The sequence below is a fragment of the Pocillopora verrucosa genome, chromosome 4 (assembly GCF_036669915.1).
Source record: "Pocillopora verrucosa isolate sample1 chromosome 4, ASM3666991v2, whole genome shotgun sequence".
Classification (NCBI taxonomy): domain Eukaryota; kingdom Metazoa; phylum Cnidaria; class Anthozoa; order Scleractinia; family Pocilloporidae; genus Pocillopora; species Pocillopora verrucosa.
The window spans coordinates 15,165,081-15,236,636 of record NC_089315.1 but is presented as its reverse complement, the minus strand read 5'-3'; the positions used below and the strand labels follow the sequence as shown (position 1 = coordinate 15,236,636).

At 37.3% G+C, this 71,556-nt stretch overlaps 4 protein-coding genes and 1 pseudogene across 12 annotated transcripts in view; 2 read left to right on the top strand and 3 right to left on the bottom strand.

The window, feature by feature from the left end:
- Nucleotides 1-8,626, bottom strand: part of LOC131796235 (uncharacterized) — a 16,862-nt gene extending 8,236 nt beyond the window's left edge. The window contains exons 1-4 of one of the 6 annotated variants that reach the window (XM_066166125.1): nt 8,493-8,570; nt 3,305-3,447; nt 2,808-2,906; nt 1,685-2,225 (exon numbers count right to left, since the gene is read on the bottom strand). In XM_066166125.1, coding sequence (XP_066022222.1) covers nt 1,759-2,225; nt 2,808-2,906; nt 3,305-3,389 — 651 coding nt within the window. In that variant the 5' untranslated portion in view covers nt 3,390-3,447; nt 8,493-8,570 and the 3' untranslated portion in view covers nt 1,685-1,758. Of the gene's footprint in view, nt 1-1,684; nt 2,226-2,279; nt 2,375-2,807; nt 2,907-3,304; nt 3,449-3,620; nt 3,769-3,906; nt 3,942-5,236; nt 7,109-7,352; nt 7,452-7,850; nt 7,994-8,492 lie in introns of those variants that run through there. The other 5 variants (XM_066166124.1, XM_066166126.1, XM_059113834.2 and 2 more) reach the window with 5 other exon arrangements.
- Nucleotides 8,627-12,116: 3,490 nt separating this feature from the next.
- LOC131795866 (uncharacterized) lies at nt 12,117-14,956 on the top strand. The gene is made up of 4 exons (XM_059113466.2): nt 12,117-12,258; nt 12,758-12,900; nt 13,300-13,398; nt 13,649-14,956. Exons 2-4 carry the CDS (start codon nt 12,816-12,818, stop codon nt 14,371-14,373), a joined length of 909 nt encoding a protein of 302 aa, XP_058969449.2. The 5' UTR covers nt 12,117-12,258; nt 12,758-12,815; the 3' UTR covers nt 14,374-14,956.
- Nucleotides 14,957-35,877: 20,921 nt separating this feature from the next.
- On the bottom strand, nt 35,878-46,976 carry LOC131796304 (uncharacterized). Of its 4 annotated transcripts, none has more exons than XM_059113890.2 (4): nt 46,891-46,976; nt 38,637-38,739; nt 37,793-38,065; nt 35,878-36,758 (listed from the first exon to the last, which is right to left on the bottom strand). In XM_059113890.2, exons 2-4 carry the CDS (start codon nt 38,713-38,715, stop codon nt 36,133-36,135), a joined length of 978 nt encoding a protein of 325 aa, XP_058969873.2. In that variant the 5' UTR covers nt 38,716-38,739; nt 46,891-46,976; the 3' UTR covers nt 35,878-36,132. The 4 variants fall into 4 exon arrangements, with proteins under 4 accessions (XP_058969873.2, XP_058969881.2, XP_066021776.1 ...); XM_059113898.2 differs by having other exon boundaries at nt 37,793-38,044; XM_066165679.1 differs by lacking the exon at nt 46,891-46,976 and adding an exon at nt 44,030-44,160.
- Nucleotides 46,977-55,650: 8,674 nt separating this feature from the next.
- On the bottom strand, nt 55,651-58,566 carry LOC131796436 (uncharacterized). The gene is made up of 3 exons (XM_059114027.2): nt 58,443-58,566; nt 57,432-57,713; nt 55,651-56,429 (listed from the first exon to the last, which is right to left on the bottom strand). Exons 1-3 carry the CDS (start codon nt 58,516-58,518, stop codon nt 55,804-55,806), a joined length of 984 nt encoding a protein of 327 aa, XP_058970010.2. The 5' UTR covers nt 58,519-58,566; the 3' UTR covers nt 55,651-55,803.
- A 978-nt stretch (nt 58,567-59,544) lies between these two features.
- On the top strand, nt 59,545-60,930 carry LOC136280311 (uncharacterized; annotated as a pseudogene).
- Nucleotides 60,931-71,556: the final 10,626 nt, after the last annotated feature.

Genomic DNA, 71,556 nt, shown 5'->3' with positions numbered 1-71,556 from the left:
TTGAATTTGTCACTTCAATAAGCATTCGGCGAGAACTAGTTGAAAATATTGCCGGAGCCGCTGCTGCTGCCATTAGCTGAGGCGCAGGTGTTAACTCGATCTGAATGGCTGTTGAAGTTTCTAGCGTGGCTGATGGTGTGGGAAAGCTATCGCTTTCTTCCTTCATCTCTTTTGAAACAATTATCCGGTGACTTCTCGTTCCCTTGGCTCGTTACTTTAAAAACTGAAGCTAGTTCTAGGCCTGCCGTCTTCAACTTCTTTCGACAGTTTTCAAGGCGTTGCGATTGGAAACATTTGCATCTAAATAGATCTCAAGATTGCAAGGACAGTATTAGTGCAAAAGAGATAAGCGTACGAGCTGTACACAGAAATCATTTTTATGAAGATTGCAACGGTAATTGCCTTTAATCTCCTGCCCAGAGGGGCTGGGCTTTGCGACCTCGAAGACTAAAATATTGGGTCACGAGCCACGAAACTGTTTGGAAAAGTATTCGCAGACCTCCCTTTCCCGGCTCTTTTTTTCTATAGATCATTTTCCTCGGTTATTGTCTGACTTCTTTCCTTGTTTGGCCGCTTGCCTTTACTTTATTGCCGAAAAAGTGGGGCTTTACCCCCAAGAATTTGCTTCGAGCTTTGAAACTCTTTGTCACAAATAATCGAGCGTTTGTACTTTTTCTCTGTAAGGATATCGGTCAATAGCAGTGAGAATTACACGAAATCATAAGTTTTGGTCAGACCTCCGGTTCGTTCTTTCCAATAATTTCGTCATAGAGGCCACCGATTTCCATACTGAAATCAGTTCTGATGCTCTATTTAGTACTTCTTTCTTTGTATTTTCTTTCAAACTCTTAGTTAAAACGTCGTGCCTTCTCTCCTAACCTATTCGCCATTTCGATTTGTTGTACGTTCGCGACTTATCTGTCTATCAACTTAATTTCAACTTTCTACCCTAAATTTCAACTTTCGCACTCATTTTTAATGTTCTGCACTGTTTGATCACGATATTAACTGAAGAGTTCTCAGCTAATGAATATGCTGAAATTTTTTGCATGGATACTGTAATTGAGTGTGTGTTTTGGCGATATGTCGATTGTACGATTTTGTCTCTGAGTCTTCGTTTAGTGATGCGAGTTTGAAAAGATGAAAGAAAGTTTCAGATGGGTGCTCTTGTTTAAAGGAAAATAATTCAGAAGAGTATGTTTTAAAAAAAAACTTTGGAAGGAAGTCTTTTTAGTTTCTTTAGAAATCCTTGTCAACTACTTTGGAAAAGTTGAAGGAATCTTTTCTTTTGTTTGATATATTCCTCGCAACATTCAGCTGAGAGTTGCCACATATTCAGATTTTTTTCCATCTCTCTCATTTCACCATTCAATAAGGTAAGAATAGTCGATGTGTTATACATTTCTCAAAAATTATCCACGTTAATAATTCTATTACCACAACAGCGATGTGATAGACTTCTCTGAAGGTCACAATTTCTTGACGGCATTGAACTCCTGATATCTCTCTCTTGTGAGAGGTAAGGACTCAGAGCGCAAAGTCACGACGTGATATAGGCCCTTTGATTTTGACTTAAACATGCACTTTTTCATACCTAATGTAACTCATTATTATGATTATTACGTGAAACGTGAAACTTCAAACATGCTTTTAATTCAAATGAATATTAACAAGCACGATTTAAGCATTTTTACAAAGGTGTAGAAGGTGCTGGATTATTAAATAATTAAGGGTAATCAGCTTTACAAGGTACAAGTTTTACAGCTGTTGGATGGGTAAAGCAGGTTGGTCGCCTACTTCTCTTAGGAGATTCAGCTCATGTTTCAATCCTCCCCAGAAAATTAGAAGGGCTCTCTGTTCGTTGATGTCTTTAATTTCATTTACAAATTTTTCCGTTGAGCTCTGATCATCACGCCTGTTTTCTTTAAAAAAATCTTCCTCGTACACGTTGCCCGCTGGATTTTGCACTTCTGCTCTTTCCAACTCAGGATACAGCATACTACATGGAAGCATGGCTAATGCGAGGTGTTCAGGACCAACCTTACTTAGGAATTCCTTGTACGCTTGGAGTGCTGTACCCTCCTGGCCTTCCTCCGATAAAGCTTTTTCCCGGATGAAATTCTCGTGAAGATGATAAAATTTCATGGACTGTCTCCAATAAAAATTAGCGTACTCTTTATTGTTTTGGTCATCCATTTTCACTGCAGCGAGACGATATACATCGGCTACATGGTAGAAATATGCAGCATCTTGTTCAAGAAAGTTCCTATAGTTGCTCAAGGGAAATTTTCCTTGAGCCATTCTTTTGATAAACGTGATGGACAATGCTTCTTTGATGATCTTTTGGCTGGTAGGATTCATAAACAGCTTTTTGCTAAATGGAGTGTAAAGTATCAGGGATTTTTCCAACGTCTTTTCCCCCACACCTTGAAACTTTTTATGAGAAAGAACTCTGTTGGGTGTCTTGAAATGCCATTTACCCTCTCCAAAGAGATGTAATGCGATTGATGACTTTTTTTTTTTTAAGAAGCTTTTTAATAGGATTCGTTTTGTGAGGGCCATTTGGTGATTCTCTCTAGGCAAAGATAGAACTACGCACGAATGCGGATCAAGTAACAAAGACCTGTTTAAGAGATGCAACTGTTTGAAATTTAATTAACGGTCTTAAAATCAAAGCAGGCAGTTAGGGGGATGAGATAGATGGCAGTGCCCTATGATTCTCAATTGATCAATTAGAGAGACTTGTAGAAGAGATTTCTGTGTTGCGTTTGGGCTCTATGTATATTTTAAAAGTGTACTCACCGTACCTTTCAATGGGTCTTTCCACTTCTTTTGAAGTTCAGTTCGGTTGCTTGATACGGCAAGTGCTTCCCTTTTTATCAATGAGGGCCATTCGGTAGCGGTTTCTTTTGTTTAGGAAACAGAAATCAATTATCATTTAAAAGTATCTTTGAAGCAGAGCGAGGCAATATGTTTGCTCAACTCGGCGATTTACTTCAATAATTGCTCCAGAAATATCCAGTTTGGGAGATTTTGCGCCTTTTCTCGGTAAAACCATCATATCCGGATTCATGGTGTCATAGATAATTTCATTGTCGATGAAATAAAAGAAAAATAAATAAATAAACGAAACCTGAAAAAGGGAAAAAAAGACTCTCTGGCTCTATATTTCCTACTTTCGCCACATTTTGGACGAAGTTTGTGACTGAACGTGTGGGTATTAATTACATACAAATTAAAAATAATGTGATACAATTATAGACTTTCCCTCCTTAGCTAAGTAAATGCCTTTAAATGTTATTACCAACCGCAGGAACGTTTCTCGCAGTGATGATAGTTGCCACAAACACTGTTACAGCAAGAAGGATCCAAAATTTCACAACTACCATTATGCCAGCCTTGAATGTAGGGTAGGAAGATCGTCGACGTGCCAAAATTTCACGTGTACTGAATAAGTAAGTAAAACGGAGCGAAAAAGGATTTTATTTTTATAATTTTATTGAAACTATAGTTGGAAAGTATTCACCGGAGTAGAGGTCATTAGGGAAGCATGTATCGTCCCCTTTTCATCGATGCTATATCGAATGATAATTTACTCTTCGCCAGAGCTCCAAACTCACCCGTGAGCTTAGTCCCTCCCATGGTCTAATCCTTTTTTGGAATGGATTATAGACAACATTCTCATGAAAGTGTAATGGGAAAAGCCTTGATCGTCGTTTCCCCTTTTTTCTACGGCTTAAAAAAATTAAGTTATTTCTAATTAAACTATTCAAAAGAAGTTGAATTTTGTCGAGATATTTTCCTTGAGAAACTCTAGTTAAAAGAATTAGGAGGAAATTATGAAGGTCAGGTAATCGATATTTTCGCGATAATTCTCGTGAAATCCCATATCTAATGGTCACTTACCAAGCACAAATGTGTCAAAGATACAGCCACAATATGATGAAATAAACTTGGTAGCTCCTAATTATGGTTGAAAAGGTGATAATGTAATGGTTATAGGTCTATTGTCCTTTAATGGGTTTTTACCTCATAACTTTGAAATTAGCACTATTTTAGAGAGGAAATTTTTTTCCACCTGCTTAAAAGCTTCTAAATAAGAAAATTACTGAATGGAGTCAGCTAGAATTACAGCTCAAGATTTTAAAGAATGCTAATTCATGACAAAGTCTCAAGGAATCTCGGGGAGTTGCTAAAACACCTGCACCTCAAACAATAACATATCCCTTGATGAATTCTTAAAACGTCGTAGGAAGTTTTAGTAATATAAGTTATGTTTTGTCTCCCCTTGATACGATTTTTAGTCTTATTCATTAATGTCAAATCATCATTGCAACACTGGAAGTCCCTTAAGGCCCATTCCATGACACGAAAAACCCGCGACGCCGTGAAGAATTTGTGCAGAAAATTGTGAACTTCTTCTGGAAACGTTAGAATAGAGACGTACTACTAAGGAAGGCATGACACACAGAAAGGCGAAACGTAGAAGTCGATGATATTGTAGTCATGGCGGACTACAGTACTATCCTTAGTAAATGGACCATCGGCAGAGTAATCGAGGTGTATCCCGGGACAGATGGCCGAGTCCACAACGTCACCAAGATTGCTGTTATATATCTTGCTGAGGGAAACGACTCGAGAAAGTTAGGCTGACTTCAAGAAAGATAAGGACTACGTCCTTATCGGGGCGGAGAATGTTTCGTGTATCAAATAGGCGTTTCCTCTTGCTAATAGACTTACTTAATGACAAGAATTGTGATTGACATTAATTTTATAGATTGATTATGAGTGTAAGGTCATTATGTTTCAAGCCCTTTCAGTTTTTCACCGGAATCTAGGTGAGAAAGAAGTTATTTTGTTGTCATTTTTTCTGTCTCTTAATCCGCTTACCTGGAGAATCTGCTAAACAGTAAAGTGAAACTGTTGTAACGACTCGCCACAGAAGTAAGTTTAGTTTGAAGTTTTTTTAACTTAGCTACGAGATGAAGACTTGATTTACGTTTGTCCTGATTGCGAATTATAAATGTATTTCTTTTAGATCGAATAATTATTAAAGCTTGGCTTGTTATTATACGGTTTGTTGTGGTCATTTGATATAAACTCATTCAGAAATGACTCGTTTCGAATAATTTTACTCTGGTATCATGTGGCAACCGGGATGAACTCGTTCTTGAATAAAACTCATTCCAATATCACGTAGAAGGCCCCTAAGAGTTTTTATTCCCGAAGCATCACGCTTTGCTCTCCTGCCAGAACACTGTAAATTTCAATAGCGTTGAAGCAACAACCTGCTTTTAACTGCTACGCTGCTACTGAAACAACGATTAGTGACCACAAAAGTAACATATTGTGATATTGTCAATTCAACATAAACAAAAATCTTCAACCAGGGTAAATATTCATTTGTGTTGGTATCAATTATTGCGTGACTAGCTGATGATATAAATGGGGTGGGGGGAAAACACAACCTAAAACCTGGGCTCCTGGCAAAAAGTAATACCTAAGCGTAACATAATAACCGAAACAGCTTATTGGCCTTGTAAAACCATAAATAAGCAAGGTAAGAGTGTTATATTAGATTTTTTTTACAAATTGTAATGATTTATGCCAGTTAACGGTGGCGAGAAGTAGGCACACCATGTATATTTTATAGTCGCTAGCAAGTAAATTTTTCCGGACTTTGAGTTCGTCTCACGATAGAACAACACAAATACACAAGAAAATTTTTTTTAAAAGTCTTTTAAAAGCTAGAAGCTCAGTAGATTTTGTCATATCGGTCATTGTTAAAGCTGTCTTTGTTTTGATGCTACTTTTCGACATAGAAAAAGTATGTCGGACAAAAATTATTCACCAAAAAATTAAATGTTTCTTTTCCAGCTTCAATATTGACAGGGGATCACACAACTCAGGTAATATTCACGGTGAAAATTTGTATATTTGAGCAGTCGAACGAAAAAAAAATCATTTCTCGAAAACTAAAATATATTTTCGCAAAAAAACTACACCACAATTATTAGGACATATTGGGCTATAAAATATGAAAGTAGGAGAGAAAGCAAATTTTGGGTGACTTGCCGATGTTTGTCTGATGCATGTTGACATTAGCTCTTAAATTGTAATAGGTTTTCGTTCGTCATTTTGTTTACAAGTTTAACTGGCTCTACCAACTAGTACTTGAGTTGTTACAACAGAATAAATTATTAAGGCCGCGTTAAATTAAATATTGTCTATTTATTGCTGAAGTCGCCCATGGCAGTCACACATGCTCTGCTTCAAATGAAACTAAACAAGCACGTTTTAAGCATTTTTACAAAGGTGTTTCCTTTAAGCTGGATTATTAAAGAATTAAGGGTAATCAGCTTTACAAGGTACAAGTTTTACAACTGTTGAATGGATAAAGCAGGTTGGCCGCCTACTTCTCGGAGGAGATTCAGCTCATGTTTCAATCCTCGCCAGACAATTGGAAGGGCTCTCTGTTCGGTGATGTATTTAATGATGATTTCATTAACAAACTTTTCCGTTGAGCTCTCATCATCACGCCTGTTTTCTTTAAAGAAATCTTTCTCGTACACGTTGCCTTCTGGATTTTGCACTTTTATCCTTGCCAACTCAGGATACAGCATACTGCATGAAAGCATGGCTACTGCGAGGTGTTCAGGACTAACGTTACTTAGGAAATCCATGTACGCTTTGAGTGCTGTACCCACCTGGCCTTTCCCTGATAGATCTTTTTTCTGGATGAATTGCTTGTGAAGATCGAAAAATTTTGCGGACTGTTTCCAATAAAAATAAGCATAATCATTTTTTTTTTGGATTTCCATTTTTATTGCAGCGAGACGATACACATCGGCTACATGTTCGAAATACGCTGCATCTTGTTCAAGAAAAATCCTATAGTTGCTCAAGGGAAGTTTTCCTTGAGCCATTCCCGTGATAAACGTGGTGGATAACGCTTCTGTGATGATCTTTTGGCTGACAGGATTTTGAAACAGCTTTTTGCTGAATGTTTTGTAAAGTATCAGGGATGTTTCAAGCGTCTTTTTCCCCACATCTTGAAACGTTTTACGGGAAAGAACTCTGCTAGGTGTCTTGAAATGCCATTTACCCTCTATAAAGAAAAATAATGCGATTGTTGACTAAAAATATTTTAAAAGAAGCCAATTTTATCGGATTCGTTTAGTGAGAGCCATTTGACATTTAATTAACGATCTTACAGTCAAAGTAGGCAGAGCAGGGGGATGCTAGATAGCAGTGGCCTATGATTCTAAATGAATGAATTATTGAAACGTGCAGAAGCGATTTCTGTGTTTTGTTTGGGCTTAATGTATATTTTGAATGTGTACTCATCGTACCTTGCAATGGGTCTTTCCATTTCCTTTGAAGTTCAGTTCGGTTGCTTGATACAGCAAGCGCCTCTTTTTTTATTAACGAGGGCCATTCAGCAGCGGTTTCTTTTGTTTAGGAAACAAAAATGAATTATCATTTAAGAGTATGTTCGAAGCAGAGCCAGGCAATATGTTTGCTCAACTCGGCGATTTGCTTCTGTACTCGCTCCAAAGATATACGATAAGGGAGATTTTGCGCCTTTTCTCGATAAAACCATCATATCCGAATTCATGTTGTCATAGAAAATCTTATTGTCTATGAAATGAAAAAAATAAATAAATAAATAAAACGAAACCTAAGTAAGGGAAAAGAGACTCTCTGGCTCTATATTTACTACTTTCGCCACATTTTGGACGCAGTTTGTGACTGAACGTGTGGGTACTAATTCCTTGAAATTTGAAATCGTTTGATACATTTATAGACTTTCATTCCTTAGCTAACTAAGTGTCTTTAAATGTTCTTACCAACTGCAGGAACGTTTCTCGCAGTGATAATAGTTGCCACTAACACTGTTACAGCAAGAAGGATCCAAAATTTCACAACTGCCATTATGCCAGCCTTGAATGTACGGTAGGAAGATCGTCGAAGTGCCAAAATTTCACGTGTACTAAATAGGTAAGTAAAACATAGCGATGTAGGATTTTAGTTTTCAATTTTAATTGAAACTCTAGTTGAAAAGTATTCACCGGAATAGAGGTCACTAAGGAAATATATGTCGTCCGCTTTTCATCGATGCTGTATCGAATGATAATTACTCACTGCCAGAGCTCGAAACTTACCCGTGAGCTTAGTCCCTCCCCTGGTCTAATCCTTTATTTGAATGGATTTTACCCCGTCTTCTTTTTCTCTGCCGGAATTATAAACAACATCCCCGTGAAAGTGTAACGAGAAAAGCCTTTATCTTCGTTTCCCCTTTTTTCTACAGCTTAAAACAAATTGTTATTTCTAATTAAACCATCGCAAAGAAGTTTAATTTTATCGAGACATTTTCCTTGAGAAACTCCAGTTAAAAGGATTAGAAAGAAATTGCCTAGTTATATAAAGCTCAGTTCATCGATAGTTTCGCGATAACTCTGGTTAAATTCCCATATCTAATTGTCACTTACCAAGTACGAATGTGTCAAAGATACAGCCACAGTATGATGAGCTTAACTCGGTAGCTTCTAATTGTGATTCAAAAGGTGATAATATAATGATTAGAAGTCTATGGTCCTTTAATGGGTTTTTCACTTCACAACTTTGAAATTGACACCACTTTAGAGCGGATATTAAGTTAATCCACCTGCTTAAAAGCTTTTAAATGAGAAAATTACTGAATGGAGTCAGCTAGAATTACAACTTAAGACTTTAAAGAATGTTAATTCATGACAAAGTCCCAAGGAATTCCGAGGGGTTGCTGAAACACCTGTCACCTCAAACAATGACATATCCCTTGATGAATTCTTAAAACGTCGTGGGGAGTTTTAGTAAGTCATGTTTTGTCTTCCCTTCGCTAAATTTAATCTAGTTAGAGTTGAACAGAGATCAAATAAAATGTTTCGGCTGAAATTATCTGTTTGGGCTATTGCAAGAGAAGCTGAATTTTATGGAGAAGTTTTCCTTGAAAAAGAATTATGTGAAAATAGTCCCAGAAGTCTTAAAAAGAACTTGTAGAGCGTGAAGCTTGCTTTATTGATGATCTGGTGAGTTTTGATCCCTTTAAATTTTTTGTGTTTGACGGTGACTTATCAAGTACGGATAAGTCAAGGATACAGGAATAAAGATTAGCTAAACTTTCTAGCTCCTGACTTTGGTTTTAAAGGCAATAATTATTGTTCTACTTTTATAGTCTAATTCATTTACTTATTGCTATGGTGCTTTGGAAGAATTTCGCTAACTTATTGGATTTTTTTGGAGCAATTAGTTTTTGGATGGAGTGTGTTGGAGACCCGAAAGCGAAGACCATAATCCAATCCATACTCACTGTTAATTGTAGCCTCTTAAAATCAAAATTTAGGTTAAGAATCAGTAAGGGTAATAGTGGTCTTTATGTAGTTTTTCTGTCCGAGGAGTTTATTCAAAGGGACTCAGATGTCCCCTGCTTAGTAGTTGCCCTTTGATTGCTTCTTTGTACTGGTTATCGACAACAGTACATTTAAACTGGTGATATGATTATCAAGATAATGAAGGCCATAGATATGATCAAACTTTGAGTTAACCCCCAGCCAGGTCGTCATCTTCAGCGATAACCCTCTTTTTGTGTGGGCGTCTTCTGATTAAAACATTCTTTAGGAAAACTTAATTAAGATGAAACATAGGAGAAAGGAACCAAATTGTTCGCTTAAGGACAAAAAGATCTGGCCTTTCTCAGTCTTTCCATTCTATTTTACCAATGAAAAAAAAAAAACGTCACTAAGAGGGAGGACCTATTGATGTCTTACAACTTTTCTAACAACGCCAATAATGGCCATTGTTAAAGAAGGAACGTCAAGGTTAATTCAGACAACGTACCTACTTATTGAAAATAACAGCAATTTTAGTTGGCTAGAAATAAGCATAGCGAAAGTTCCAAATATCGGAACTGTGTATTTTCTGGAGAGTTGATGGACTTGTTTCATCTGTTACGAGTACAAGACTTGTGAAAGCTGGATTATGGTCTTCGCTTTCGGGTCTCCAACACATTCCATCCAAAAACTAATTGCTCCAAAAAAATCCAATAAGTTAGCGAAATTCTTCCAAAGCACCATAGCAATTGCAAAGGACGGGCTAAAACTTAATCATTAACAATTTCAAACTAATTTCCCTTTGATAAATAGACAGATATGAAGAACTGAAAAGTCTTCCAAGATGGCCGCTAATAGCGCGGAGACTTGGGCTGAATTGTGATCTTATGGAGACAAATTGCCGTCCAGGCAAAAACTTCTATTTTGAAAGAATGGTAAAAACGCATTTTTTGCGGAGGAAAATGTCTCTTGTTGAGCGAAAAGAGAGGTTTGAAAACAGTTTTATTTTAACAGAATAAAAATTGACCGACCAGACGGGCCAAGAGAGCGCTAAAATAATCTAATCACTTTCATCATTTATCGATTCTTGATTTATTAACTGCCCATTGGTGGGCCCATTGCCGATCTTCTGTTTCTTTAAATGTGTGAAACGCAAGCATTTAACAACTATGTGAAACAGTCCTTTTCACAATTGAGGAATAAAACTATACACAGCTAGCGTAAATCTGCGAGGTATAGTATGGAGTTGTATTTTACCAGTTTTCCCAGCGCTATCTGCACTACGAAATTATCATTATCTGGCTGAGGACCGGTGATCGATTTTGATTTGCAACATTGTGCCAAAAAACGTGCATTGAGGATGGGAACGAGTCAAGTGTCGTTTATCTCCTTATTTTCTTTCTAGGAATGAGTGAACTTCGACTTTATTTAAAAAAAAATTGAATGGAAGAATGGTCACTAAATTAATATTTCTTTATTGGTTAATACAAAGGAAAGCCTGGCAAACACCAGCCAAATTTTTCTTTGTTCTAAAGATAAAAATTTTTTTCTTTTCCCAAAAAATATAAGATGAACAGTTTTTCCTTATGATTCAGCCAAACGGCAGTATTTCTGAAGAGTTTATCTTTTTTGTCGACGACACAAACACAAAAATAAGAGATATCGCCGGAGATAATAATAGAATATTTCTTTCCAGTAAAAGAATTATTGTTATCGACCAAGCGTGCAATTGGCAAAATTGACTGCAATAAGCCTCCCAAGCCAACGGGTTTTTAAGAAAAATAATAAAATCGAATAAAAATGGAATCTCGATTGATTATGGTGACACATGTTTCCAATACCCACCCAAAAATTCAGGTAAATAAATTAGACCATAAAAGTAGGATAATAATCATTGCCTTTAAAACCACAGTCAGGATTTAGAAAGTTTAGCTAATCTTTATTCCTGTATCCTTGACTTATCCGTACTTGATAAGTTACGGTCAGACACAAAAAATTTAAAGGGATCAAAACTCACCAGATCATCAATAAAGCAGGCTTCACGCTCTACAAGTTCTTTTTAAGTCTTCTGGGATTATTTTCACATTTTAATGCTTTTTCAAGGAAAACTTCTCCATAAACTGCAGCTTCTCTTGCAATAGTCCAAACAGATAATTTCAGCCGAAATATTTTATTTGATCTCTGTTCAACTCTAACTAGATTAAATTTAGCGATGGAAAATATAGCCAAAAATTGCAATGATGAGTTGACATTAATGAATAAGACTCTCAAAAGTAAGATTTGGTTGAAATTTTTAGCGAAATTTGGACACCTTTATTTACCTTGAAAAAGCAATTCCAAATTCGACTGTAGAGATTTCCGAGCTAGTTCAAGTAATTCTATTTTATTAACAGGATAAGTAAATGTATGGCACAGCAGAATTGTAAATGGCAAATTACCAAGTCAAAAAATATTGTTTCGTGTCACAGAATCAAGTAAACCATTTTCCTCCGGAAAAGTTCGCATCAAGAGAAGACAAAACATGACTTACTAAAACTCCCCACGACGTTTTAAGAATTCATCAAGGGATATGTCATTGTTTGAGGTGACAGGTGTTTCAGCAACCCCTCGGAATTCCTTGGGACTTTTTCATGAATTAACATTCTTTAAAGTCTTAAGTTGTAATTCTAGCTGACTCCATTCAGTAATTTTCTCATTTAAAAGCTTTTAAGCAGGTGGATTAACTTAATATCCGCTCTAAAGTGGTGTCAATTTCAAAGTTGTGAAGTGAAAAACCCATTAAAGGACCATAGACTTCTAATCATTATATTATCACCTTTTGAATCACAATTAGAAGCTACCGAGTTAAGCTCATCATACTGTGGCTGTATCTTTGACACATTCGTACTTGGTAAGTGACAATTAGATATGGGAATTTAACCAGAGTTATCGCGAAACTATCGATGAACTGAGCTTTATATAACTAGGCAATTTCTTTCTAATCCTTTTAACTGGAGTTTCTCAAGGAAAATGTCTCGATAAAATTAAACTTCTTTGCGATGGTTTAATTAGAAATAACAATTTGTTTTAAGCTGTAGAAAAAAGGGGAAACGAAGATAAAGGCTTTTCTCGTTACACTTTCACGGGGATGTTGTCTATAATTCCGGCAGAGAAAAAGAAGACGGGGTCAAATCCATTCAAATAAAGGATTAGACTAGGGGAGGGACTAAGCTCAGGGGTAAGTTTCGAGCTCTGGCGTAGAGTAATTATCATTCGATACAGCATCGATGAAAAGCGGACGACATATATTTCCTTAGTGACCTCTATTCCGGTAAATACTTTTCAACTAGAGTTTCAATTAAAATTGAAAACTAAAATCCTACATCGCTATGTTTTACTTACCTATTTAGTACACGTGAAATTTTGGCACGTCGACGATCTTCCTACCCTACATTCAAGGCTGGCATAATGGCAGTTGTGAAATTTTGGATCCTTCTTGCTGTAACAGTGTTAGTGGCAACTATTATCACTGCTAGAAACGTTCCTGCAGTTGGTAAGAACATTTAAAGACACTTAGTTAGCTAAGGAATGAAAGTCTATAAATGTATCAAACGATTTCAAATTTCAAGGAATTAGTACCCACACGTTCAGTCACAAACTGCGTCCAAAATGTGGCAAAAGTAGTAAATATAGAGCCAGAGAGTCTCTTTTCCCTTACTTAGGTTTCGTTTTATTTATTTATTTATTTTTTTCATTTCATAGACAATAAGATTTTCTATGACAACATGAATTCGGATATGATGGTTTTACCGAGAAAAGGCGCAAAATCTCCCTTATCGTATATCTTTGGAGCGAGTACTGAAGCAAATCGCCGAGTTGAGCAAACATATTGCCTGGCTCTGCTTCGAACATACTCTTAAATGATAATTCATTTTTGTTTCCTAAACAAAAGAAACCGCTACTGAATGGCCCTCGTTAATAAAAAAAGAGGCGCTTGCTGTATCAAGCAACCGAACTGAACTTCAAAGGAAATGGAAAGACCCATTGCAAGGTACGATGAGTACACATTCAAAATATACATTAAGCCCAAACAAAACACAGAAATGGCTTCTGCACGTTTCAGTAATTCATTCATTTAGAATCATAGGCCACTGCTATCTAGCTAACTCATCCCCCTGCTCTGCCTACTTTGACTGTAAGATCGTTAATTAAATGTCAAATGGCTCTCACTAAACGAATCCGATAAAATTGGCTTCTTTTAAAATATTTTTAGTCAACAATCGCGTTATTTTTCTTTATAGAGGGTAAATGGCATTTCAAGACACCTAGCAGAGTTCTTTCCCGTAAAAAGTTTCAAGATGTGGGGGAAAAGACGTTGGAAAAATCCCTGATACTTTACACTTCATTCAGCAAAAAGCTGTTTCAAAATACTTTCAGCCAAAAGATCATCAAAGAAGCGTTATCCACCACGTTTATCACGGGAATGGCTCAAGGAAAACTTCCCTTGAGCAACTATAGGAACTTTCTTGGACAAGATGCAGCGTATTTCGAACATGTAGCCGATGTGTATCGTCTCGCTGCAATAAAAATGGAAATCCAAAAAAAAAATGATTATGCTTATTTTTATTGGAAACAGTCCGCAAAATTTTTCGATCTTCACAAGCAATTCATCCAGAAAAAAGATCTATCAGAGAAAGGCCAGGTGGGTACAGCACTCAAAGCGTACATGGATTTCCTAAGTAACGTTAGTCCTGAACACCTCGCATTAGCCATGCTTCCATGCAGTGTGCTGTATCCTGAGTTGGCAAGGATAAAAGTGCAAAATCCAGAAGGCAACGTGTACGAGAAAGATTTCTTTCAAGAAAACAGGCGTGATGATGAGAGCTCAACGGAAAAGTTTGTTAATGAAATTAAAGACATCACCGAACAGAGGGCCCTTCCAATTTTCTGGCAAGGATTGGAACGTGAGCTGAATCTCCTCCGAGAAGTAGGCGGCCAACCTCCTTTATCCATCCAACAGTTGTAAAACTTGTACCTTGTAAAGCTGATTACCCTTAATTCTTTAATAATCCAGCTTAAAGGAAACGCTTATGTAAAAATGCTTAAATCGTGCTTGTTAAGTTTCATTTGAAGCAGAGCATGTGTGACTGCCATGGGCGCCTTCAGCAATAAATAGACAGTATTTAATTTAACGCGGCCTTAATGATGTATTATGTTGCAACAACTCAAGTACTAGTTGGTAGAGCCGGTTAAACTTGTAAACAAAATGACGAACGAAAACCTATTAAAAATTAAACTAAATACGCTAAAACTAAATACACCAAGGAAATTACAACGAAAATGACAAAACAAAGATACCAAGACTCACCAATTTGTTGCGATGCTGAAATAATAATGCTGACTTGCTGCCGAACGGCGAAAAGACTGCACATAGTGCGATACGAAGAAATATGATATGAGATATAAGTGCAAGTGAACTTACTAAGCAAAACTAACAACTACCATGAAAACGCGTTAAATACTTGCTACGTTACGTAACATTGTACGGCGCACGCAAACATTTTTAATGCAATTAAGGTTGTTTGAATAAAAGCAATAAATAGATAAAAGAAAAAGACGTTTGTGGTCTACAGGATGTTTGAAGTTTCACGTTTTACGCAATAATTATTATAATGAGTTATATTAAGGGCCTGTTTACATGGAGGTGGGAGACCCCAGGTAGGTGAGGTAACCCGCCTGGCCGTGGTCGAAAAATAAAACGCTTTTACATGCAATCTTACTACCCCGGGGTGCAGGGGTGAGGTTTATTGAGGTTGTTGTTGCGCTTGCAATTAAGGAGTTTGAGCAAAGGCGTCCCAAGCTCACATCTCGAAAAAGACGAAAGATTAATTCTCGGACACTTGTGTATTTATTTATGAAAGCGTCACGCGTTGTGTTACGCGGTGTTTGGTCTCGCGAGAAACCGTTGACTTAATACGTTATACGGAATTGTTTGGGAAACCAAATTTGGTCGATGAGACGCCTAGGAAATGTACAAAGTTTTAAAACATACATGTTTCGCTTTTGAGCTTTTTTCCATGAACGCGACCCCGGCTAGGCGGGTTACCCCACCTTGACACGTTTACATAGCAAATTGTCACCCCGGCTGACAGTGTTACCCTACCTAGCAGACCGGGCAACCAACCTAGGCGGGTCACCCCAGTTATCATGAAGACGTGATCAAAATAAGATAAGAAATTAGATGGACAGGCGGGTTACTACCTGGGGTCCCCCACCTCCATGTAAACAGGCCCTAAGTATGAAAAATATTTTTCAAATTCACACTGATTGAGAAAATTCCTTTTCCCAACGAGATGGTGTGATTCTCAACCGTTTTTACAGCTCTACTAGTTAGATCTGATCTGTTAAAAAAGCCATCAGTTTGAATTGAGCAACGTAATACAAGGCCAAAATTACAATGACGAGTGAACACTGAGGAATAAAAACAAACTCAAAATAAACACTGAGTGGAAATGTTCCGCAAATTCAACTTCATTCATATTAAAAAAATTAAAAACAATACAAAACTGTGACCTCAGGCTATTTCCAAGTTACTTAACCTTTTCTCTCCCAAGATCTCATCAGTAATTCTCCTTACTATAAAATTCTGCTGATGTTAGTTCAGATAATTTGGTATTGGATCAACTGCTAATTCCCTACATAATATTTTTCTTTATTCTCATTACTTGCCTGCTTGATATTGTATTGACATTGTAAGAAGAAATTTCATCTCGGTCACTCATAGGAATTAAAGGGTTAAAGCAGTTCTCCATCATTTTCAGATGAACCCATTACATCTTAAGAGAGAATTACTAATGAGGTCCTGGGAGTTGAAGGGTTAAGTAAATGAATGACACCGGAAATGGTAAATTGTAAAAGCTGCACTCACAAAAAATGTTTTATGTTAGAGTCGTATAAACCCTTGTTCACGGGAAACGTTCGCATCAAGGGAAGCCATGACATAATTTGCTTACACTTCCATGACATTCTAAGAATTCATCAAAGGAGATTTAAAAAATGAGGGTTAAAAGCAAGTTATATTCTGAATCTTGCTTGATTATCGTAACTGATGTTTCCGCAACCCGTCCAAATTCTTTGAAAAGTTGTAATGGGGTGACGTTTTTTTTTAAGCCATGAGTTGTAAATCTAGCTGATTCATTTCATTAATTTTCTCAAATAAAAGCTTTAATCAGGTGGAAAAATTTTGTATCTCTTACAAGAATACCTTTTAATGGACCATAGTCTTAAAACGCAGTATCAGCTTTTGAACCACAGTTGGGAGCTAGCAAGTTTAGCTCATCATTGTGGCTTATCCTTGGCACATTTTTAATTGTTAGGGGACCAGGAATAAAATCTGACTAATTATCACGACATTCAACATTGAAGGACTGACCTTGATGCTAAATTCCGTCTTAATTCTGCTAGTAGCTAACTATCTGCCAAATATTGAAATAACGGTAACCAATCAGTCCAGTTGATAGTTTTAAATAAAAATATATTTGAAGTTTTAAAACCTTCTTGCACAGTGACAGAGCAGTTCTACATTTCAGTAAACCGATGATTTCCAAGTCTTTTCAATTACAGAATGATGCAATTCTACTCTATTTTTAGGGTTCAGGAGTGTAGGAAACGATAAATCGATAGATGGTATAAGACCGTTGTTACAAAAGATGTTTCATGTTACAAAAATTCTAATAAACCTCAGTTTTCTGAGAAATACAGATAGTAAGAAATCAAAACATGATCTGCTAAAACATTTCACCAACTTCGGAGGGACAGTGCAAAATGTGTCCCACGAAACTCGGTTACAGGAGGGTAGCAGCGTACGTCGTTCAAGTTTAGTTAATGTGAGCACATCAATTCCGCTAACGAAATTCTGCGATTCTCACCGATTTTTACAACTTAACAAACAGGCTACCCATCACGTCTTCAGTCTTTGTGTCGTAATGATTGAAGTCTTTACAATCCGGCGATTTATTGGTAGCAGCTTGCCACCTTTGAGTTAAAAACTGCATTTTGGCTCTCCGTGTAAAACAAAGCGAATTCTTCTTTACAAAAAGCTCGTAAAAACGGAAAACAGCAAATGAATCGGCTCGATCTTAAGAGCTAATGTCAACATGAATCAAACAAACAGCGGCAAGTCACCCAAATTTGTTTTCCCTCCTACTTTTATATTTTGTAGCCCGATATGTTCTATAATTGTGGTGTAGTTTTTTTGTAAAAATATATTTTAGTTTCGAGAAATAATTTTTTTCGTTCGACCGCTCAAATATGCAAATCTTCACCGTGAATATTACCCGAGTTGTGTGACCTCATGTATCGAATGTACGAGACTTACGGTATTTCTGCGAACATAATCCTTTGTTTTATCATCTAAACTTAATCCTCTGTCGTTATTGAAGCTGCCAAAGAAATATTTATTTTTTGGTGAATATTTTTGTCCGAAATACTTTTCCTATGTCGAAAAGTAGCATCAAAACAAAGACAGTTTTACCAAAAATTCAGACAGAGGCGGAGTTTTCTGAAGTAATGTCAGAACACTTTGTTGGCTTTCCACCGTCTGGGGAGACGCGTAATTATGTACACGGTGGTAAAGGGCCCTTCCGCACTGGCGACTAGACGCTGACAAAACATGTTTCTCTTCGCCAAAATCACATCAGAATTTGTCCTTTCTAAATGTCAAGTATGCTGCACGTATTAGCACCCCCGGGGAACCCCTTTATATAAGAGGGCGGGGGTGCGCGCCAGGAATTTCGAAAACGACCGCTATAAAATTATAAAAGGTGCTGAAGTCTTATCCGTGTGGGAGTGGCAACAATTAGGTAGAACAGGTACTGGTAGAAAAGGTCGTCCAGAAGGAGTGTTTCGTTCTGTAATGAAAACCCCAATAAACTCCCTCAGAAATGACTCATTTCGAATAAATTTTACGCTGGTTATTATGTGGCAACCGGTATGAACTCGTTCTTGTACAAAACTCATTCGGATGTCATGTAAAAGGCCCCTAAAAGTTTTTATTCCCAGAGCATCACGCTTTGCTCGCCTGTCTGAATACTAAAAATTTCAGTAGCGTTTAAGCAACAACCCGCTTTTAACTGCTTCGCTACCGCTGAAACAACGATTAGTGAAGAAAGCACATAATTTAATATTTTCAACTCAACGTAAACAAAAATATTTATAAATGGTAAATATTCACTTGTGTCGGTATCAACTATTGCGTGACTAGCTTATGATATAAATGAGGGAGGGGAAAACACAACGCAAAACCTGAGCTCCTGTCAAAAAGTAATACGCAGGCGTAATATAATAATCGAAACGGCTAATAAAATCATAAATAAACAAATTGTAGTAATTTATGGCAATTAACGATGGCGACAAGTAGATGTATCTTGGTATGCTGGTTGCTATCTATAATAAAGGGAGATCACCGAACTCTTTCTTGAGTTACAGGCACCTAAAGCTAAAATTAAGGGTGTTTCTGATAGACTGTCGTGTTGTGATGGAAACTTTTTATGTCAAAATATGATCACAACATGGTCTAAAGAAATTGGGCATTCCCATGACACCATGTTAAAACGATGGTACGTAAACCTGCACCAGGAGCCATCTATCAAAGAATCGATGATGGAAAAAAGGTTTGATCCATGATAGGTTTCTAAATTAGTTTTACAACCGGTGAAAAGATGTCCAGTAACAAGCATGACCCGTACACTTTCCTATTAGTGCTTAGATCAGGCTGGTGATAAACAATCATGCTCGACAATTTTTTTATAGCTTTGATTAGCCATGTAATGGTGATTTTCGATCTGTCATGAAAGTTACGGTCGTTGGTTACATGTTCATTTCGCGAATGATGTGATTTTTTTAATGTCGTTTTTCAGGTTGACAACTGAAGGATCAAACCGCACTGAACAACAACTTACATTAGCTAGTTTTGATGATAGATAGATAGATAGATAGATAGATAGTTTAATCTCAAATGCATTTGCAGCCCGAGGGCTGAATTACACATTTTTACAATCCAAGAAATTTAAAATTTAAAATTCAAAAACCTAATTACACGTCTTATTATACCAGCAATTTACAATATAATAACATAATAATAAATTAAATAAAATACATTAGCTATAAATGTAAACTAATTAAAATAAATTTAAATTAATTAAAAGTATCTACATTATCATTATCATTATTATTACTATAATTATCACGCGTGCCGTAACAAAAATAAAGGATATCGTATCGATAAAAATCTAGCCATTAAACTTCCTTGCCATAGCAAATATAAAAGTGTTCATCGTTCTAGAAGTGCGAAGGCGTGGCATATTAAATTGGCGCTTATTTTTGAAGTTATAGCTGGGTTTATGTATGGGTGGAAGAAGCGCCTTTAACTTGTGGCTAGGGTTGTCTAAGATACCTTTAAAAAGCTTCTGACATAGAAATTCGTAATGTTCTAAGATGGGTCGTATTCCTAAATCTTGAGCAACCGCGCAATCACCCGCAGTTATAATGGAAATTGACCGTTTCTCAATACGTAAAAGCTCATTCTTCAGATATTGCGGAAGCGCATTATAGAAGACAGGTATCGCGTACTCTGTTACAGATCTTACACATGATGTGTAGAAAAGTACTAGGTCTTGTAAGGGAACCCTAGCTCTCTTTAGTTGCACTAAAAAATACAACCTCTTACTGGCCTTTTAGTACGCCGTTTTCTAACCGACCTTGTATACGATTGCTTTCAGAAAAACCGCCAGCTGAAAGGAAAACTCTGTCGGTTTCCTTGATTTAGAAAAGAATGTTGAAAACACCATCATTTTTCGTTGGCAATAAGGGTCCGACGGGCCTTCCTGATATCTCTAGAGGAAAGGCAATCCAACAAAAGTTACCCAACGATCTTCAAAAAACTTATCTTTTTTCCCTCTTTGATCCTGAAATGAACACTCCCTTTTATTCGGCCTACAAGGTTACACCCAGCCAGGTGAAAAATTTGGGAAACGTCAAGCGGTGGCCAGTCAAAGCTAATAATTGGAGAAACCCTCCAGGAGCGTGTGAATAGTCATTAAAAAGTTACTTCACCACCGAGAACTGCACACAATCTAAGAAACCTAGACTGTGCAATGCTTTGTTTTAGAGCACGCAGGAGGCAGAGTGTAGTGTAGCAAACAGAAGACGTCGTTCTGTTATTCAGAACAGAACCTGGCATGATCACTGCTTCTGAAATTGGTGTTTGAAAAAGAATCCACCAGCTCCCTCAATTTCAAATTTTGTTTGTTTCCAAAACAAGTCAAGTTTCAGACACGTCCCTTATATGCTCATAAAAAAAATGGTGCGTTCTCGAAGAAAGATGTAAGACATTAAATGGAGAAACCCGCATAGTATGAAAGTAGACTTTGCAATGAAGAACAAAAAATAGTGAAAGTAAAAAAATGAAACATCGTCATGTTTCATAACTTTTGAGGGCTTGCTTCCACTATAATCTCGGAGAGAGCACAGTTAAGGCGAGGCATCCCAATTTGCTTTATGATAAATTAAAGAAACCATGATTTTTTCTATGTTTTTCACTGGCACCGTTCAGTTCAGATTATTTCTGTTTTCAAGACAAATCATGTGTCCTAAAAGTCCATTATACCCATATAACTTTAACAAATTACATCACTTGTTTGAATGTTTCAGAAAAATTCCTTGTGATAAAAAAATAAAAATCAGGTTAAGCAAAAATCGAGTCAGAAAAAGCAGAAAAATGAAGCAACCCAAAGATAATCGTGTCTCAAGGCTTGTTTGCTTTGTTTATGAGTACTCCATATGGTGGCTCTTCTGTACTAATTCACTGAAAAAAAAAAACACAATAAGCATATCTGTCATATATCTTGTCGCATATCCGTGTAACCTACCTAAAATTCATAAACTGGGAATTCCTTTAAGACCCATTGTCTCTTTTGTTAATTCTCCGACTTATGCAATTTCTGGTTATCTTGCGAGAATGTTGTCGCCTGTTGTTGGGAATACTGATTACACTGTCAAAAATTCCTACGAATTTGCGGATTTCAGAAGAGATAAAACTCTTAACGCTTGTGAAGAATTAGTATCTTTCGACGTTGTTTCGCTCTTCACTAAAATCCTAGTTGATCTTGCCGTTAAGGTTGCGGAGGAGAGACTCAGAGAAGATGCTTCCCTGGGACAAAGAACTCCTTTGCCTGTGGAGGATATTATTCATCTGCTGTCTTTTTGCCTCAAAACCACGAAATTTACATATAACGGCACCTACTGGAAACTTTGATGTCAAGTGTAATAAGAGCGGCTGTCTATGGAAAGGAAAATTTCACGAGCACGAGCAGCACTTGAAAACGTGTGGAAGATTTCAAACGCCGTGTGCCAATGATGGGTGTGGAGAGATGGTGGCAAGGGAGAGGATGGCAGCACACACTGCGCAATGTCCAAAGCACAAACTCCCTTGTCAGCAATGCGGTAAAAACATAACAAGGGAATCTTTCGAGGAGCATACTGCTTCCCTTTGCTCAAATAAGAGAGTACTATGCCCACTAAGCTGCGGAACAAGCCTTCCACGGTAAGGTATTGTCGGTTTAATTAAGAAATCAACAGTCAAATGGTTATTTAAGGCCAACAAAATATCCAAAAGTTTCCCCAGCCAGCTTATCCCTGGTCCTTATTTTGATTATTTTGCAGGCTCCACTTAACACTGCATTTAAGCGAGTGCTCAGAAAGAGCGGTCCGCTGTGCGGTTACTGGCTGCACTGCCATAATAAAGCAGAAGAACATGCCACAGCACTTAACAAATGCAGCCGCCACCCACAGTGTTCTGCAGGAAGGAGAGGTCCAGCGTCTGCGGGGCCTGATGCATTTCAAGGTGAGACGCTAGAGTTATAAAAATAATGAGAAAAGATATCATATGAACATGAACTGAACATTCGGTTTCATTTCAGAGAGCCAAACCGAGATGGATTTTGGAAGAAAGAGGAGTGTTCTCCTTCCGCTGGAGGGGAGAGAAATGGAATAACGTGAAGGGGTCACACCTATTCAGCACTGAGTACAGGTGCCCGAATGGGAACAGGTGGAGGGCGCATATACGATTTGCAGGACTTTCCTTGGAACTGGTGTCCGCAGTGACGGCAGTGGTAGTAGGAACGAGGTTAGGGACTCATCTTTATAATTAAGGATAGATTCTCGCTCTGGAACGCAGTACAGAGGATAAATGATCGCTGCTGATAAGCCAAAGTACTTGCATTTAGCTGGCGTATTTTACGACGACTATCAATATCGTAATTTTTCCATACAGGAGTGAGGAAATCTAAAACCATGTCTCCGAACCTAAAAACTGTGAAAAAGAAAATCAACTTTATCATGATTCACCACAGATCATTAATGACTTTACGCTTTATGTCTACAGAATAGTATTGATGCCTGATTCCTGCGAGGAGAAGGTTTTCCCTTTCCCGGCGAAGGAGATAAAGGAGGGGGAAGTAGCAGCAAATATCCCGTGAACTGGATCACATGGACCCAGAAGATATTATGATTGTCAAGTTTGTCTTGACATATTATCTTTTAAATGACAAGTAATTTTCCATTTATTAACTAGGAGAGGTATCGAGGTCGCAAATGATAACGCAAAAAATTGAAATCGTTCATGCAATAGAACAAAAGGCAATGTGATAAGCACAGAACAAACTAACAATGAAATTTAAGAAGTATTTTTGAATGGAAAACATTTTCAGTACTTTTTCATTGAGATCTTCCGCTTTTTTTGCTGTATGTAATACCTCTCTTAGCTCTTATCTGGAACATTACTTAACTGGAAAAGATCTCTTCACGTAGTTGTTAAGATAGAAGCGTGCCGGTGATGTCAAAGCGTTGTTGTATTTTAGGGTTAGTAACGAGTGAGGAATTGAAAAAATAAAGAGTCTGGAAGCTAACTAACTTTTGAGTTTTCAGTCAGCCTCCAGTTTAGTTTAGTTATTTACATTTGAAAAATACCTCTGGGAAACAGAAGTACACTTACAGGAAAAATGTTAAAGATAATAACGTTATGGAAGGAAAGATAGCTACGAGGACAAATACTGAAAGCGATACCAAAATTGTTTAGGTTTTTTAAGTCAAATATGTTTTTTTAAGAATTATGGGAAACACACTCGTCAATTTCCCCCTCTTTATTATGAGTAAGCTCGATTTGTTCGTTTGCTGCGCTGTGTTTCACGTGATAATAAATGATTTGATAAATGCATTTTTCCCCGTTATCTGAACACCCTTGTCCCACTGTCGCAGACGGTCTAACCGGTTTGGTTACAGATCAAAGGCATCCCACACCAAATAAAAGCCGACACGCAGCCTCGCACCAACCCAGTCTGACACGAATTTGAATTTGTCAAAAAAAAAAAACATAAAAAAAAACAAAGTAAAACGAATAAAAACCTTGCCCTGCATAACATGAATTAAAAATAGTTTTTTCTTAACGAACACTAGTGGGCAGCACAAAGAAAGACGTATTGTTGTAGTTTCTCCTTTATTCCAACACGTGTCGCCTCTAGCATTGGAGAGAATATAACTACACATTCGTTAACCTCAGTTTACTTTCCTATGTAAGTGAATCATAGCTGAAAAATCCTGTAAACGGATGTTACAAAAAAAACCGCCTCAATCTATTGCGCGTTATTGTATTTTGGGGGCCATACGATAAGTGCTTATTGCGGTAAACCAATAAACAAAGACTTTGCTTCTTCATAACTCTTTTTTAATTAGGAAGGAAGGTTGATGAGATCAACCCATTTGAATTGGTAAATTTCCTACCGTCAGATGTACGGTCTGCCAATTTTTTTACGGTAGCTAATTTGCCAGTTAGGTCTTTCAGTTGAGTTGTTCCTTATCCATACAGATGTTACAAGAAATGCCTTAATTTATTGAGCGTTGTTATATTTTAGGAGCCGTGCGGTTAGCGCCAATTGTTGTTACTCAATAAACAAAGACTTTGTTTCCTCACAACTTGTTATTAATTAAGAAAAAAATGATCGGTGAGTTCAACAGATTTGATCGGGTAAATTTTCTACCATTGAAAATACAAAAGGCTAGCCTAGCACACGCAGATAATATTTACACCAGATACAAATATATCTTCTATCCTACATGGGAGTACATAACAACCCAATGTTTTTATGAATAAACCTAAATTGTTAGTAATCGTCGTTATAAATGTAATTACAAACTGTTCTGTTTCTGGTAATATCAACTAAGTTGAAATTATAAATTGGCCACCGTAAAGAGTTCAAAAGCTGACGTTTCGAGCGTTAGCCCTTCATTAGTCTGATGAAGAGCCAAGGCTCGAAACGTTAGCTTTTGAACTTTTTAGGTGGCCAATTTACAATTTCAACTTAGTTAATATTACCAAATCACCTTGTTACCCCCACTGACGCAGCACCAGAGTTTCTTTAGAAACTTACCCCCTTTGTTTCTGGTCTGTTATGACGACGGCAAACATACTTCTCCATTATAACAAAGGATGAAAAAAAAATCACACTTACCTTACACAAGGCACTGATGAGGAAGTCGCAAGTTTAAACAATAGGCTGTTTTACCTTGCGCTTAGCAATGATTTAATTGCTTTTGTTCACGATGAGGTCACCCTAAGGGGTTTTATTCATTTGTTCTAAACAACCATGTGAAAAAAAAGATACTTCGCATAAGTGTGATGTAGTCAATTACAAAATAAGAAACTCACAAAATCATCGAAATTTAGACCCGTTTCTCGCTATTGCTAGCTGACTAGACTCCAACAAGGAGATGAAAATAATAAGTCTTTACGTCAGTATGCAGCTTTAGAGCAAGGCCTCACGATAAAGTTTTAAACGGTAGTCGTCAAAAACGTTAATAGTAAAAATATTTTTGGTAACCAGTGTAAGGGAAAAAAAACCTAACCGTTAGCCGTAAAGTGGCCACAATTTTATCCTTTAAACTTACCAGCCATCACCCCATTGGAACCCTCCACTATTTGGTGCATCTTTTTATTACTGTTGTTCATTTATTATTTCTTTTTGAAAGTTCAACCTCAATCAACGCCGGTAGGCCGGTTGCCGAACACTGTTGCAACGGCACTAAGTTAACGCGTCATCGTTTAAACTCCATAAAAATCCAACCCACACTTAAAATGGGACTAATTCGGTAATCACCTTGGCCTGTTGAAGAGATTAAACTGAAGGCGTTATCCAAAGATGGCAGGCTTTAAATTGTGAGCGAAGGTATCGTTTTTTTACCGCACGAGATAGTAAAGTAATTATTTTGTACAATTCCTCTCCGCTTAAAGAACTGAGTATATGCCCAAAATTCGCATTTCCATTTCAATGATAATGAATAATTTTTAGTTTGTGCGCACAAATATTGCAACTTCTCCTTTTTAGTGGGCACGGTCAATTTTAAATAAACGTCATCTTTTTTTTTTTTTTTTAAACGCAGCGACCATCTTAACGCGCGGGGCTGACATAAATGTATTTCGTATTTAATTGAAGAACAACAACGGGGAAAAGGCGCTTTTCGGAGATAACCTATAAGGGAACTTGCTATCGATTACTAGCTTTAGTCCCTCTTTCATCGGGCGCGTGCATTGGCACAAACGTCCTTTAATCGATCTCCTTTTCAACTTATATAGTAACAACTTTTACATGCGTCTGCATGCTGCTACATAAAACTGTCATATAAGTTGCAAGTGTTCATAGCACAATTTGGATTTTCACTTGACTGCTACGTGATAAATAAACCGACTTAAGAAAAAAAAAACTTCAAAACAACACTAAAAGTACCGTGGGTTACAATAATAATTATCGACGTACTTAAGGTGTTGTTTTAGAACGCACTTTTCCCATTCGATGTAGAAGACCTCTTTGATGTTAATTCAAAACTTCTAGAAGCAAGAGCATCCACCATAAAAGTCGCATCTATACGCGTCTATATATTCAGTGGAGAAGAATGCTTAAACCGGCCATTTTAATTTGTTCAAAAACGATAAAGGGTCTTTCCTTAACAATACTGTACAGGCGCTGCTGAGGATGCATAAAAAGAAGTGTGAGATCAAACAGTTTTTTCGGGGAGTTTCCCAGAGTGCCACTTGGTAAACTCCTGCAGAAGGTTTATTTCTTCTGAGGACTCCCAGCGACGAATTTCCAGATACCTGGATTTAAATACAAGCTTGATAAGAAAATTAGTAGGCACTTACAGGATGGCTGCCCAAGAAACCTTCAGGACAGGCCAATCACGCCCTTTGGACTGGTGTAAGATGCGACGAGAGTAAATTAAACCACTAATCAAAGCTAAAAATCACTATTTTTTCAAGTATATACTAACACGTTTAATAGCGTCGTAGAAGCGCTCTGATCGGCCTGCACTCAAACTTTGAACATCCTTTGCTAATCGCCTCCGAGCAACTTGCCCACTATTGGCACACAAAAATTATGGCAACCATTTATAGCAGGAATAAATGAGTTTAAAAAAATCACCTTTTTGTGCCATATTATATTACTGATATAGTACATACTAGGCAAATGTTCTCCTCCAATCATTTCAATGTTTTTGAAATATAAATATTTTCATAACCTTACTGTTCCATGATTTTCTGGAACATGTGGTTCGCAAGCCGAAGTAGGTGGGAATGTGACAACAAAAAGCACTCAGGGCGCTTTAATATAAAAATTATTTCATACAGGTGAATGAGAATTACACATAGCTGGGATAAAGCCTAAAGCAAAATATTAATGGGACAAAAATCATCCATCTGAAATATATATATTTTTTCATTATTTCAGAACAACTGGGGAAGACGTGCACAAAGGTACACATGGGTTGTTGGGATTGTTACGACACAACATTTACCTGCAAAAAGCTACTTCGATGAAGTGGAAAGACGAGATATGGCCACCCTCCATCCCATCATTTCAAGGTGTGTTCTCTCTGGAACCGAAGTGCACTCGGATGACTTGGCCTCCTACCGGCAGACGGACCAAAGAATTAACAACATAAATGCACATCAAATGATTGTTCACCGACTCAACTTCGTTGACCCAGTCACTATGGGGTTGACACTCAAGAAATCGAGTCCTGCTGGAACAGTTTAAAATTGGGCCAGAAAACACGCCGGAGGATAAGGAGGGAAGACTTGCAGTCCTACCTCGACGAGCAAATGTGACGTCGGTGGAGAGCGGGAACCGCTCAGCAATCCATGCAGAACTTTTTGGCCGTTGTAGCCAATCAATATCTAGTTGATAATCCGGTTTTGTAAATACGCTAAGGTTTTTACTTTCAGTTTTGGGAGAGACAGGTAAATAAACAATTAAGCTCTGTCCATGACTATGTTGAATAGGTTTTACATAGGTTAGGTCTACTGACCGCACTGGTCCGGAAAGATTTTCTAACGAAACGACGTATTTTTAAAATATGCGATTTCAACTTGAATTTTAACTCATTTTGAAAACCGACCTTTTCGAATTCCCCGATGTTGATTTTTCTTGTAACACTTTTTTTGACGGGATGATAAGGGCTTTACTATACACATCATCTAGCTGCATTTCGTTTTTTTTGCCGTAGATGACAATTATGATAATGCAAAAAAAAAAAAAAAAAAAAAAAACCAGTTTATTAATTTTCATAGATAGAGGCAAAGCTCTTTTTGGATTGTGAGAGAAAAATAACGTTTTTCAAAGCACCTGCGAAAGTGTGGTCGGGGCCTTGATCTTGGAAGTATTTAACGCACAACAATCACAGTGTTCAAAAATAAAACTTGATTGAAAAGTTCAAAATATTGGTGATTCAGTCGTAATCCTTTCTTAGGGAGAAAAATAAAAACATTTTAAAACTAGAGTGCGATACGAATGTTGTTGTGTCGATAGATGACGCTGTTATTAGTCAGAAAAAAGGTGCGACGATATTCAGTTTTCTTTTACCGCTTCATATGCGTGTCTTTTCCTTTCTTTAATTACCCTCTAAAAAGTTACAGTAAAAGTTCAAAGTAATATCTAAATGCCTGTTGTCGTAGAGAAAGCCGGAACGCACACGAGCGAAAAAAAGGGTGTCCTGATCTTAGGGGAAGAGAATCGCTTAAACAAAAACGGCAGCGTGGGAAAATTTATTTTCAATATTCTCCCCACTTACTTCATATCCTCTCTATGAATCCTGTCTCTGAATCTCCTAAAAAACTTATGAAGTGTTTCGCCGTCGGTATCGAGGTTTTTTTGCACACTCCATCGCACTCCATAAGGTTGGACTCTCCACCAGTCTTTCGTACTCGATTGGCGATCGAGCTCGACTTGTAGTTATCAAGCTCAATTATCAAACGTCGTTTGCTTATCGAGCAGGAATGGTAATCGAGTACGACAAATCGACATCGAGCTCGGTTGCCCAGAAACAAATATTAATCCCAAAGTTTTCCACCTGCTTAAAAGCTTTCATTTGAGAAAATTAGTGAAATGAATCAGCTAGATTTACAACTCGTAGCTTTCAAAGAATTTGGACGAGTTGCGGAAACACCTGTCACAATAATCAAGCGAGATTCAGACCCTACCTCGTTTTTAACCGTCATTTTTGAAATCTCTTATGATGAATTCTTAGAATGTCGTGAAAGTGTAAGTAAATCATGTTATGACTTCCCTTGATGCGAACGTTTCTCGCGAACAAGGGTTTATACGACTCTGTAACATAAAATATTTTTTGTGAGTGCGGCTTTTACAATTTACCATTTCCGGTGTCATTCATTTACTTAACCCTTCAACTCCCAAGACCTCATTAGTAATTCTCTCTTCCGTCTGACATACAATTCTTAAGATGTAATGGGTTCATCTGAAAATGATGGAGAACTGCTTTAACCCTTTAACTCCTATGAGTGACCGAGATGGAATTTCTTCTTACAATGTCAATACAATATCGAGCAGGCAAGTAATGAGAATAAAGAAAAATATCATTTAGGGGATTATGGTCGATCCAATACCAAATTCTCCGAACTAACATCATCAGAATTTTATAGTAAGGAGAATTACTGATGAGATCTTGGGAGCGAAAAGGTTAAGTAACTTGGAAATAGCCTGAGATTACAGTAGTTTTGTATTGCTTTTAATTTTTTAATATGAATTAAGTTAAATTTGCGGAAAATTTCAACTCAATGTTTATTTTGAGTGTATTTTTATTCCTTAGTGTTTACTCGTCATGGTAATTTTGGCCGTATATTACGTTGTTCAATTCAAACGAATGGCTTTTTAACAGATCAGATCTGACTAATAGAGCTGTAAACACGGTTGAGAATCACACCATCTCGTTGGCAAAAGGAATTTACTCAATGAATGTGAATTTGAAAAATCCATGCTACTTTTTTGTAACCGTGATGTTTGAGGGGAGTTTTTGCGAACCTCGAACTCGAACCCTTAGTGCGTGGAACGTTTCAGTAGCTCATGTTTTGATTTCCAATGATCCGCAGTTTTCCCCAAAACTGGGATTTGTTAGAATTTCTGAAATATTGAATATCTTGTGCAACTACGGTTTTTAGCATTTACCGTTTTATCGTTTGATACATTTCATTACCAACCCTGAAAGTGAAGTCAAACTAATTAAGACACCTGGAAATCATCAACGATTGAAATTTGTAACTGCTCTGTCATGAAATGTGCAAAACGTTTGTCAGAATTGTTTGAAATCCCCTGAAAGTGAATTAAAATTAATTAAGACACTTGGAAATCATCTGCGATTGAAATGTGTAATAGCTCTGTCATGAAATGTGTAAAACGTTTGTCAGAATTGCTTGAAATTGGAAATAAATTACAACCTCGAGTACCTTTTTTTCATCACCTGACAACTCGACTGAATGGTTACAGTTACCGCAGTTTTTTAACAGAATTTTCATCGCTAAATTCGATTTAGTAAGAGGTGACCACAGATCAGGTTGAAGATTTCTAATGCATCACCTATTTTAACTGTTGCAGCAGAAGCTGAAGTTTATTGAGATATTTTCGTTCAGAAAAGGAAAAAATTAAAAGATACCGCTGGAATAATTAAGAAGAAATTATCCACCTTAAAGATCAGTGCGTTGATGTTTTCGTAATAATATCTCAGATAAAATCCTGGTCACTTACCTATTACGGATATGCTAAGGATACAACCACAACGATGAACTTAACTTAATACCTCCAATCTATGATTCAAAAGCTGATAATGCATTTTAAGATCATGGTCCAATAAAAGTCTTCTTACCACATAGCTTTGAAATTAGCATTATTTGAAAGAGATACAAAATTTTACCACCTGCTTAAAAGCTTTTATTTGAGGAAATTACTGAATGCTCATTCGGCTAAGATTACAATTGACAGCTTAAAAAGCGTCATCTCATGACACAGTGTCAAAGAATTTGGGCGGGTTACGAAAAAACCTGTTACCATGATCAGTCTATATTCGGACTATAAGTCTTTTTTTTTTATTTATCTTTGAAATCTCTGTCGATTATTTCGTAAAGTGTCGTGAAAAGTTTCAGTAAATCATGTTTTGACTTCCCTTGATGCAAACTTTTCTCGCGAACAAGGGTTTATTTGACTCTCTACAACAATGAGGAAACACATTTTGTAAGTTTGGCTTTAACGATTTTCTAATTTAGCGTGTCATTCTTTTACCTATCCTGAAAATAAAGGAGAATTACCTGGAATAAATTTGGAATTTTTTTGTCAATATAAGTTTAGTTTTCTGGACTTGAAATACTAGGTCAATCTTATTTTTGAGAGCCTTTTTTCCGACAGTGTTCACTAGATCTTACGTGGGATTTTTGACAGTATGTCTCATTGCTCTATCGAGTCCAGTTCGAGTTGACAAGAGTTGAGCTAAAACATTTGATGGGTTTTGAAAACACTTGTCAATGCAATCAATCGAGATTTAGATTGTAGGTCCATTTGTATTTCAAAGTTTTCATTTTTTGGTGGCCTGTTAATCTTACTGCAGTCACTTGTAATCGGTTGTTCTCAGGGTCGCTGTAAACCATTATTAACTGAAACAAAATATTTTATTATCATCTTTAGCGATATCTCTCATTACATTTTGTGTCAGCGTCGTCGGATTAAAAAATTTTCTGGAAAAATTTGTTTTGCTGAATCATAAAGGTAAAGCATTCATCCCATAGTTTCAAAGAACAAAATCGTTTTGCTTTAGAAGAAAGGAGGGCTTTCCATTGTGTGAAATATAACGAATTAGGAAAATTTATTACATGACTCAAGCACAAATTTGCTTTGTTTGGTTTGTTTGCCTTGTTTTTTTTTATAATTCAAGAGTCTGGTCATCCGCAAAAGGAAAATGAGGAGATGAAAAGCACTCAGCTCGGTTTCATCTTTAATCCGCCTCTTTTTGGTACAGTGCTGTGATTGTTCGCAGTTCCATGTTCATGGTTTCATTTTTCAATTGTAAAAGATTTCTTAGCTGTGAAATACGTGTGACGATGGGCTTACCGAGGGGAATTCGATCAATCTTGAATTATTTGCCAAACTGATGTGTTAACAACGAACCTGGAAACAACAACGTACCTCTAATGGCAGATCGAAACTAACCATTTTATGGCTGATAAAGCCTTATTGAGTCTTAGTTTCACGTGATCCGCCATTGAAATGAATTTTTTTGTTTAATGGCTCTATCGGATTCCATCCGAAGGAGTTAAACTACTTCCCCTCGAACATCTTCTTCAGAAACATTAAATTCACAACTTAACTTTAACTTCACTTTAACCCCCAACAACGTAGGTTAAACCACCGTAGAAACAACAGAGTGTGTCTATTGGCACGGCAAGCTTCTAGCATCAGTAACGCTAGAACTTGGAAATTTACTAGAATTTACTAAAAACGCCCAAGAATCCATCATTAGCAAGATAAATAGATCTATAGGCTGAGTTAAATTCTTCCTTAAAAAAGGTACTACATGTACGCTGATTCATAGCGTTGATTTCATTTTACTGCTCAGAAGGTTTTTTCCATAAGTTTATGATTCATTTTTGTTTCATTACCCACTTTGCACTAAGATGATTTGATCTCTTGGTGTTTCGCAAGTAGGACTATGATGAGTTTCCTTTGCGCCAGTCACAACGTTTAATCATGGTACGTGGATCAATGTTGATACTGCAAAAAGCGGAATTAAATCATGGCTGTAAATTGGCTAAAAATTTTTCAAGATAAAGATTGTTTTGATAATGGTTTGCTTAATTTCGCCTCTTACCGATTTCTAGTATCCTCGCGGTTACTTGCCAAGTCCAGATTTGTCGATAACTGAAGACGAACTCTTTGCCAAGCTTACGAGTGGGCTTAAAGTGACCAGGAGTACGAAAATATTACTTAAATTGTTTGAAAAATAGCTTTTACACATAAGTTATCAGCTTCAACGACCAGAAAGAATTTAAAAGCTTTAATGGTTGTGGGGTTACAAGGTATTTACACTAAGATTAGGTTTACATCTAGTCATTTATCTATATCGCATGCAGTTCACCTGAGAGGGCTAACCAGGAGAGATTGGGAGAGCGTGGTTGTAAAAACTGAACTGTGAGGTGCATGTAATCATAACTCGCAGTCTCTGAGATTTTTTGAAACAATTACTGTGATCTTAAAACAAGGACTTGTTGAAGCAAAAAAGTCAAATAATCTATTCCTAAACTTGTTGCATAATGAATGATTCGATATGTTTTTGGTAAATATATGTTATTTTCGGGCTGCGAGATCTGTATAGGGTAAAACTAGGACCAGAGTCTTTAAATACGGGCGTATTTTCAGGACTAAAATTTCAGCCGAAATTTCCTGCGACTGGCATAATAAGTTTTTCACTGCATTATTAACTTCATTGTTTTTCTTAGTCTTTTACAATATACCAAACAGCAATGATGCAATACTCTCTAAAACAGCAGCAAAACTGGTTCATATTGTCCAAAGAGCACAAGGCAATTGGGATAATGTTTTATGGAAGACAGAAGTTAGTGGGTTACTGTAAGTTATATTGAGGCCTGACGATTTTTCTCAGAATTATTCTCAGGATAATTCTCAGGAATTTTTCTCAGGAATTCTCAATTTTATTTCATTTTTTTGAATTATCGAGTCGTGATTATGAAACAGAAAAAGGGGAAGCAGCGTAATGAAAAGTGTTTGTTCGGTTAAGACTTAGGTTCTGGGAAGAAAACTTGAGCCCATGAAAAACTGGGCTCTGTTCGGTATTTTCTAGAGTTTTCTTCATCATTTATTCATTTCGAACAAAAAGCAACAAATTACAATACAAACTGTACTTACAACTGTTGAATTAAAGTAGTTTGGAATTTGCATGGCTTTTGGTCGTGAGAAGTGGTTCCAATGAGCAAGTCATTGAAGATATCGTAGTCAGAATATTGAAACTCCGAGATATAAAAAAAATATTCTAACCTTGGATGAGCCGTTGAGCAATGACGGATAAGAAATGATTCGTGTTATGTGCCATCCTCACTATCCTACAATTGCTCTTTATCGTTGTTACTGTAATCATAGACTACGTCAACATCTATTACAATTACGTCAAGGTCATTGTCACTGACGTGTGTGATAAACTCTTAAGCTGCACAGTACCTTTCACCGTGATTATGATTGTTCTTCTCACTGTCGACGACGTCACCATTTCTATTTTTTTCTTTATTACTTTTTCATCTAGTCGAACAAACAGCACAAAATTACATTACAAACCGTACTTACAATTGTTGAACTAAAGTAGTTTAGAATTTGTCTGACTTTTGGTCCAGAGAAGTGTTTTCAATGAGATATCGAAATCAGAATAATAAACTTCAAGGTATTCAAAAAAGTTCTGACCTTGGATGAGCCGTTGAGCAATGACGGATAAGAGACGATTCATGTCGTGTGTTATCCTCATTATCTAACAATTGATCTTCATCGTTGTTACTGTAATCATAGACTAAGTTAACATCTATAATAATTACGTCAAGGTCATTGTCACTGACGTAGGGTAATAAACTCCTAAGCTTCACTGTACCTTTCACCGAGATTATGATTATTCTTCTCTCTGTCGACGACGTCACCATTTCTATGGTTATGTTGCTATTGAGGTAATTGCATTTAGTGCGACCGTCGCTCCTGAATAGTTAGCCGTTAAAACTACACCACCAGTGATGCACCGTCGCTGTTGCTGAAAACAACGTTAACATTTTCGCCTTTATCGATTACTTATGTTACGTTCTTTACGTAACTATATTCAGCAAACCAAGAGCACCCATCATCTAACGCGTAACAAAAAGTCTTCAATGATTCGATGCCTGCCAGTTTTCAAGAAGAAGAAGAAAAACAGTTCGCGATCGCTTGAAGATGAAACGTTTGGTAATACTCAAGGTATTAAAGTTCTTGGAGCTGACGAGGAAATGAAAAAAGAAAATCCAAAATCATCCAATGTAACTCAAATCTTTCATTTTCAAAGTAGTAACCAACAGAAATTGATGGAAAGCACAAAAAAGTTCAGAGACATGGCACAGGGACCTTGGTGTTATTTCCTTTCATAGTGGTCCTTGGCGAGCAAAAAACGCACTGGAAATGTTCACCATCGTTCCTAGCGGTTGATACCTCAGCTTGTGGTAAAAATTTCTTAGTATCGCAAGAAGAACCAAACGACATTCGTTAACAAGACTCCTGCCATCGCAAAATTTGAATATGTTGTTCCTTTTAACATTGGTCAGAAAATTTGTTCGACAGACCGCTTCTACGGTTTTTAAATTTGTCTCTGAGAAGTGAGCGAGCCAAGACGATCGCTCGGTTTGGCTTTGAGTGCTTAATTATATTACCTGTGAGCAGTCTCCATGCACGGTTCAATTTCATGTTCTCGGTATGTTTTCGTCTGAAATTTTTACATTGTCTCAAAACCAAAGAAAGATAGACAAAGGGACCAAGTGTCAGTCATTTTAGCTGATTCTCTTAATTATCATAGTGCTGAGGGTTCATCTCGAAAAAATTTAAACGTAATGCTTTGTAACACGTTGCTCTAAATTGACGAATTAATGAAATGAAAATATGATTTAAGCTCGAACATTGTTGCATCATTTCGAGGATCCCACAGACTTTCTTTTCTCTTTTTTTATGTAAAAAATGAACAGAAAACTGACGTGCACGAAAAACAAGGAAGTGTTCTGTCGAAGGTGAAGAGAAAGTACCATGCAATGAGAACTTGTGGACGAGTGTTGAATTTGACAAGCAAACAAATTTTAGCGAGAGCTACAGCCAAACATGCTATGCAGCCCTTTATTTGAGTTGTCATGCATTCTTTCTCTATTTCCATCATGGCTGAGGTAAAGATAGGTGGATGAAGATGGATCGGGGAAGATTGGTCCTGAATACTGTGGACTGGATTTGATCAGGGCGGATTGACAAGGATAAGAGTGGACTGAGGTGAATCGGGACGCGGTGACCGGCACAGCTGTTCTAGAATTCACCATTAATAGCTGTCTGTACATAAAAAGGAGTTTGGTTCCAAAGTTCTTTTAATGATCTCTCGTTATCATTTCGATGTCTTATTGCCAAGGCAACAATGACCTATTCCTTAAGAAAGACCATTAATCATAAACATAATTGGGAGTTTATTTTTTCAAGCATCGCGGAGACACGTATATGCCAAATAGGAGGACAACTCATCACGAGTCTCTCACTAATCACACTAATCAGTGGTAGTAAGGGGTAGTAACTTATCTACTTTATTCTTAACAGTCTGTTCTCATCAATGATCCCTTCTTTTGATTCTTTTAAAGTGGTTTATTGTTCTCAGGTCGTCGACATTCCTCTTCCCCTGGGAACAAATTAACTTCGGCCGTTGGCGGTGTCTTAAGGAGCTCCTCTAGTCCGCGCACGCTCATTTCTGTTTGGAGAACCCTCGATCTTTTGTTTTGATTGTTGCTCATCACTGCAAAAGATTCTGCTCTTTTCGCCCCACCCGGCACCTGCCACATACAGCAACCAGCTGTCCAAATAGAACGAGGAGTTACAAGCGTTATTGTACCTTGCACAAACGCATCCCTCTGATAAGGCTTGGGAATTTGATTTGTAAGATCCTGAACAGGTTTCTCCTCTGGACCAATGAGTAGGCCATTTTCTGATCTGCCAGTCAAAAGGTAGAGGGTTCCATCTTTCTTGCCACAATCGTCCTTAGCATAATTTTCCACTTTTGACTCAAACTTCGTCAAAAAGAAGTTCGACGCTGCAAACTGAGGTACGCCATTAGTAAAAGTATAGGTGGCGGCCATGAATTTTTTGTCAAAGGAATTTATCGCTGAGGGATTCAAATGACCTTTGGTTAATGCTTGGTTTGGACTTCTCGGTTGTGTGGTGTCTGCGATTGCTTCTTTGTAGGCAATGCTAACACCAGGAACGCCTGTGAACACAGATGATTTTGAACGATAAACAAAAAGATTCTGATAAGATGTGTATTGTACACCGGTCTTTTAAACCAGCATCTGCTCCTCTTGTATAACCGTGGGAATATGTATTCTAGTTTGGTGTTTCGTCAAGCAGGAGATATACTGGAGATCACACACTTGTTTGCCCCACAGACCAAACATAGGTAGCCACTCGGTAATGCATAGTTCTTATTTTCGCGCTACATAGCATTTTCGTTATATCATTGGTGCTTGATTGCTTAGCTTTACCTGCTGGAAAAGCAGAGGGCGTATACCAGTTCTGCAAAGAGTGTTAGTTTAGAGAGGAGGAGAGAAGGGTTAGTGCGTGGTAAGGGGTAAGTGTTTGTAACTTTAATGACTAGTCAAAGTGCGAAATTAAAACCGCTTGAACTGTGAATTTTTTTTGTTTTGTGCGATGCTTGGAACTTAAAGTTGTTTACACTATTTTTCGTGATGCGTTATTTCTACTTTCTAATTTCTACTTAATTCTACCCCCCCATTTAGCAGATCGTAAACTGATCGAAAACTGACTTAAATGATTTGGAATCAAGGAATACTCGACTTTGAGTGATAAAATTATGTAGTCTTTTCAGCTTGCTATATTGTTTGTAATTTGTTGAAAAATAAGGCTTAAAAAAGGGCATCAAAATACATTCTGACATGTACGCTCACGATAAGGTCCCCATACGACAACGTGAAGGTCGATCTTGAATAATCTGTGGTAGTCATTGGACATTAATTGCAGATTGATTCAGTCCACATAATAAAACCTATTCGGGCAAGGGACTTTTGGAAGGAAGAAAGGCTGGGTGGAATATGTTAGTTGGTTCGATGATGACGTACTGCTGTTCCACATTCAATATTTAGTGGATTTTCGATGGCGATCTGCAATCTGGGTATTTCTCTATTTTATTCCACCAACCTTTCTTCCTTCCTTAGGTCCCTTGCCTTAACAGGTTTTACTATATGGACTGAATCTGCAATTAATGTTTAATGACTATCTCCAAACCTGGAGGGTCCCTCCACCTTATTCCACCCAGCCTTCCTTCCTTTCCAATGTCCTTCGACTGAACAGGCGTAACTTTGTAAGCTGAATAAAACGGTGTATTGGTGCTTAGATCAAAGAGAGAAAAAAAATAAGGTGGAGTGTCTGGAGGATCATTAGGCAGCGCCTGCTGGATTTCGATCCCTTGAGAAGTACCAGGTAGCCCTTTTGGAGGACTACCACCAGCAAAGAATGACGGTTGAACACTTCTTTTTTCTGGAGGGGAAGTCACAGATCCTTTTAAAAGCAGATATTGGTAAAATCAGACGAGGAACAAAGTTTTAAATACATCTGAATAAATCGGATTTATTTCAGAAACTGATGTAAGATTGATTTCAATTGATATGAGGAGTTGATGGAAAAACCTTTATAAATGTGTATCAGTGGAGTCAACGGCTGAACTTGCCGTGTACTCAAGTTTTCTGAACTCAATTTAACACTGCAGAGCTCAGATGATAATGCATCAAACGGTGCGAGTATTATACCTGTTGAAGTCTTATACCCCAATAACACTAGCAAAAAATGTTTATAGTTAAACCGGGTTTAACTGAATAAAAATCAGAAACAGAGAACTGAGAAACTGAATTCAGGTTTAAAGTTGTCAAACAAACATCGATTTTTAAGCATGTAACTTTTATGAGGAAAACATTTTTAGACCATATTAACAAAACAGCTTTAAAACCTGTTTGAACTTTGGTCTGAAAGCGGGGGCATTAGTTTGATCATGATTTGATCCCAAGAATATAAAGCTGAGGATCAGTATGGTGACCACAGCGTATTTTATTGTGTTTCATTACTTGGCACTTACCAGAGGTACTTTTCGAAAATATAGTCTTAAACTGTACAAGGATAGAAAAAACAAAACACCAAAAGGATGTTGTCTTCATTTTGTCCGGTCTTTCTGGCTATTTCTAAGTTAATAAACATAAATAAAGTGAATTACTCAGAGTATATTGATTAGTACCCTTCAAACCCATTATATATTTCTCTTTACGCCCGATCAGCTAGAGTTGGTCTCGTACACTGTATTACAGAGCAGGATACTCTTCAAACCCATCAGGTATTTGTGTTCACGCCCGATTGGCTAGAACAGGTCACGTTCATCGTAGGACATAATATAATAATCTTCAAATCCATTAGGTATTAAAAACCCTTGTAATTGGACAGGCCAAGTAGGACAGTTAAGCCGCCAATAAAATATTGCAAGGAGGTTTGAGCCATCAGCCAGTACTCATTTACCTGGCCGATGCCTGCCAATTAAAATGACGAAGACTTTTCAAGTGATCATTTGATATTTTGAGCAATATTCGGACATAAAAAAAATTTTGGCTAAACATTTATCAATGAGAAGTTTATGTGCTCTTACATAAAATTTTTGCACTCGCGAGTTTCTAATATATTTCTGACACTGTTAACTGATAATCAGACTTCTTTTCGTACAATTTAAGCAGGGTTTCCCTATCTAACCATTTAAAAATAGATTCGCCTTGCTGACTTCTCGGAACAATCTCAGTTACCGCGCTATATTAAAAGGCTTACACAACGTGGTAAGCCCGACTCGACCCAGGAGTTTCTCGGTCAACGAAATGGCGGCGGATTTGAATAAGGTAAACAAAGTTGTCCCTGATATCGTTGTTGCTATCTTGGAAGAAATATCAGCCCCAGAAGTCAAAAAGCTTCTTGTACAAACTGAAAATGGCCCCTGTTTTGACGTAGGAAGCATAATGGGATTTTAATTCAGCGAGAGAAAGTTTCAATTTGGAATGAAGCAGGAGAACTGTCCGAATCGGGTGAGTTGCTCTTTATATTTGGTTGTGTTGTATGTAATTGCACAAGCAAAATTTATCTGGGTTGTTGTTATGGGAAGGTCAGAAAAAGCCAGTATTTTATGAATGAAAGAGCTACATTCTGCAGAATAGCTCTCTTACAGCCTGGGAGTTATCTAAATTTTCCGTCGAGCCCTACTCGTGTTTTTGTGAGCCATGAGTAATGAACTTTTAAAAGTACATCTATTTTAATTACATGGTTACACTAAATGCGTGCTAACTGAAACTTCTGTAAATTTACCAACGTTTTAAAATTCTATGTAATAAAATATATGCAAGCCACAAGTTCATGAAAAAAGTTTTAGAGCTTAGTCATTCTCCTTATCCTTGCACATCCTTCTAAGAGGTATTTATTAAGTGCATACATTTTAAATGTCGTAATAACGCTGATATTTTCTAGCGAAGGAATTCTCACTTTACTTGGTACTTAGACACAAATTAATTTTCTATAGAGAACTTGAAGGGCAGTTATTTAATTTGAATTATAAATGCAGAATGGCTTCTCTTTGCAGTTACACCGTGGATAAACTGATATGGAAAGCTTCTGCAGCTCAGTTAAAAAAGGACTAAAGTTGTATTGTAAAATTGAAAATTAACCTTCTGTCCTTTATTGTCAGATTTTCTTTTCATTCAATAGGGTTTTTTTAATAATCCATACACTCCCTTTTAATGTCACTGTTACATGATAATTTTGTGGTTTTATTGAAAGAAACACGTCGAAACATGGCAATAGTACAATCTGAATAGACGGTCCTCTATACTTCCTTGCTAAATTCACTTAAAAACATGTGGACTTTCTACCCATCACCGATTATATCCCAAGTTCTTTCGAGTTAATGCAAAATTCGAGATGATCATGTTTAACACACACACACACTAAAAAAAAAACAAATTCATTAATTTATATATACATTTTTTTGCTAGTCTTAACCAGTCTTATGCAATGAAAAAAGAATTGATTTCTTCTCTAGAACCACTTTTGGTCTGTTTTATGATGTTTGCCAATCCATATGAATTCCACGTACATTCAAAACCCTGATCAAAACTTAACCAAAGCAAAATGGTACCCCAATCACAATTAATTCAGCTCTTCGTTCAAAGATCATGTTTAAAGAAAAGAAATTCATTCTTATGGACACAAAAAAGATCTCATCAACTTTAATCACAAATAAAGAGAAATGAACTCACAATTTATAAGAAAAAAAAAAACAAAATAGAGTAAAAGGGAACCTCCGAATACTTAAAACACCAAACTGAGATGTATCTTTACTGTCTTGTAGAATAATGTTCCCAGAAAATCTACCAGACAGTACTCTCACATTAAGCAAGTGCATAAACTGCTAATATTTAATTGATCACTGCAGGGGAAAATACCAAGCAAAATAAAACTCTGGTATCCCAGGTAATCTACTTTTTTGTCATCATTTCTTTATTCAACACTGTATGCATATTGAAGTGTCAGGGGCTGTGTGGAAAAACTACTGAAAATGTGAAATATAAAAACTTTAATATACAATTTAAAAGGGATTTTCTTGACAGCTAGATACAAAAGCATGCATAGTTGGAAGAAGCAACATTAATCACTTGAACTTGAATCACAAACATTCACCAAATGCTAATTTAAGGTTCAGTGAAGGAAATAGAAATTAAAGGAACTAATTTTATGTTTTTACATGTAAGTTATCATACTAATAGTGCTGTAATTGACAATAATTTTGAAGAAGAATTTGTAGGATTTACTACATAGTCACTCTGTACCTTTGATTTGGGTTGAAGGTTACCCAGTGCCCATAATTTAGGTACGTACTCACTTGGTACTTTTAATATGGGTTTGGAATCATCTGCTTACTTTCATTGGGATGCTTGATCATCGTGTCCTCATAGTGTGATTACATGATCAACCACATTAGCCACAATGTGAGTACATGCTCACCCACCTCCCTTTATTTGGTTACATGATCCATATGTTCCTATAATTTGGATACATATTCACCCAAACCATGATTTGTGTGCATGCCCAACTGCTGGGTACAGTGCATGATAATCTTGTAGCCTTGACCCATTAACTCCCAGAGGTGATTTGCATGTTACTTTCCTTTGTGATATCCATACATTATCCAACAAACAAATCACCTAACAGGATTTGCAAGGTAGTAGAAACATAATTTTGCCAGCATTGAAGTAGCATGTCGTGACGATAGCGAAACGGACCGAGTTGAAGCCTTGGCTTAAACAATCCACCAAGCTAAGAAAATTTATGGCACAAAAATAATGGCACTCTCGGTCCGTATTCTGATTCTTACACTAAATATTTTTGCTTTCGAAATGAGGAAGGCAATCTTTTAGCTCTATAACTTGAATCGAAGTATGCTTTAGAGATTTGGAGAATTCATTTGGAGAGTTTCATTCTTTAGGTAAAGTTCAGATCCCTGGTGCTGCTGTTGATAACAACGTCAATATGCCTTGGTTAAACTGAGGATGAATGATCCTCGCTACTGGTCTGATCTGCTACTGTGTGGTTATCCATAGTGCCACAAGCTTATGACCTAGAAGCGTCTAAACTCCCCTATATTGCCAAACACAAGCTGGGGTTCATCATCATAAAAACTCACAACTGATTACAAAGAGGCATTGAAAAGCTTAAAAAAATGAAAGATTCAACTATAATCTTTACAACGGGATGCACCGGATAAGTTATGGTAATTGATTTCCCTTGAGGGAGTTTGGGATAACATTTTCTGAACAAAGTTTTGAGTTCAACTCCGCATTTAAGTGTAGCGGCCGGTGATAGCGCGGCGGATGCGAATAAATCAACAGGATTCTTTTGACGGTGTTAAATCCCTAATGGAAGGGACTTCCACATGTAAACTTAACTACAGTGAAAATAAGCTTCTGAGTTTTTATCGAGGTGAAAGGATATTTCAACATTTCAATCCTTGTGCTTTCAAGACAGCAAGAAGATGAAAAACCTGGCATGCAGAAACAAGTCGCGCTTACCAGGTAATCGTGTGCTTTCAGAAACCTATGCCCAGTAGATTCAGTGCGCTTGAATCCTTGTTTACTAGAACTCACGGTCAGAAAATTGCGTGCATTTGTGTTGAAAATTTCTTAAATTCTGAAATTGTACGGTTTAAAAATGAAAAATTCTGTTGAAAAATACTTGTGGGAAATACCGCTTAAAAATAGTATCAACTGTTCGAAAAAATTACAATTTTTTTGCATTTATGAGTCCCGTGTGGTAGATTTACACTGCTTGAATTGTTGCTCATTAGAATTTATGACCAGAAAATTGCGTAGGTTTTTAGGCTTTTAAATATTGAGGGCGTCTCACGAAATTGAATTCTTTTTTCTCTGCAACGCGAGCAGTTGAAACTGAATTTTCCCGTGAGGTAGATCGTGTAAAACGCTTGAAATGTTAACTTTACGGTTCGCATCCATTTATAAATAAAAGTTTGGCGGGCTTTCTATACTATGGTCGAGTTTGCGGTCTGAAAACTGCAATTTCATAATGTATTCCTTATTAGTACCGTACTAAAGTTTCACTTATTACGCTTTCAGAAAACGTTAAAGATACACAATCCTATGTTAAGAAGTAAATTCTGTTTGGCTCGCTCACGCATTAACAAATCCCAGTTCTTAGTCAAACATAATCGCTTCGGGATTATAAGCGTCTGATGATGCTTTTATAGCAATTTCCTTCCCAAAATAAAGTTTGATAGCGACAATCTTAAATTTCCGAAATTCTTCAATGATTGCGCCGTGTTCCATCCTGTAATTTACTGAAGTCTAAAATACCATACCGACGTGCAAAGAATTAGAGGATATGTTTATTTGACACCTTCGGCTTCAGATGTGATTATCCTAGGACCTTAAATTTACAAGAATTATCTAAGATCGCCTAAGAATTTATTATGAAAGTGATAATTTGGTTTCATCAATTTTGTTGATTGTGTGAATTCGCCACCATAAAGAGATTAGAAAGCTGACGAAAAACCTTTGTTCGCAAAGCGTTACCTTTAAAGTGTCTCTACGGTGTCCAATTCACGTCATCAACTCAGGTTATAAAAACAAATTTATTTGTAATACCTTCCACCGACACAGCGCCCCAATTTGTTTAGGAACTTATCCTATTTATTAAAATTACATTTTGATTATAGAGTAGATTTATTGAAGCAAAAATGGGCACTACTGTGTAATCTAGGTCCTTATACCTTAATTAAAATGCGTGATGGTAAATGGAATCTCTTTTTAAAAGAATGCAAAATACATTTTATAAAAAAATTTAACATTACAACCCGTATTTAACTTAAATTCGTCCAGATCATACTAAAAAGTGTTGTATAAATTCGTGTCAATAAAAGTAGTGGTCTCTTACCAGGTTTTAGAATCAGCGGCTATTTCTCAAGTCCAAATTGTTGAGAAATGAAGCTGAGGCACAGAATCACCAGAGTGAAGGAAAATTCGTTCTTGACTGTTGAAAAATTAGCTATTACAAGTAGTAGCAGGTTCAACCAGCATTAGTTAAAAGGCTTTTCTGTGAAACGAAGAAAAGCGTGACGACTTTGATCTGATTCTGATTGGTCAATTGTGCACAAACTAATCACAAGAACAAGCGAGGCACCTGAATTACCAGAGTGAAGGAAAATTCGTTCTTGACTGTTGAAAAATTAGCTATTACAAGTAGTAGCAGGTTCAACCAGCATTGGTTAAAAGGCTTTTCTGTGAAACGAGGAAAAGCGTGACGACTTTGATCTGATTCTGATTGGTCAATTGTGCACAAACCAAGCACAAGAACAAGCGAGGCACCTGAATTACTTTAAACACAACATTATTCTCCTATTCACGGTTTTCGAGTTCGACCTTATTGAAAGTTCATCGAAGGAAATCAGACAGTCGAGAATCATAAAGTTTCTTTCGTTTTAAAAAGAACATTTCTTGTTAAAACTGTAATCATGGATGAACCTTTCTAAGATATTTTGTAATCTGACACAAGACCTATTAGAGCACAAAACTAAGGGGGGTTGTTAGCCTAGCATGTTGCTCCATGAATAATTAAAATCGGGTGTCGGATTAGATTGCGCTCTGTACTCAAGATTTGATTGGAGTCCTGAAAGCAACTTTGAAAGAAATTTGAAAGGACATCTTGAGCTAAATGATAATTATCACGGCAATTTTTTGCGTCAGGCTTGTTTGAAGATTGACTTCGTATAATTTAAAATATTGCTGGAAAATATCAACGCATTTTCTCACAAGAAATATCACAGGAAGGAAAAGTTGTTTGAAAAGGTGTTAATCATCATTTGCCTCTACTCGGGGCACTGACTTCCGCCATTTTACCGCTACCGATGCTCGTTTCAGTTTACGTGAATTTTCTACATTAAAGAAGCAACTCTAGGCGAAAAAACTTAACCGCGTTTCTAAGTTCACTATAAGGTATCACTGTCTGACACATAAGGATGGTCACTTTTTGGTCGATGTGCCACCTCTTGCACGGTCCTGAAAAAAAGTAGCTCATAAATGGCTTCCAATTTTTGAAATAAATCGATCAGCAACACAAATCTCCGTGTGTATGAAATAACACTTACCATACTTGAACCATAGTTACCTTGCAAAGTGCGCAGGAACGATTATACACTCGTTGTGATGCATCGAAAAAACAAACGAGTGAGCGCAGCGCACTTTCCATGGAATAATCTTTATATAATGATGAGCCGAACTTCCAAGGTAACTGGTTTAAGTAAGTTTATGATATTCTTTGGACTTCTCGTCTTATATAATTTGGAAAGCCGGAGTATCAAGTTACTCCGCCTGCTTAAAAGCTTCAAACTGAGAAAATTATTACAGAAATGAATGAATAGCCTACAAGAACATTGTCTCACATCAATCTTTCATAGACTTTTGGTGGGTTTTGAAAACAATTGTCACCATCATAAATACAGATTTAGAATCTAGGTCAATCTTAATTTATTTCTTTTTTATTATTTGGTGGCCCTTGAACTTTACTGCAGTGGGGTTGCTGAAAACCATTGTTGACTGGAACAAAAGATATTGTCATCATCTTTTAGCAATACCTCTCTTTTTGTGTCGACGTCGTCGGATCAAAGCTTTCTTCAGGAAAACTTCAGAAAATTGCGTGCATTTGTGTTGAAAATTTCTTAAATTCTGAAATTGTACGGTTTAAAAATTAAAAATTCTGTTGAAAAATACTTGTGGGAACAACGCGAGCAGTTGAAACTGAATTTTCCCGTGAGGTAGATCGTGTAAAACGCTTGAAATGTTAACTTTACGGTTCGCATCCATTTATAAATAAAAGTTTGGCGGGCTTTCTATACTATGGTCGAGTTTGCGGTCTGAAAACTGCAATTTCATAATGTATTCCTTATTAGTACCGTACTAAAGTTTCACTTATTACGCTTTCAGAAAACGTTAAAGATACACAATCCTATGTTAAGAAGTAAATTCTGTTTGGCTCGCTCACGCATTAACAAATCCCAGTTCTTAGTCAAACATAATTACTTCGGAGTTATAAGCGTCTGATGATGCTTTTATAGCAATTTCCTTCCCAAAATAAAGTTTGATAGCGACAATTTTAAATTACCGAAATTCTTCAATGATTGCGCCGTGTTCCATCCTGTAATTTACTGAAGTCTAAATACCATACCGACGTGCAAAGAATTAGAGGATATGTTTATTTGACACCTTCGGCTTCAGATGTGATTATCCTAGGACCTTAAATTTACAAGAATTATCTAAGATCGCCTAAGAATTTATTATGAAAGTGATAATTTGGTTTCATCAATTTTGTTGATTGTGTGAATTCGCCACCATAAAGAGATTAGAAAGCTGACGAAAAACCTTTGTTCTCAAAGCGTTACCTTTAAAGTGTCTCTACGGTGTCCAATTCACGTCATCAACTCAGGTTATAAAAACAAATTTATTTTTAATACCTTCCACCGACACAGCGCCCCAATTTGTTTAGGAACTTATCCTATTTATTAAAATTACATTTTGATTATAGAGTAGATTTATTGAAGCAAAAATGGGCACTACTGTGTAATTTAGGTCCTTATACCTTAATTAAAATGCGTGATGGTAAATGGAATCTCTTTTTAAAAGAATGCAAAATACATTTTATAAAAAAATTTAACATTACAACCCGTATTTAACTTAAATTCGTCCAGATCATACTAAAAAGTGTTGTATAAATTCGTGTCAATAAAAGTAGTGGTCTCTTACCAGGTTTTAGAATCAGTGGCTATTTCTCAAGTCCAAATTGTTTAGAAATGAAGCTGAGGCACAGAATTACCAGAGTGAAGGAAAATTCGTTCTTGACTGTTGAAAAATTAGCTATTACAAGTAGTAGCAGGTTCAACCAGCATTGGTTAAAAGGCTTTTCTGTGAAACGAAGAAAAGCGTGACGACTTTGATCTGATTCTGATTGGTCAATTGTGCACAAACCAATCACAAGAACAAGCGAGGCACCTGAATTACTTTAAACACAACATTATTCTCCTATTCACGGTTTTCGAGTTCGACCTTATTGAAAGTTCATCGAAGGAAATCAGACAGTCGAGAATCATAAAGTTTCTTTCGTTTTAAAAAGAACATTTCTTGTTAAAACTGTAATCATGGATGAACCTTTCTAAGATATTTTGTAATCTGACACAAGACCTATTAGAGCACAAAACTAAGGGGGGTTGTTAGCCTAGCATGTTGCTCCATGAATAATTAAAATCGGGTGTCGGATTAGATTGCGCTCTGTACTCAAGAAATGATTGGAGTCCTGAAAGCAACTTTGAGAGAAATTTTGAAGGACATCTTGAGCTAAATGATAATTATCACGGCAATTTTTTGCGTCAGGCTTGTTTGAAGATTGACGTCGTATAATTTAAAATATTGCTGGAAAATATCAACGCATTTTCTCACGAGAAATATCACAGGAAGGAAAAGTTGTTTGAAAAGGTGTTAATCAACATTTGCCTCTACTCGGGGCACTGACTTCCGCCATTTTACCGCTACCGATGCTCGTTTCAGTTTACGTGAATTTTTTACATTAAAGAAGCAACTCTAGGCGAAAAAACTTAACCGCGTTTCTAAGTTCACTATAAGGTATCACTGTCTGACACATAAGGATGGTCACTTTTTGGTCGATGTGCCACCTCTTGCACGGTCCTTAAAAAAAGTAGCTCATAAATGGCTTCCAATTTTTCAAATAAATCGATCAGCAGTATGAAATAACACTTACCATACTTGAACCATAGTTACCTTGCAAAGTGCGCAGGAACGATTATACACTCGTTGTGATGCATCGAAAAAACAAACGAGTGAGCGCAGCGCACTTTCCATGGAATAATCTTTATATAATGATGAGCCGAACTTCCAAGGTAACTGGTTTAAGTAAGTTTATGATATTCTTTGGACTTCTCGTCTTATATAATTTGGAAAGCCGGAGTATCAAGTTACTCCGCCTGCTTAAAAGCTTCAAACTGAGAAAATTATTACAGAAATGAATGAATAGCCTACAAGAACATTGTCTCACATCAATCTTTCATAGACTTTTGGTGGGTTTTGAAAACAATTGTCACTATCATAAATACAGATTTATAATCTAGGTCAATCTTAATTTATTTCTTTTTTATTATTTGGTGGCCCTTGAACTTTACTGCAGTAGGGTTGCTGAAAACCATTGTTGACTGGAACAAAAGATATTGTCATCATCTTTTAGCGATACCTCTCTTTTTGTGTCGACGTCGTCGGATCAAAGCATTCTTCAGGAAAACTTAATTTAGCTTAATCATAAGAGAAAGGAACCAAATTACCCGCTTAAGAAAAAAAAACTGGCCTTTCTCAGGCTTTCCACTCTATTTACCAGTTAAAAAATTACTGAAATGAATGATTCGAGTCCGATTTCTTTTTTCACAAGAATTTTGTAATATATACGTCATCACAATATGCAAATTTGACTCCAAGATAATTAGATCTGATGGCGAGGAAGATAATCTAGCTTTAAATGATGTTGTATTCACAATAGAAGAAAAAGGGCAATCAGCTCTCCAGAAAAACACACAATATTTGAAACTTTCACTACGCTTATTTCTATCCAACTATAATTGTTGTAAACAATTATAGTTGTAAAGGCAAGGATTATTTTCTTACTAAACCGCTCTCTCTAGGGAGATTATTAGATTTAGCCTGAGAAATTTGAAACGCTAATTTGTTGTTTTTTATTTTTAATTCTGTTGTCACCAAGCATAGCTACATAATGCGAGTAACTGAAATAGGACCATGCTCTCTTGGTCGAACGAATTTTTCCATTGCTAAAGGTATGTTGGGCAAAATATGAGTGAGACAAAACAAGAATGAGTATTCCAATAAATGTACAAACCATTGGTAATATGCATAATGAGAAACTGATTGAGCACTTTTTGTGATCTTAGAGGGCATACGGGTTATTGCTTGTATAGCCTAATGTTGATTATTTCACTTTCAACTTGTTCTGAGCACATTTAGTATTTCCTGGGAACATATTGAGTAACATTAGCTCTTTGCAAACCTTCAAAATCGAGAAAACATCCACATTAACTAAGGTGATGGCTTTAAATTTGCGTCGGTTATTTTATACGACTCTTTCATTTGATGGTCTCTTACAAAAGTCTTAACGCAAAGTCAAAACGCGTTAGTAACGCAAAGCCAAACGTCGTTTTAAGTTTTAGTGAAGTTTCAAAGTGTTATAAATGACTGGATTTTGGGCGAGTTATTTTTTTGCATTTGAATGAATAAAAGAACGAGACTTAAATCTAACCATCTAGGCCAAACAATTTTGTTTAAAGTAAGATTTATTTTAGATCGGTTTTTCGGTTTTTGTGTCAAGAAACTTCGGTTTTTCGGTTTTTTGGTTTTGGTGTTCATTACGGTTTAGCATTTGGTTTTCGGTTTTCGCAAAAAACTCCAACGGGTTTTCGGATTTGATATGCGATGCGGTTTTTGGTTTTTCCAATTAGATCTATTTGGGTTCCGGTTTCTCTTCCATCTGAGCGGCAATTACGCGCTTCCACTGATCTCGAATAGCCGCTAAACGCAAATGTTATCGTCGTCGCAAATGTTATCGAACACTACGTGAAGCCCTACCCTCTCCCTCCCCTAAGGTGGAGGGGGGGGGGGGAAGGGGAGGGGAGGGTACGGCTACACGTAGGGTACGGCTAAGCACCGATTATTGCCAGAGTTTCTTTATCAACGCCACCTCGAAGTTGGTGACCAAGTTACAGTTAATGGGCCCCCTCCTTTTTCTTGCACGGGATCAAAGCGGGCAATCCCAAGCGGGCAAGATGGGCTCATCTTGTCCCCCTCAAATAGCCAATGAGAATACAGAATTTGCTTCATATTGTCCACTGGCACTGCCAGCGATATAACAATTATCTTTATTGATTTATAGGCACACATGTCAGAAAAAACAAAAATTCGTGCCTAACTTTAGTTTTGGCTATGGCATTGATATTTTCAATTATTCGCAAACGTCAGGGGCTCATGTAAATTTTATCACTTACCAATTCTCTATCAATTCATAAAATTATTAAGCCATAGAGCTGATCGAACTTAGCCAGAGGCCAATCAATTTCACTTTAAAACGTTAAAGTTAGAGATCATTGTTTCGACAGCGGGATCGAACCGATCAACTCTTTGTACCAGAATGCACGTAAATCGCTAATTTTGCATGAATGGATACTTCAGATTAAATCAAATTGATACCTCCATTTCTACGATAGATATACGATTCAAACGCCAAGCATGATAAATTTTTCGACACACAGGTGCGTGAATCGATAAGAAACCGCGCCCTAGATCAGCCTAGCTCACAATCATTCCGTTTGTATTGAGATTTTTAATTTTCCCTCAAACTTTAGGGGGGCTTGAAAAACAGTCATCCGCTATTAATTATTTACCAAAGTAAAATTTAGGAGTTATATAGCTAGTCAAGCATAGAAGTCAGCAATTGACGGCATTTGTTACGGTATAATTTAACCGACAGAAAGAACACGAAGGAGCGACTCCCAAAGGCAATACAGTAATTATCCTTACTAAGCTATCCTTGAGCCCTTTAAAAACTACATCTTAGCTCCTCACTGACACAATCTCACTGTTGTCTCCAAAGTTTCTTGAAGTGAACAGTTTTCCACAGTGGCTCTCTCTCATTCCTGAAGCTTACAACACAACTATTTCAGCAGTATTACATCATTAATCAAAATTATATATCGAACGTGATTAGCTATCACCAGCCTGATTTATAATGATAATAGGACCGAGTGGAGTCCAATTCGGTCTGTAATCATGAGTATGATTACAGGCAGAATTGGACGGCACAAAGTCCTGTTACCAATTAATCATAACTGTTACAATTTCCGAAAACAACAAATACATTTAGGACAAATATGTGCAGTAGAGACAATGTCTAAGTAAAATATTCCTCAACTTTGGAAATTCCACAACTTTTTTACGATATGTGGTTGTTGCTATGGTTATTGTGATCATTTCTATGGTTGGTGGATTTGACTAAAAACATTGCTTAAAAAAAATTGGTGGGTTTGAAAACACTTGTCACTACAATCAATCGAGATTTATACAATAGGTACATTTTTATTTCAAGTTTTTCAGTTTTTGGTGATCTTTGAACCTTGCTGAAACCAGTTGTTACCAGTTCTTCGTAGGATCGCTATAAAATCATTGCTTACTGGAATAAAAGATTTTGTTATGATCTTTACCGATATCTCTCTTTACATTTTGTGTCAGCGTCGTCGGATCAAAACATTCTTCAGGAGAAATTTGTTTTGCTGAATCCTAATGGTAAAGCCTTCATGTTATAGTTTCAAGGAATCAAAGTATTTTGCTTGAGAAGAAAGGAAGAGCTTTCCATTGTGTTAAATATAACGAATTAGGAAAATGAATAAATGACTCTGGCCCAAATTTGCTATGTTTTGTTTGTTCGTTTGTTATGTTTTGTTTTGTTTTTTTCTTCAATGTAAGAATCCAGCCATCCACAAAAAGGAAAATGAGGAGATAAACAGCACTCAGCTCGGTTCCATCTTCAATCCGCTTCTTTTTGGTACAGTGCTATCATTATAAATAAAAATCGATCTCCGGTCCTCAGCCAGTTCACAAGAATGATGGAATATTGACATCCTGGAAAAACTGCCTAAACACAGATTTGATTATGTTCTAGATTTCAGAGACTTATCACAGCTCTATGTTCATGGTTTCATTTTTCAATTGTAAAAGTATTTCTTAGCTGTGAAATACGTACGAGTGACAATTTGACAACGAAGGAGATTTCTATAAATCTTGAATTATTTGCCATACTGACGTGTAACCAACGAACCTGAACACAGCAATGTACCTCTAATGGCAGATCGAAACTTACCATCTTATGCCTGACAAAGCTTTATTGAGTTTAAGGTTCACGTGATCCGCCCTTGTAATGAATTGTTTTGCTTAATGTCTCCATCGGATTCCATCCGATGGAGTTGAACTTCTTCCCTTCGAACGTCTTTTTCAGAAACATTAAATCCACAACTTAATATTAACTTCACTTTATAAGAACTAACCCCCAACAATGTAAGTTAAACCGCCGTAGAAACGAACAGAGAGGGTGTCTATTTACACGGCAAGCTTCTGGCATTGGTAACGCTAAAACCTGGAAATTTTCAAGAACCTCCTGAAAACGTCCATGAATCCTTCATTAGCACGATAAATAGCTCTGTTGGCAGAGTCAAAGTCTTCCTTAAAAAAGCACTACATGTACATAGATTCACAGCGTTGATTTCATTTGATTGCCCAGAGGTTCTTTTTAAATAATGCTATGATTCATTTTTGTTTCACTAACAAATTTGTACTAATAAGGTTTGATCTCTTGGTGTTTCGCAAATATGATAAGTTCTATTATAAGTTCTCTGATTGCACCAGGTACAACGTATAATCATAGTGGATCAAATATTGGTACTATAAAAAGCGGAATAAAATCATGGCTATAAATTGGCTCAAAGTTGTCAAGATGAAGATTGTTCTGCTAATGGTTTGCATAATCTCACTCATCTATCTATATGGAAATTCACCTTGGAGGGCTAGCCAGGAGAGATTGGGAGAGTATGGTTGTAAAAACTGAACTGTGAGGTGCATTTAATCATAATTCGCAGTCTATGGGATTCTCTGGAACAATGACTGTGATCTTAAAACAACGACTTGTTAAGCAAAAAAGTTACATAATTTATCTCTAAACTTATTGCGTAATGAATTGCGTTATTTCCGGCTGCTAGGTCTGTATAAGGTAAAACTATGACCGGGGTCTTGATATTCAGACGCATTTTCAGGACTGAAAATTCAACCGAAATTTCCTATTACCTGCATAATTTACAAACATACTGGTGGTTTGCATCCACTTATTAGTCTTATTATTCAATAAGAATATGTTTTTCCTTGCATGATTAACTTCATTGTTTTTCTTAGTCTTCTGAAATATACCGAAACAGCAGCAAAACTGATTCATATTGTCCAGAGAGCACAAGGTAAGTCCTCAAATGATTGTGGAATGCGAAAACGATATGTAAAACTAACGATCTGGTATTATGTCTTATGGAGGACGAAAGATTAGTGGGTTACTGTAATTTATAGTGAGGCCTCACGATTTTTCTCAGAATTATTCTTAGGATTTCTCGATTTTATTTTTTATTTTTTATTTAGTACTTGGTAATGCTTGCGGAAAAGCTTGAACTTTAACTATCGGGTGGCGATTAATAAACGGAAAAAGGGGAAAGAGCATGATGAGATTTAAGTTCTTGAAAGAGCACTCGAACCCATGAAAAACCGGGCCTTGTTAAGTAGTTTGTGGAATTTTCTCTTTTATTTTTTCGTTTAATAGAAAAAACAGCACAAAATTACATTACAAACCGTACTTACAATTGTTGAATTAAAGTAGTTTGGAATTTATCTGGCTTTTGGTCCAAAGAAGTGATTCCAATAAGCAAGCCATTGAAGACATCGAAGTCAGAATATTGAAACTCCGAGGTATAAAATAATTTTGACCTTGGATGAGCCGTTGAGCAATGACGGATATGAGATGATTCGTACCATATCCTCACTATCCTAATATTGATCTTCACCGTTGTCACTATAATCATGGACTACGACAACATCTATTACAATTACGTCCAAGTCATTGTCACTGACGTAGGGTGATAAACTCTTCGGCTTCACTGTACCTTCAGTGCGACTATTGCTTCGGTAATACATAACCGTTAAAACTACATCACCAGTGCTGCACCGTCGCTATTGCTGAAAATAACATTTTTAACCTTTATCGATTACCTTAGTTACCATCGTTACATAACTGTATTCAGCAAACCAGGAGCAGCCATCATCTAGCGCGAAACAAAAAGTCTAGAATGATTCGATGCCTGCCAATTTTCGAGAAGAAGAAGAAAAACGGTTCGTGATCGCTTGAAGATACAAGGTTTGGTCACCGATTTCAATGAAACTTTGTCAGTTTAAAAGGTCTACCCCAAAACTAAAAAAGACAAAGTAGTTTCCGTTTTGGTTTTATCCGGGGGGAGATAGACCACCCCCTTCTCGGTTTTTCTTGGTTTTCACTAAGGAAATCGCCTCAAAATAGGTAAAATGTATGAAGCTCTCACTGCGATGGTATTTAACCAATTACTCTGAGGGTTTGCACACTTATTATTACATTACTAGTTAATGTCTGACGCAAGTATCAGTCAATTTGATTGACGGCTTGTGAATCAACAGAGGCAAATAAACGACTGTGTTTTTAGATTTTTCGATTCATCTAAATATTTGACAACTTTGAGGTCAAATATCTCCCGTTGCCAGAAAACTACAACGCTAATCTTAATTACCCTTTATAATCTATCATTTCATCTCTGAAAACCATCAAAAAAATCTTTGGGCACCACTGGTATCTTTGTCTGGATGCCTTTTAAAATCTGCGACTGTGACAAGTTTCCCTCAACTAAACCTGTCACGCAATTCTGGCTCTAGCCGGTCACTTGACCAAATAAACCCACTTTCTTTAGCTCTTCATACAAGATGATTGATCAAGAAAGTTTTGGGGAAGACCCTTTTAGAATGGCAAAGTTTGATTGAAATCGGTGAGATGGCATGTAGCACGACTGCCCAATGCTCTCGTAGACACACTCTTAATACCTCAGCTTGTGGTAAAGATTTCTTAGTATCGCAAGAAGAATAAAAACCCCATTATTAATTTTTCTTCTATAATTTTTTAACAATTTTTAATTCTCTATCGATCAGTTTGGCTTTGAGTGCTTAACCATATTACCTGTAAGCACTCTCTACCCATTGTACAATTTCGTGTTCTCGGTATGTTTTCATTTAAAAATTTCCATTGTCTCAAAACTAAAAATGAAAAACTTAAAATGTGATGCCTTGTAACACCACAAAAAATATTTTACGACGCTCTAAACTCATGAATTGATGAAATTGAAATATGGTTTGAGATCGAACATTGTTGCAATATTTGAGCTTCATACAGTTTCTCTTTCCTCCTTTTCATGCAATGAAACTGAACAGAAAACCGATGTTCAGGAAAAAAGAAGTTTCTCTAGTCGAAAGTGAAAAGGGAGTACTTTACAATGAGAACTTGTGAAAGAGTGTTAAATTTGACTAGAAAACAACATTTTAGGGAGATCCACACCCAAATATGCTACGCAGATCTTTTTTTGGTTGTCATGCAGTGTTTCTCTTTTTCCATCATAGCCGGGGTAAAGATAGGAGGGTGAAGATGTGGATTAGAGTGATTCAGGAAGGTTTGGAGTGAATTAGAATTGATAGGATTTGATTAGGGCGAATTGGCAAGGATAAGAGTAGACTGAGGTGAATCGGGATGCAGACATCTGTTTCAGAATTCACCATAGCTGTCTGTACATAAAAGGCAGTTTGGTTCCAAAGTTTTTTATTTTTTAATGATCTCTCGTTATCATTTCAAAGTCTTGTTGCTAAGGAAACACATATATGCCAAAGAGGAAGACACTTCTTCAGAAGTCTCTCATTAATCAGAGGTATTAATTTATCTACCTGACTCTGAACAGCCTGTTCTCATCGACATTCTCTTCGTAATGTAGATAGTTCTTAGGTCGCAGGTGGTCGACATTCCTCTTCCCCAGGGAACAAATTTACTTTGGCATCTGGTGGTGTCGTCAAGAACTCCTCTAGTTCGCGCACGCTCATTTCTGTTTGATGAACATTCGATCTTTTGTCTTGATTGTTGCTCATCATTGCAAAAGATTCTGCTCTTTTCTTCTCCTCACCTGGTACTTGCCATATACAGCAAACAGCTGTCCACAGAGAACGAGGAGTTACAAGTGTTATTGTACCTTGCACAAACGTATCCGTCGGAAAGGGCTTAGGAATTACATTTGTAGAATCCTTAACAGCTATCCCTGCCGGACTAGTGACAAGGCCATTTTCTGATCTGCCAGTCAAAAGGTAGAGGGTTCCATCTTTCTTGCCACAATTGTCCTTTGCATAATTTTCCACTTTTGTCTCAAACTTCGTCAAATAAAAGTTCGACGCTGCAAACTGAGGTACTACATTGGTAAATGTGTAGGTAGCGTCCATGAATTTTTCGTTAAAGGAATTTATCGCTGAGGGATTCAAATGGCCTTTGGTTAATTCTTGGTTTGGACGTGATCCTCTAAGACGTTCTCGGTTTTTTTCGATTGCTTCCTTATAAGCAATTTTGAGATCAGGAACACCTGTGAATATAGATGTTATAGAACGATAAACAAAAATATTATGATATTTTGTTGGTATCAAAGAAGTGTTGTACACTAATCTTAAAACTGTATCCCCTCCTCTTGTATAACCGTGAGGGTATGAAGTCAAACTTGGTGTTCCGTTAGTCAGGAAATATATTAGAGATCACCCACTAGTTGGCCCCACAGACCTGAAATAGGTGAGGTCGGCACTCGGTGATGGACAGTTCTCATTTTCAGAATATCATTAACGCCTTAATTGCTTGGCTTGTCCTGGCGGAAAGGCACAGGATGTATACGTGCTCTGCAAAGCGTGCCAGTTTAGCGAGGAGGGGAAAGGGGTTACTGCGTGATACGGGATGACTGTTTTTAATTTTCATGACCAGTTAAAATGCGAAATTGAAACCCCGTAAAATGTGAATATTTTGCTTTTCACTATACTGGAACCCTACAGTTGTTTCTCCTTTATTTCGTGATGCGTTGTTTACACTTTCTACTAATTCTACCCCCTCTATAGCTGATCGAAAACTAATCGAAAATTAAGGAAGACTCGACTTTAAATAATAAATTACGCAGTCTTTTCAGCTTTGGTTAACGAATGCCTCCAATGCTAGAGAGTTAAAGCGATGATTTCCCATGTTTGACGAGCTGTATTGTTTGTTACTTTTTGAAAAAAAAAAAAAAAAAGGGGTAGAAGAGGGGCATCAGTCTACAAAATACATTCAGACATGTACGCTCACGATACGGTCCCCGTACGACAAAGTGCAGTTTGATCTTGATTAATCTGTGAAACTCTGAGGACATACGTGAGTTGGTTCGATAATAATGTACTGGTGTTCACCATTCAAAATTAAGTCGATGTTCAATGACTATCTGTAACCTGGGGGTTTCTCCACGTCATTCCACCCAGCCTTTCTTCCTTACTAAGGTCTCTTGCCCTATCAGGTGTTACCATGTGGACTGAGTCAACCTGCAATTAATGTTTAATGATTATCTCCAAACCTCTCTCCACACCGCCTTCTCTCCAGCGTATTCTACCCGGCCTTCTTCCTTTCCCAATGTCCTTTGACTGAGCATGTGTAACTTTGTAAGCTGAATAAAACGGTGTATTGGTGCTTGGATCAAAGAGAGAAAAAAAGTAAGGTGGAGTGCCTGGAGGATCATAAGGCAGCGTCTGCTCGATTTCGATCCCTTGAGAAGTACCAGGTAGCCCTTTTGGAGGACTACCACCAGCAAAGAATGGCGGTTGAACACTTCTTTTCTCTGGAGGGGAAGTCGCAGATCCTTTTAAAAGCAGATATTGGTAGAATCAGACTAGGAACAAAGTTTTAAATACATCTGAATAAATCAGATTTATTTTAGAAACTGATGTTGGATTGATTTCAATTAATATGACGAGTTAATAAAAAGACTTTTTTGTATGTGTATCAGGGGAGTTAACGGCTCAACTTGCTACGTACTCAAGTTTTCTAAACTCAATTTAACAGTGCAGAGCTCAGATGAAAATGCATCAAACGGCGCTATTATTACACCTGTTAAAGTTTTATACCCCACTGACCCTAGCAAAACATATTTAGTTAAACCGGCTTTAAGTGAATAAAAATCAGAAACAGAGAACTGAAAAACTGAATTCAGTGTTCCGTAGGTTTCAAGAGGTCAAACATAGGTTTAAAACAGGCAAACATCGGTTTTAAGTATGCAGCTTTTACGAAGAAAACAATTTTAGCGCTATTGACAAAACAGCTTTAAAACCTGTTTAAGCTTTTTTTGAATGGGGGTAATAGTTTCACCAGGGTTTGCCCCCAAGAATATAAATCTGAGGATCGGTTTGGTGACCAAAACGTTTTTCATTGTTTAAAAAAATTCAAGGTAGATGCATGTATAGATACTAGTTAGTTCATAAAAAGTTAAGAAAAGAGTAGTTCTCATGATTTATAGGTTAGAACAGGTGCAACTGTGTTGTCGAAATTCCACAATAATTCTAACGCATTCCTTGCATAACTTGGCACTTACCAGAAATACTTTTCAAGAATACAGTCTTAGACAGTACAAGGACAGAAAAAAAACACCAAACAGATGTTGTCTTCATTTTGTCCGATGTCTCTGGTTACTTCTTAGTTAATAAACGTAAAGAAAGTGAATGACATAGAGTATATTGATTAGTGCTCTTCAAACTCATCAGGTATTTTGTTTACGCTTGATTAGCTAGAACAGGTCACTTTCATTTTAGTACAGAGTATAATACTCTTCAAACCCATCAGGTATTTGTGTCCACGCTTGATGGGCTAGAATAGGTCACGTTCATTGTGATACAGAGCATAGTACTCTTCAAACCCATCAGGTATTTCTGTTCACGCCCGATCGGCTAGAATTGGTCACGTACACTGTATTACAGAGCATGATGCTCTTCAAACCCATCAGGTATTTGTGTTCACGCCTGATTGGTTAAAACAGGTCACGTTCACTGTAGTACATGGTATAATACTGTCTAAATCCATCAGGTATTAAAACACTTGTAATTGGATATGCCAAATTGGATAGTTTAGCAGCCAATAAAATATTAAGAGGAATTTTGAGCCATCAGCCAGTAACACTCATTTACCTGGCCAGTGCTTGCAGGCGCGATTGCGCACGTAACTTGGATACCCCATCGGTGTGCGCCAGTGTAACGTACTGCGGGCACGCGGCTAGGCATTGCACGAGGTCTCACGTGGGCTAATGGATATGAGGCCGCGTAAGCAAATAATTTGCACCAGTTTGATTTCCCGCTCAAAACGCGGGTTATGGTTGAAGTTGAACAGTATATCTCAGTATTTTGCAATATCTAATCAAATCGCAAAGCAACAATACCGGCAGAGCTAAAGCGTTGTCAACGGGAGGAAATTGTTATGATTCAAATTTGCCGGCGGAGAGAGGGTTTTGAGTGAAAATAGGATGAAAGGAGAGAGACTCAGCGATCAAAAAAACAAGAAGTAAAAGACGTGGAGCGAGTCGAGAGAAACGGGCAAGAGAGTTAGAGAGGACGCCAAAATAGGCAGAATACGGTGAAAGGAACGCGGTAGAGCTGTCAAGAATGGTGATCATGAGTTGTTGAGATACCGCCACCCCCTGTCTGATGGACTTGGAAGCACTGGCTGGCAAAAGAAGGTTTGGTCCCATACGTAGGCTGCATCAAGTACACGGGCCAAAGCTGTTCGCAATGTTACAAAAATTGGGAGAAACAGTCCAACTCGTTTGCCAATGAGCAGTTCGTCGAGAGAAGCAAGCCTGTTACGCAACTACTCAACTACTCAAGAAGAATAATCTTCCCACTTTCACGTCGACGAACAAGAAGACCGTTTCAAAAGACAAGATGAAAGTGGGAGTTTTGAAGGATGACTGTGCTTTATTTTTACGGCTTTACATAGCTTGTCAAATTCGTGATGGAAACACGGAACATTTCTTCAAGCATGAGAATCAACCATGGCCGCCATCACTTTCGCAGCTTGGTTAGCTTAGAGGACGACGTGTTTGCCCAGCACATCAGCAGAGATCAACGGCGAGAAGGGCTGACTTAATCTGGGATGTCTACCAGGATGATTCACTGAAGAGATCGCTGCGAGAAAAGAGGGGCTCTGGACAAAGGAGCAATATACTAACATCAACAAGTATCCCTGCTGACTGAAAAGGCTTTCTATGAGTGGTTTAATCACAAATATTTATATTCATTTTATTTAAGGTGGTTTCACTGAAGGTTCCCGAGGGTAAGAGCATCTACTCTACCTATGACAAGAATATCCTATCGAGTACTGAAAGAACAGAGATGAGCTTACTTGCGCCTTGCACACATGAAGAGGAAGATACTCGCCTTACGGTCGAGGCACTATGCAGCCTCAAGCGGACATCGATGAAATAGAATTAGAAACAATGATACCGATGTTGTTGTACTTGCTATTTCAGTGGCTAGCACTCCTCCAACAGATGAACTCTGGATCACTTATGGATCTGGAAAGAATGTACAAAATATCCTAGCAATATCCCTGGGTCCTGATAAGGCCTCGACCCTACCAATTTTCCATGCACCAATTGGGTGTGATACTGTTTCGTCTCTTTTTAGAGGGCGTGGAAAGAAAATGGCTTGGGATGTGTGGAACTTGTTTTCTCAACTGAAGCTAGTGCTAAAAGTCCTCAAAGCATCACCACAAGAGATCACAGAGGAATACATGGCTTTCCTTGAGAGTTTTGTTGTCCTTATATATAACCGTAAAGCAGCCTTACGAAAGTAAACGAGGCGCAACAAAAGCTCTTTTAAAAGAGGTCTAGAAGCTTAGACAGTATCCCTCCCACTGGATCGTGACTTGAGCAACACGTCAAAAGAGCAGTGTTCCAAGGAGGCTAGGTATGGTGCCAAACCCTCCTTTATCAGCCAGTGCATACACATAACATCCAAAATTCTTTCACGTTTACGCAAAACTTGAGACGATCACGTTTAACACAAAAGTGGATCACCAGTGTCCACTAAATGTTAATTGAAAGTTTAGAGGAGGAAATAAAAATTAGAGGAACGAACTTCATGTATTTACATTCAGTAAGTTATCATCATTACTAACAGTAATTGACAATGCTTTTCAACAAAATTTTGTAGGATTTACCACATAATCACTCTCTACCTTTGATTTGGGTTGCCCAGATTACCCAGTGCCCATAATTCAGGTACATACGTACTTGGTACTTATAATATGGGCTTGTGATCATCTGCTTACCTTCATTCAGTTTGGATGCTTGATCATCCTTTCCTCATGGTGTGATTACATAATCAACCACATTAGCCACAATGTAAATACATGCTCACCCACTTCCCTTTATTTGGTTACCTGATCCATATGTTCACATAATTTGGATACATATTCACCCCAACCTATGATTTATGTGCATACCCAACTGCTGGGTACAGTGCATGATAATATTGTAGCCTTGACCATTAACCCCCAAAAGTGAATGGCATGTAATTTCTCTTTGTAATATCCATACATTATCCAGAATACAGGTCAAGAGAAATGACTCAAACAAATCACGACAGGATTTGCAAGGTACTAGGAGACTTAATTTTGCCAGCAACGAAGTAGCAGTTCGCGACGATAGCGAAACAGATTCAGTTGACGCCTTGGCCTTAACAATGCACCAAGCTAACAAAATTTAGGGTACAAAAAGAATCGCACTCTCATTCCGTATTCTGATTCTGACGTGGAAGTGTAAGTGCCTTTGCTTTCAAAATGAGAAAAGCAATCTACTAGCTCTATAACTGGAATTGAAATATGATTTAGAGACTCTGTCTGTTATATTTTTTAGCTAAAGTTCAGATCCCTGGTGCTGCTGTAGATAACAACGTAAATATGACTTGGTTAAACCGAGGATGAATGATCCTCGCTACTAGTTTGATCTGCTCCCGTGTGGTTATCCATGGTGCCACAAGCTTATGACCTAGAAGCGTCCAAACTCCCCTATATTACCTAAAAATAAGCTGGGGTTTATTAGTCGGCCGAAAAATTGAGCAATTTTTGCCCAAATATTGAATTAGAAGTTCAAGAAGTGTTTTCCTTCGTAAAAACTCACAACTAATCACAAAGAGGTATTGAAAAGCTTAAAAGAATGGAAGATTAAGGTGTAATCTTTACATTGGGATGCACTTGATAGGTCATGGTAATTTATTTCCCTTAAGGGAGTGTGGGATAGCATTTTCTCAAAAAAAACTTGAGTTTAACTGTGGCGGTCGGTGATAGCGCAGCGGATGCGAATTAATCAAGAGGATTGTTTTGACGATGTTCAATCCCTGATCGAAGAGATTTCCACCGGTAAACTTAACTAAAGTGAAAATAAGCTTCTGAGGTTTTATCGAGACAAAATGATATTTCAACATTTCAATCCTTGTGCTTTCGAGTCAGCAAGGTGATAAATATGAATGGCAAACCTACAATTTCCTTCGAGTTTTCGAGAGTTGTAAAAGTTGTGATCAGAAGTTAGCTAGACTGAGGGAAATGATATTTTCAAGAACTGACTTACTTATAACTTTTCTTTGACTGAATGGTTGATACTGACTGATCAGCATGAAAGTAGTGTTTAAATTTCAGACGTATAGCTACACACTTTTTAGTTGATGAGTGAGAAATTTGTGAAAATTCTGCCGATTAGACTTAAATAACACTTGTAGCAAAATTCAAAGTGCTCACAAAGTTAGGGTTTGTCAATTAGACGTTGTACAAGCTTTTTCTTTTTCAAAGACAAACATTGTAGTTTGTTTGAAGGAAGGGTTTTTACTCTCATAGTCAATTTTCGTATAGTCGGCTCGTTTAGTAGACCGATTTACTCTCTTGAGAGACTGAAAGCAAGTTATCTCCTGCTGAAAAATTACAACTTTTTTGGAAACAATCAGGACGCAAAAAGTCAATTTTATGAGACGTGTCTTTTTCTCCGCAGAAACAACCACACGAACGACTAAATTAGATAAAAGACGCAGGAAACGAACGCTGATACAACTCCCTCGACAGATCCACGGTAAAATGTGTTTAAATTTTGCATACAGTGTTGACATTATGCAATCTACCTGAGAGCCAACTTAAATAAAATTCTGTCGGAAATTTTTCGGAAAATCCCCGCGTTTTGGAATTCATTCTTAATATTTTTCTCTGTCGACAGAATTTTTAAAAGTCGTTCTCAAGACATCTGGCGGAGCGAAGACAACATGCCAAAAGGGGAAAAAATTTACCCAGTGAAAGCGGAAATAATGCCGTCGAAAGTTTCAAATTTCCAAACATTTTGACACGACAAGGTAGGCAACGGCGCTTACCCAGAGGCTGTACGCGAGAGAGAACATGCAAGACGCACGGGACATTCTATGTTCGCATCTTCCTGTTTTCTTGTTTTCATTTTTTTTTTGGCTAGAAACTGTTACCTTTTGGATGAATGGTGTTTGTTAATGACTGTGGTGTCATTTGCCTCCGAAATGATGAATAATTTTGGCTAAAGTCGTCAGTTCTTTTGTTCCTCGTGGCGTGGATCGATTAGCTCCTGTTAGCGCCCGACTCAAAACTGCCACTAATGCTTCTTTTCCACCGGTTGAGTATAAATGGCGAAGATCCTGGAAAGGTCACTTTCGGCAAGTTTTTGAATTAGGCTTTGCTTTATGAGCCCGTTGCCACTTTGTGAGAAGATTTTATCCTTGAACGTTTGCATACGTACTAAACGTTCGTCCAAGTACACCATTTATTCGAAGGCGAAGGAGGCCGGCTTTAGATTGTTGTAGTTTACGATATCTGCTTCTGTCAACCTGAGCGGGGATTCAAAAAGTACGCGTCTGAGAGCACTTACATCTTCTAAAGCATTGTGTGCTTGAAAATTTTCGTCAAACAGTGACTTAAAAACAGATGGAAGATTGCTTTTGGACGCTTTTCACCTGGATTGAGCGACTTGTGTCCACTTTTGGTAAGTGTTTTGACGAGGTGAAGGCTGACTGCGAAGGAAACATTCATCGAAGAAAGCATTTGTTTGAAATTCAGCCCAGCACATTGCAATAGCATGGGAGTGTCAAAAACAGAAGGATTTTGACCGACCAAGACAGTGTGACGAGTTGTGCTACTTGGGCCAACACCGGAGAGGAAATTTACGATATTTGCAAGGCATTCGCTTAGAGGTACAGATTTCACAGGAGCGTTTCCTTTGAATAATGTTCTCCGGCCATTTGTGATTTTGACTGTAAGTTTGTTTACTCAGGATGCATAGTGGCTGATGTTGTGGATTGGTAGTATACCAATAATAATAATAATATATAGTTATTATAGGTGTTTCCTCCTTTTGTAATTGCAGCTATTTGACAAATTTCTGCATCTTTACGTAAGGAAGTTGTCTATGTATCGAATACAACAAATTTATATTTAGTTGAGTTGTTGAAACAAACTTTTGTTTGTACTGGGCGTTTTTTAAACGGTGGTACCATCCTTTCGTATTCCAAAAACTTAGGTTTTAGCACAGACAAAGTTGACTGAAGTAATCTTATAATGGAATCGTTTGCTGTTATGTCCAAATTTAGACCAACACTAGTTTGGTATGTGGTGCCTTCTCTAGCCTCACTTCTGCTGTTTGCACTCAATTTATCACGATGTGGTTGTGATCGTCGCTTCCTGAATAAGATCGAAGATTTTCTTATTTTATCTTTTAAGTACTTCTGATCTGTAGCTTTGTTATGAGCGATGCAGTGATCATCAGGCTGTATATTTACTTCCCTTAAAGTCTGGTTGAAATAATCTCTCCCTTCATTTGTCTGACTAACGCCACATGCAACCCGAAAATCGTTACTGTCACGTCCACCGTAAAACCTGATTTTGGGATTTTTTGACCCCACGACATTTTTAGAGGCTTCATTACGTTGTAAATTTATTGCTAGGGCTAGTTTTTTAACTACAATATCTGTTCAATAGTCACCAAAAATAGCATTCAAGGCTGCCTCCAATGCATCACCATCACTGTGTCTATAACTTTGCGGATCATTTTTGAACTGACACCATAATTCATCACTCTTTTCATGTTTGCCAAATGCATGCGGCACAATGTTTCTTATGGCTGCTTGAAGTGAATCTGCGTTATCTTTGTTTTGGGCCACACAATATCCAAAACATTTTCCTAAGTAATTAATCACTTTTGTTGAAAGTGTGGAGCAGCCTGGAAATTTTTCTTCTGACTTGAGCTTGTACAGCCTCGAAGTCATGGACCGTTTTGTATGAATGATATCAGACTGCTTTTCAACGTCATAGGGAACTTTTTCGCGTATGTGTGAATGAGTTGTGATGTCATCATCACCAGTTCTCTTGTCTTGAATGAAACATGACTTATAGATGGAATGTTTAGTGTTGATTTTATTGCGCTTAGATGGGTGTGTCCAACACCAGCATGCAAGGCACCAAGTACTGCCCTAGTGTTAACATCAAATGCTTGTGGCCCTCTGTGGTATGTTTTGTGAGACTTTGATGAGGAGATTTTATTTTGTGCAACGCAGAACAGACAGTTTACCATGAAGATGCTTGCAAGACCAAACTTTTTTTCACCATACAACTGACTAAAGGGCAAGGGACCTAAGAAAAATAAATTTGAAATTCATTTAAAATTATAAAAATGAGGGATTTTAATTCTAGATATCCTATTACGGTATGGGGATTTGCATTTAAGAAACCATCTCGTGACAAAATTATAGTGTTTGCAAGAAGAGAAAGGTCATTACATAGACAAGTTGTTAAAACATTTAAATATGATCACTGGTATGAAATCTATGGAAGTCCACCAAATTACTTGTGCCAGTTTCTGCATCATCAATGAATGGCCTTTTTACCATTGAAATTTTGCTAGTACTACAACAATTAGAAAAATCGATCTTCTGTGTATTTAGATACCTGCCTAAAAAATTATTTGCCACCTCTCACCACTATACATATGGACAGTGGAAAATGGTTACTGCAAAATGTTATGAGTATTTTTCTTGTATCTTGTTTACAACTACTACACCTTTGAAGTCCCTGTCTGACTTCTTCCAAATCAACAATTCTAGTGCCAAGTGGAAAATCATCCACAGTTTTTAGCCTCTGAAAGTTAAACAAATAACGACCGCTACAGTAGCAATAAATTGTATCTTCGCCCTGGAAGGTAGTTTCGTGATGATTTATAATTTGTAACGTTCACTATAAACAGTATTTGCAGCATCTACAATAAACTTACCAAACTAGTTCTTCTTACTTTTTTTGACTCATCAAGGCTTTCTTGTTTGGAATCCATCCTCAACTTCGTTTTAGCTTTTCCTGCTTTGATGTTTCGATTAGCCATTAGCTTTTTGTTTTGCCTTTCCTGTTTTGCTCGATGTCGAAAATCGACCGGTACTTGGATCGTGCAGTAACCCGGAACTAATCGGCGTGGCACATGCTCGATCTTCTTGGTCTTTACGAGAAGCAGAGGAATCCTCTTTCCCAGCACATGTTGCATTATCAACTGAAGTTATTACAAACGCTGTTTCCAAAAGGATCCCAGAACAAAGTTTCACTTTGACTTGTGGAGAGTAAAATTGCAGCGATGTGAGGCCGGGAAGATAATTACGTTTTTCAAACGATTCACCTGAACTTTTAACTCTTAACTCATTTTCTTTGTGAAGAACAGGGCAACTTAAGAGCGTGTCCACGAGAGCACCGGGCAGTCGTGTTACATGCCATCTCACCGATTTCAATGAAACTTTTCCAGTTTAAAGGGTCTGCCCCAAAACTCAAACGACAAACTTGTTCCTGTTTTGGGTTATTCCGGGGGGAGTTAGACCACCCCCCCGGTTTTTCTTGGTTTTTTTTTCTTGGGAAATCGCTTCAAAATAGGTAAAATGTATGAAGCTCTCACTGCGATGTTATTTAACCAGTTACTCTGAGAGTTTGCACACATATTTTTACACCTTTAGTTAATGTCCACCGCAAGTATCTGTCAATTTGATTGACGGCTTGTCAATCAACAGGGGTAAATATACGACTGTGTTTTTAGACTTTTCGATTCATCCAAATATTTGATAACTTTGAGGTCAAATATCTCCCGTTTCCAAAAAGCTACAACACTAATCTTAATTACTCTTTATAACCCATTATTTCATCTATGAAAATCATCAAAAAAATATTTGAGCACTACCGTATTTTTGCCTTGGATGCTTTTAAAATCTGCGACTGTGACAAGTTTCTCTCAACAACACTTGTCACGCAATTCTTGCTCTAGGCGGTCACTTGAAAAAATAAACCTACATTTTTTAGCTCTTTATACAAGATGATTAATCAAGAAAGGTAAAAAATGTGAAAAACTTTCGAGATTTTTTGTAGGAATGGAAAATTTCATGTTTAGAGAAATGCATGTAGGCGAAAAATCGAAGAGAAAATCGTAGTGTTTCTTTCTTCAGTCGTTTGTTTCTTTGGAGATTTGCTAAAATCAGCAGATATGGATTTTGTGCGGCACAAAACATTCATTAGTCTATAATTTGATTGTTTATTATCATCACTTCTCATTTTACGAGATTTTAAAGTCACATGCTGCGTGTTGGTTGATATTACAACAAGTTTCAGTGTGCTACAACTTCGGCTTTTACAGACGAGAAATTCTGCGCTCTCGCTCTAGAGCAAATATCAATAGTTCTATTAGGCTAAAAACTGTGCTTCTATTCCGAAAATAAAACTAAAATAGTGTTTTCGTTGTCACTAACGGCCATCGAACATTTCCATGCAGAACTCCGCTAACTTAACATCTGTTGCGTGACCCGAAGACTCTCCGTAGGAATTATACAAGCGCGTTGTTCATGCAGTCTGCTAGATCACAATTTCAGAATAATCTGCAGATCTCTATGATTATTTGCCTGCTTCGATCGTAAAATATCTACATCTCTCTAGATCGAGTGTTGCCGGCGTTTAATTACGCGACCTGTAAAATTTATTAAGAATGAGCCAGCAGTAATTTGATCAGTAGGCTTCCTGCAAATTTCCCTTGATGAAATCCCAAGACATATTCAGTTGTTTTCGTGAGCAAAGACAATGAATAAGAAAGAAAAGTGAGATGCAAATGTCTTTATTATTATTATTTTTTTTTTAGCCTAATAGCAGCTGTACCCTCTCCTGCAGTCTTCGTTTAAATTTTGCAAGGTCCCTCCTTATCTTCTGCCTTGTTCGGTCCGTTTCGACTTCTGAAGCTAGATCATTGGCATCGGCCTCTTCGTCCTCATTCATATTTACAGAGGGGGACCTCGTCAATAAACCAATTTTTGTTACGATAGATAACCAGCTAAAGTATCGAGCGATTTGCTGTTGTATCAACCGGTCATTCTTAGACAACATTTCTGGCTGGTGTCATCTCTTAAACTCGATATTTGGGAAGTCATATTAGAGGCGGTTGCCTTACAAGTTTCCTCCCCTGTCCAGCACACGTCTAGGAGATAATTCTTTGCTTTCTGAGAAAAGATGGCTGTTTTTTGTGTTTTCCGAAGAGACCATCGAAAGTCCACTTGGCTAGTTGGGGATTGTTCGCCAGAATTTTACCTGAGGTCCGACCTTGAACGTAGCCATTCCCTATAGAATGGTAAGCCGGTCTTCGTCCATTTCCTCTTGATCTTATCATAGGCGGATTTTTTTTTGTCAGCTTCACTGTGTTTGTCTTTGTTAGGGTGCTTTTGGATGGCAGCCAATGACTGAAACGTTTTGATACATCCTTCCTTTTAGCAAGAATATCTCGCTTTCTTGTTCTGTCTGTGACGGATTGGGTATAGTTCTCGCGATGACCCGCGTTCAGAAATCGGTGCACGTTGCTGATAACCACCCGCTTCTACGATTATTTTGCTGAAGGTTTCTAATGTGATGAGCCCCGTGAGACCCAGAGGTGCTCCAAACTGTGCCAGGTGGTCTGCGCTATAAACTTGTCGCATTTCTTAAGTCAGAGGGAGGATCGCCCACCTCTATTTATGTGAGCGCCTCTACAGTACCTGCGTATCCCTGGCAATCATATGATATAAAGTTCATCTCAATCACAAATCACCAGTTAGGAAAACTAATGTTCAGATAAGCGCTCTTCTTACCCTTCTTCCTTATTCCTTGCCGACTTAAGATAACAGTTTAGGTTTACTGTCACCTTGCCACCAGGAAGACTCGCCTGAAGACTGGATCAAATAAAGAAACAAAAGAAGGGGGCGTTCCTATCGCGTAATCTATCCCTCGACCAGTGTAAGGAAGGCCAATTGGAGGCTCGTCATCAACGAAAAACGCGGACTCGGTAACGGCTAACACTGAGATAACAATTATCAAACACCAAACGATTGTTCTTTTCATTTTTCTTGGTCTGGTTGTCGAGTGCAGGATCTAAATAAACTGACATGAATTAAGAACTTTTCAGTAAACTGTACAAGGATAGAAAAGACAAAACACCAAACGGATGTTGTCTTCATTTTTTCCGCTCTCACTGGCTATTCCTAAGTTAATAAACTTGAATAAAGTGAGTTACTCAGAGTATATTGATTGGTACCCTTCAAACCCATTATGTGTTTCTGTTTACGCCCGATCGGCTAGAGTTGGTCTCGTACACTGTATTACAGAACAGGATACTCTTCAAACCCATCAGGTATTTGTGTTCACGCCTGATTGGCTAGAACAGGTCATATAATAATCTTCAAATCCATTAGGTATTAAAACCCTTGTAATTGGACAGGCCAAATGGGACAGTTACACCGCCCATAAAAATATTGACATAAAAAACTTTGTCTAAGCATTTATCAATGAGAAGTTTATGTGCTCTTAATTTAATTTTTGCACTCCCGAGTTTCTCGTATATTTCTGACTCTGTTAACTGATAATCGGATTTCCTTTCGTACACTTCAGGAAAGGTTTCCCTATCAAACCATTTAAAAATAGATTCGCCTTGCTGACTTCTCGGAATAATCTCAGTTATCGCTCTTTATTAAAAAGGCTTACACAACGTGGTAAGCCCGACTCGACCCAGGAGTTTCTGTCAACGAAATGGCGGCGGATTTGAATAAGGTAAACAAAGTTGTCCCTGATGTCGTTGTTGCTATCTTGGAAGAAATATCAGCCGCAGAAGTCAAAAAGCTTCTTGTACAAACTGAAAATGGCCCCTTTTTTGACGTTGGAAGCATAATGGGATTTTAATTCAGCAAGAGAAAGTTTCAATTTGACATGAGGCATAGGAGAATTGTCCGAATCGGGTGAGTTGCTCTTTATATTTGGTTGTGTTGTATGTAATTGCAGGAGCAAAATTTACCTTGGTTGTTGTCATGGGAAGGTCAGAAAAGGCCAGTATTTTATAAATGAAAGAGTTGCATTCTACAGAATAGCTCTCTTACAGCCTGGGAGTTATCTGAATTTTCCCTCCAGCCCTACTCGTGTTTTTGTGAGCAATGAATAATAAACTTTTCAAAGTACATCTATTTTAGTTACATGGTTACTCTAAATGCGTGCTAATTGAAACTTCTGTAAATTTACCGACGTTTTAAAATTCTATGTAATAAAAATGTATGTAAGCCACAGGTTCATGAAAAAAGTTTTAGAGCTTAGTCATGCTCATTGTCCTTGCTCATCCTTCTAAGAGGTATTTATTAAGTGCATACATTTTAAATGTCGTAATAACGCTGATATTTTCTAGTGAAGGAATTCTCACTTTAATTGGTACTTAGACACATTAATTTCCTATAGAGAACTTGAAGGGGCGCAGCAGTTATTTCATTTGAATTATAGATGCAGAATGGCTTTTCTATGCAGTTACACTGTGAATAAATTTATATAAAAAGCCTCTGCAGCTCCGGCAGCTGCAGTGTTAAAAAAGGACTAAAGTTGTATTATAAAATTGAAAATTTACCTTCTGTCCTTTATTGTCAGATTTTCTTTTTATTCAATGGGGTTTTTTAATACCCCATCCACTCCCTTTTAATGTCACTGTTACCTGATAATTTTGTGGTTTTATTGAAAGAAACACATGGAAATAGTACAATCTGAATAGATGGTCCTCTATACACTTATGGGAAATTCACTTAAAAACATGTGGACTTTTTTACCCATCACAGATAACATCCCAAGTTCTTTCGAGTTAATGCAAAATTGGAGATGATCACATTTAAGACACACACTCTAAAAAAAAGAATTTATTAATTTATATATACTTTTTTTTGCAAGTCTTAATCAGTCTTATGCAACAAAAGAGGATTTGATTTCTTCTCTAGAACCACATTTGGTCTGTTTTATGATGTTTGCCAATCCATATGAATTCCATGTACAGTCAAAACCCTGATCAAAACTTGACCATAGCAAAATGGTACCCCAATCACAATTAATTCAGCTCTTCATTCACAGGTCATATTTAGATAAAAGAAATTCATTGTTAAGGACACGAAAAAGATCTTATCATCTTTAATCACAAATGAGAAAAAAATTAACTCAAACAATTTACTGGGGAAAAAAAAACAAACAAAAAACATCCAATTAGGCTTCATGTAAAGAGTAAATGGGAACCTCTGAATACTTAAAACACCAAACTGAGATGTGATCTTATCTTTACTGTCTTGTAGAATAATGTTCCCATCCTGAAAATCTACCAAACA

What these genes read in the sequence shown, in the direction of transcription:
- LOC131795866 (XM_059113466.2), top strand. Translation starts at nt 12,816, where the DNA reads ATGGCAGTTGTGAAATTTTGGATCCTTCTTGCTGTAACAGTGTTAGTG. An exon ending in TAGAAACGTTCCTGCAGTTG is followed by an intron (nt 12,901 to 13,299) that starts GTAAGAACATTT and finishes CCTAAACAAAAG; the next exon opens with AAACCGCTACTGAATGGCCC. An exon ending in ATGGAAAGACCCATTGCAAG is followed by an intron (nt 13,399 to 13,648) that starts GTACGATGAGTA and finishes TTTTCTTTATAG; the next exon opens with AGGGTAAATGGCATTTCAAG.
- LOC131796436 (XM_059114027.2), bottom strand. Translation starts at nt 58,518, where the DNA reads ATGAAGACAACATCTGTTTGGTGTTTTTTTTCTGTCCTTGTACTGTCT. An exon ending in ATTCTTGAAAAGTATTTCTG is followed by an intron (nt 57,714 to 58,442) that starts GTAAGTGCCAAG and finishes TGCTTTTAAAAG; the next exon opens with GATCTGCGACTTCCCCTCCA. An exon ending in AGAAGGCGGTGTGGAGAGAG is followed by an intron (nt 56,430 to 57,431) that starts GTTTGGAGATAA and finishes CTATATTCACAG; the next exon opens with GTGTTCCTGATCTCAAAATT.
- LOC131796304 (XM_059113890.2), bottom strand. Translation starts at nt 38,715, where the DNA reads ATGAAGACAACATCCTTTTGGTGTTTTGTTTTTTCTATCCTTGTACAG. An exon ending in ATTTTCGAAAAGTACCTCTG is followed by an intron (nt 38,066 to 38,636) that starts GTAAGTGCCAAG and finishes TGCTTTTAAAAG; the next exon opens with GATCTGTGACTTCCCCTCCA. An exon ending in AAGGTGGAGGGACCCTCCAG is followed by an intron (nt 36,759 to 37,792) that starts GTTTGGAGATAG and finishes CTGTGTTCACAG; the next exon opens with GCGTTCCTGGTGTTAGCATT.